The 72089-nt window shown below is 41.3% G+C and overlaps 1 protein-coding gene across 3 annotated transcripts; it reads right to left on the bottom strand.

Annotated features, from left to right (window-relative positions):
• Nucleotides 1-17084: 17084 nt before the first annotated feature.
• On the bottom strand, nucleotides 17085-69712 carry CLDN23 (claudin 23). Of its 3 annotated transcripts, XM_058173319.1 has the most exons (4): nucleotides 69484-69712; nucleotides 68333-69015; nucleotides 64136-64221; nucleotides 17085-17106 (listed from the first exon to the last, which is right to left on the bottom strand). In XM_058173319.1, the coding sequence occupies exons 2-3, from the start codon at nucleotides 68914-68916 to the stop codon at nucleotides 64149-64151; spliced, it is 657 nt and encodes a 218-aa protein (XP_058029302.1). In that variant the 5' UTR covers nucleotides 68917-69015; nucleotides 69484-69712; the 3' UTR covers nucleotides 17085-17106; nucleotides 64136-64148. The 3 variants fall into 3 exon arrangements, with proteins under 3 accessions (XP_058029302.1, XP_058029300.1, XP_058029299.1); XM_058173317.1 differs by lacking the exons at nucleotides 17085-17106; nucleotides 64136-64221 and having other exon boundaries at nucleotides 65120-69018; XM_058173316.1 differs by lacking the exons at nucleotides 17085-17106; nucleotides 64136-64221 and having other exon boundaries at nucleotides 65120-69015.
• Between the last annotated feature and the right edge of the window lie 2377 nt (nucleotides 69713-72089).

Here is a 72089-nt window from a genome sequence, read left to right as displayed (position 1 = left end):
CCTTGTTTTGCATGGGAGGCAGCTGTGCCTCCAGGAAAAGCAGAGTTGCTTTAAAAAGGGCCAGGTGTGTTCAAATACATTTCAAATAGCATTATGCCCAAACAACAGCACAGAAATATTTGGAATCAGATTTCCCCAACTTATCCAGGCCTTTGGGGACAGTTACTTAAATAATTCTGAGTCAGAATAGCTACTATTAATTTTACTAATTAATAAAATGGATTGCTACCATGGAAATGGTGATTCTGTGGATTTAATTGACTATTGGGCCACATTTCAGTACGGATTCTTAAACATTCTTAATCATTGTACTCATGGCTGAAATGTTATGTGTGTTTGGCTGACTGTTTTTGATCCTGTGCTTTTTGTTCTTCCAGATGGAAGACCTTGTAATGCCACCTTGCAAGCTGTTTGTGGAGATAAGTGTATTCCTTTCTCATGGCTTTGTAATGGAGAACAAGATTGCCCTGATGGTTCAGATGAACTTTGTGGTAAGTTCTTCAGAGGCATTCCAGGCTTCAAAGGTACCAGATTTGGAGGAGGTGGGGTGGGGGAACCTTTTTAATCTGGTGAGAATCAGTGGTGGGTTTCAAATTTTTTTACCACTGGCTCTGTGGGTGTGGCTGGGTGGGCATGGCATGGCTTGGCGGGCGTGGCAGGGGAAGGATATTGTAAAATCTCCATTCCCTCCCCACTCCAGGGGAAGAATACTGCAAAATCCCCATTTCCTCCTGATCAGCTGGGACTTGGGAGGCAGAGAATAGATGGGGGCGGGGCCAGTCAGAATTTTTACTACTGGTTCTCCGAACCACTCAAAATACTCAACCACTCAACCACTCAGAACTAGTCAGAACCTGCTAAAACCCACCTCTGGTGAGAATGCTGGGATTTTTGATAGGTTATTAATTCTGATAAAATAATTGTGGCGGTTTGCAAAAGGGAGTGATGGTGGCTAATTTATATACTTTTGAAGTCGGGGGAAGGAACAAGTAGACATACATCAGGCAAAACACAGGGCTGAGGCAGCTCACTTCTGAAATACAATGCAAAGAGGAGAGGGGAGATTGGTGTTCTGTTTTGTTGCATGCCTGTTTTTCTTTTCTTTCTTTTTTTTGCTGGGGCAAATAAACCAAAGGAAGCCCCAAAGAAAGTTTATACAAGCACAAAACTGCTTAGTCCTTGCAATTATTTACTTTCTCAAGTAAGAACAGTACTAGAGTGAAGGTGAGTGTTCTGTATATTGCTTAGTGTTATTTCAACACATACAAGTTGAAAAGGTGAGGAGCAGATGTTGCAAGCATCTTTAATTGCTCTTAGTTGAATAGCATGTGGGTTTTTTTTCAACTTGGGCCCATGTCTGCTGCTTCTTGCTAGCCCATGCCTAAATTTGCTTGTTTTAGTTAGCTAACTTTGGACCTCCCCAAAAGCCATATTTCTGGCTTCAGTCTGTATCAGTGAGGACTAACCTTTTCCAGACCGAGTGCCCAAACCAAGTGCCCAAACTGAACCCCCAAAATGCAATGTGTGTGCAGCCCCCACACATGTGCCCCACCCCTGTGCATGTGCATGTGGGCCCCCTGCACATGCACCCCCACATGCGCGGCAGAGACCTGACGACTAGCTAGTGGTGGGAGGTACATGCACAATGGAGCTGACTGGTGCGATGGCTCACGTGCCCACAGAGAGGGCACTGCTGGCCACCTGTGGCACACGTGCCATAAATTCGCCATCACAGGTCTATATAATGCCACAGCCCAGGTGTTTAGGACATTCTATTTAACACCAGATAAATAGGGGCCCAACCTACCTAGGAAATAAATTATTGTACATATGTAGGGTACCTGAACCATTACTTTGAAGTTACTCATTCCAGAGAGCCATGCCTTATTCAAATAAATTCTAACTCTAATGTTTCAAAGAAATTCTGGATAAAATTAATCTGTTGTTCTTGAGATATTTTCATTTGCCATCAGCTATAACCATTATGGCGCTGATTGGCTATCTCTCTCCTTATCTAGGAATTTCAAACTGTAAAGCAATGCAATAATCTCCATAAACCTTTGCCCTTTTATCTGATGGGACAGATCAAAGTAAGACAAGCAATGTTAATTGCTTAACCTAGTGTCCTCCACATGTTCTGGACTATAAATTCAACATACCAGACCAGCATGACTACGGTAATAGCAAGTAGTTTGGGTAGTTATCCAAACCATTTGGAACTCCTTAATTTGACATTTTGCCGTGTCATTAATTGTCAAAAAGCTGAAGTTGAGTTTACAAAGCAAGGTTTTTGAATAGTTTCCTAATGTTAGTGGTCTTTGCTCTGCTATGACATTTCCCATGTTCTGTGGTGTATGCAGTTCCACCACCACCCCAAAAATTCAATTTTGATAAGACTTAGCAATGAAGAGTGACTAATGAAGACATTATGTGGATGTCTGGCTAAAGCTGATATTATTAGTCAATCCTTAAAATACAGTGATGAGTTTTTAATTAGGTTACAGTAATTCATACTAGCTGTTTGCAAAATGGCAAGAAAAAATAAAACCATGGACTCATTAGTGTTCATAAAGCATCAATAAGTGATCAAACATATCAGCTTGGATACTGTAAGCTTATGATGGAATAATCAGGGTGGCTTTGATTTACATTGAACGGAAACTCTCGTTCCCTAGACAGCATTGCTGTAAGTTGCAGCAAGTGGAGTTGAGAACTATGATCCATCTCATCCAAGATAACCAGGTTAGACAGGACTGGCCTTTCCAGCTTCCCTGTAGCAGGAGCTCTTTAGATGAGTAGTCCCACCCTATGGCATAACTGCATGTGTGTGGTAGCTTGCCTTTATGGAATGACTGATTATATTGAATTCTCAATATACAATGGCATCAGCTTCCTGTGGAATAGTGGATGTAACGTTGCTACTGGCATCTTCGGGAGCAGTTTAGGGGATTGCATTAGTGATGAGAGCTGTTTCCCCTTTGAACTGTATAGAGTCTGTTTAACCTTGAGCTCTTGACTGAGGCATACCTATAGTGGTAACTACTTCATAAACCAACTTGTTTAACAAAATCCTCTTACACAGATCTCTCATAGATTAGCACTGTGCTTTATAGAATTGTAGTCCCAGAACTCAAATGAAGGAAAGAGCATCTCTAGGAGTTGGGAATTCTGAATAGGTCTGTCCCAATCCACCAGGGGATATCCTATTTGGGACAAAACCTGAAAAAGCCCCTTTGGGACAACCATGTCCTAGATTGTTGTGTCTCGCCCAATCTCACCACAGCTGGGGCCTTCTTATCTGCTTCCGAACACGGAGGAATGTTCTAGTATGCCTCCCGGCCCCAGCCCTGGCTCCATGCCCAGACAGGCTGAAGAGGAGGAAATATCTCCAGCCCCCAGCTCTGGCTCCATGCCCAGGCAAACGGAGCAACTAGACCCCTCCCCTTCCTCCACAGCATGTGAGCCTGAGGGAGGTCTATTGCCAACAGCTGCCGACTGGAGTGACCCTCGCGTCAGAAGACTTGATAGGCGGAGGCAACAGAAGGAAGGGAGGGGCAGGCCTGGATAAGTGCTGAGTCATGGAGCCACACCCCATGGCCTATATAAAGGATCTGCTTTCTGGCATTCCCTGAGTCAGGCAAAGTCTAAACATATCTTGCTGAAGTCACTTTCTGGTCTCCTGCCTGCCCTGAGGACTTTGCTAGGACTTTGGCAGAGCTGCAGAGGCACACCTGATTCGGATTTCCCTGACCCGGCCGTCAGCGGAGGAGTGGGACACGACACTAGATGACTGAGAACCTCTACAGACCTATTGGGGTCAGTTTCTGTAGAGCAGTTCTTAGAGGTGAATCTAAGTGAAACCATTGAGCCCGTTTTTGTTCCTCCTCCTTTATAGTGGTAGAATGTGGTGGTGATCCAAATGCCTGGCAATGTGAAGATGGAACATGTATTGCTGCTAGGTGGCATTGTGACGGTACCAGCGATTGCCTGGATGGCTCGGATGAAGAGAATTGTGGTGTGTATTACATTTAAAATCCCAAACAGGCTGTGTTCATGACACTGCTATTAAAAAAGAAACTGACAGATAAAGTATAATTTGGAAAAAGGCAGGCAGCTGTATCATAAACTATAAAGTATGTGTAGAGAGAAAAATACAATTTGGAGAATTGGTCCAACCTGGTCTACCCAAATATGGGACAGAGCATACTGCTTCCTCTTTCGCTTTTCAGCCCCAATCCAGAAGCTTTCACAGGGAGTTGCTTTCGCGACAAACTATTTTTGTGTTAATTTTTTGTCAGTAAATATAAATTTAACACAATTGGAGAACTGTGTTTGTAAAAAGAACTCTGCCGAAAGATACTTGTGTGAAAGAAAAGTTCTTTATTTTGGGAACTGCTTTATGCTAGATGATGATGATGATGATGATGATGATGATGATGATGATGATGATGATGATGATGATGATTATTTTGATTTTTATACCACCCTTCTCCCGAAGGACTCAGATGAGGTAACTTTGGCTGTTGAATCTGCAGCGTAAAACCTGCATGGTATATACCCTCTGTTACTGTAAAGACAGAGCAGAGCGACAGTAGAAAAATACTAGGAAATAACAGTGATGACAGACCTGAAAATATGGTCTGGCCCATGATATTGTATAGAGGCAAGAAAATTAAGACTTTCCATGCCAAGGAAAAGTATTCAAAATGCAGAATCCCAACAGTGGTCATCAAGTCTGTAGTGCTTTAATGCCTTCAGTATTAAAGTTTGTAATATTGGAATCCCATTAGTACAAACCGCGGAAAAGAATTTCCTCAATCAGTGGGCAATTTCTCCTTATCAAAAAGGGAGGGAGGGTGTAGGATGATGTCATCAAAAAGAAGTACAGTTGTTTCTTGGAGGTAATTACGGTGTTAATAATCTAAGCAATAACGTAAGGATTTTTAAAAGTTCATTTCTCCCCCTTTGAAAATAGTCCATTTCTGTTCTGAATCTTGAGTACTTGGGTCTGTAACATCTTTTTATTATTAATCTTTAGTTTAACCTGAACAGCTGTTGGGAAGATTGTTTTAGAACAGGGGTCTCCAACCTTGGCAACTTTAAGACTTGTGGACTTCAACTCCCAGAGTTCCTCAGTCAGCAAAGCTGGCTGAGGAACTCTGGGAGTTGAAGTCCACAAGTCTTGAAGTTGCCAAGGTTGGAGACCCCTATTTTAGAAGGCCTTCTCTTTTCTAGGAACTAAAGTAGGCTGCTGAGGGAGTTATCTTCATGCCTCTTTTGGCTACTTCTGCCCTGATACTAACATTTAGAAACTTGGATCAAGAGTCTAGCATTGTGACTCTTGTGAAGAAAACACTAGTGTAGTTCTCAAAGGAAAAAAAAAACCTGTGAAAAATGTTTTAAGATTGGGAAAGAAAATCCCTTAGCAAAGAAAATAGATTTGTCTCTAAAGATCTGTTCAGTAGTCTAGTACACGAACATACAGTAGAAGACTTCTTGGGGTGTTTTTTTTTTATATATATATATGGAACAATTTTAAATAATAATATGTAGTAAAGTCATCTAGCCCAATCTTTTCAAGGATTTAGAGGCAAATATTTTTTGTTCAACATCCTGCTAGCGGTCCTTAATTAAAAATACTAAGTAACTATAGGATCCTATGCAGTGGTGGGCTGCTGCATGGTCGTAAGGATTCAGGCGAACCCTTAGCTCTGATCACCAGCTGGGCTCACTCACCTGCTCCTAATCTATGCTATCCATTTATAACTTACTTTCTGGCTCCTTGGCTGGCCCAGCTGCTTTCCGCCCCGCTCCTTGGCTGGCCCAGCTGCTGGCCCAGCTGCTTTCCGCCCCAGCTGTTCTCACTGGAGCTGCCTGAGCTGATTAGGAGCCTGTTTGAAGCTCCGTTTCTCTCCCAAAGGGGCGTGTGCTAGTGAAGCGAGCATGCATGTGCACACGCTTACAACCAGGGAACCCTTTGTTAAAGAAAGTGCAGCCCAAGATCACATGACTTACACCTCTCTGCGTATACAAAATACAATGCTTGGGTTTTCCACGCAGTTCCAAAACACTTTTTGCTGTCCTGGACAGACAAAAGGAACTTTCCTCACCTCTTTTGAAAATGGTATAGACTTCTCTAATGTAGCCATTACGACGTTTGCTTCGTAGTAGACAGAAATCAGGGCAGTCCAGTTTCTGTCAGTAATATAATGAAGGGGGGGGGGAACATGGTCTTTTCTGATATTATAATTTTAATTTAGTATGTGCGGAGAAAAAAATTCCATGCCAGAGCCACAATCAATGCATCAATCCATGGGATGTATGTGATGATCATGTAGACTGCATAGATGGCTCGGATGAAACCAACTGCTCACCCAGTAGCTGCTTAGCTGGACAGTGGCAGTGTAAGAACAAAGTCTGCATTATGGAAGACTGGAAATGCAATGGCATCGACAACTGTGGGGATCACTCGGATGAAGAGTTCTGTGGTAAGTAACTTGATCTACCCATGAATGTATACAAATCCAGCTAATTCATCGTAGCAAAGAATGCATATCCAATATGATTCCTCGTTGAGTTGAAGTCCACAAGTCATAGAAGGGCCCACCCCTGCTAGAGAACAATGTTTCTCAACCTTGGTAACTTTTAAGACATGGTGGCCTTCAACTCCCAGAATTCTCCAGCCAGCATGAGGAATTGAAGATCACATGACTTAAAAATTGTCATGTCTGAGAAATACTGCTATAGAGTGACAGACGAGGGATGTAAACAACCTATTACAAATAGTATTTGTTAGATCCGATGATGGAAGAGACGGACATAGTAATAACAGCTCTTTATTAGTAGACCAGTACAACCCAACAGAGTGCTAGTCTGGCAGTGTCCTCTTTTATAGAGGGCTGCCAGACAGCTTAACCAATAAGCTTTAAGTAGAAAATACTTAAATACTTACCGCCTTTTTGGAGGACCTGAGTGAAAACTATAGCACACTCCTTATATGGTACATAACACCATTAATTAAACAATAACAACAGTGAAGCAGTGATCTAATATATAAACCTCAAACAAGGTTATTGTATTTCACAGTAATAATAACCTTACATTTATTTTGCTTCCATTATTGTTAATATCTTTATGCTGTAAACAAAAAACTCCTGTCTTTCTCCTGAGGTGAATTTTATGAACTTTAGTTTTGAATATTCCTTCTACAGAGATAAATGTATTGATTTAATTGACCAACCTAGGCCTGGGAAACTGAATTTGAGCTCCTTTCTCTTCCTTCCTTGTGGCGGCACAGGCCATTATGGATGTGTTTTGCTGCTTTTTATTTTAATAAGAGTATCTTTTATTTGATTGTGTAGTGGATCGGCTCAGTTACAGTGGTAAACCATCGGAGGACCTGAAATACCAGGTTAGGGACATATTAACCTGGAGAAACTTTCTAGAGTCCACACTAATTTGATGGCACATAATGAAATTATGAGTACTATTTATACTTTGTTTATATATTTCATTTATTTGGCACTGTCTGTAGAATACAAATATTCAAGTAGTTTATCAAATATAAAATCCTCAGAGCCCAGTAAAATAGATTAATGGGCTCTGAGGATTTTATACTTGATAAATTGGTTAATCAAAAACATGGCCAGTTTTTTAAATTATCTGCAAATATTGCAGGCAGCTAACTTATCTACAAATTTCAGTATCACTTAGAGAAATTAGAAATATATTACTATGATGGGTAAGACGCTGAGCTTGTCAATCGAAAGATCGGCAGTTCAGCGGTTCGAATCCCTAGTGCCGTGTAATGGGGTGAGCTCCCGTTACTTTTCCCAGCTTCTGCCAACCTAGCAGTTCGAAAGCACATAAAAAATGCCAGTAGAAAAATAGGGATCATCCTTGGTGGGAAGGTAACAGCATTCCGTGTGCCTTTGGTGTTTAGTCGTGCTGGCCACATGACCACTGAGACGTCTTCGGACAGCACTAGCTCTTCGGCTTTGAAACGGAGATGAGCACCGCCCCCTAGAGTCGGAAACGACTAGCATGTATGTGTGAGGGGTACCTTTACCTTTACCTTACTATGATGTTTTCCATACAGCAGACTGAATGGCTGATTTGGATTCATGATATGCAAGAAAGTAACTTAGTTTTTTTTAATGTGCTATTTCTTTTTTGAAAAATAGTAGGTCAAAGACAATACTTGCTGTGAAAAAGCAGCTGAAAAGTCACAATGTTTTATTCTCCAGAATTAGTTTTAACTCTGCATCCTAAATATCAGTAACTTGTACTTTGTCCAACTATTATGTGTTTAATTGAATAGCTATACTAATAAAATGAGTTTGGTAATTTCATCATGTCCTTAAGCATATCAACAACTGGACTTGGTATCAACAATCTATTTAATTCAGAAACCCAAATTAAGTAGCTTACTTACTGCCCCCAAAGTTAAAAAGGGCCATGGATAGCTCAGGCTGTAAAGAAGCCTGTTATTAGAACACAGCAGCCTGCAATTACTGCAGGTTCAAGCCCGGCCCAAGGTTGACTCAGCCTTCCATCCTTTATAAGGTAGGTAAAATGAGGACCCAGATTGTTGGGGGGGCAATAAGTTGACTTTGTAAATATACAAATAGAATGAGACTATTGCCTTACACACTGTAAGCCGCCCTGAGTCTTCGGAGAAGGGCGGGATATAAATGTAAATAAATAAATAAATAAATAAAATACATAAATTATGAGATCAGCTCTTGAACTAATTTATATGGAACTCTTCAGATGGTTGGATAATAAAATCTGCTTTAAAGAGTTTTACTTTCTTGAGAAGGTAGCTGAGGCAGGTCCTTACAGTACTTTGGTTTGTAGATCTTTTGATTAACATATACATGCCTAGGCCAAGGAATTAGAAACACAGTTGTATCACTTGTTACTTGGAAGCTAATGGAAGTTTTGGGCCATTTTCCCACTAGTGACTTAGAGCATTTTTATTGTATTGCCTAACCATCATTGAAATGACACGAAAACCATTCTCCTTACTGTTACTTTTGTGCCGTGAAGATGGGATAACTCCAGAAGATGTTACAAATCATTAGTGAACATCAGTGGGAACCAGATAATGTGAGGCTTCTAGGAAGTGCATTCCAAGCACATGGGGACAGTACCAGGCACAAGTAGAGTTGTTTTGTACTTGTCCACAGTCACAAAGCTGGAAGGGAAGTCTGTCTTTTTGTCTAGTCCCATCCTCTATTCAAAACAGGAATTCAAGTATATCTGAAAGAGGAACATCCAGCCTCTGATTGAACATTCATAGTAGAACAAACTCTGCCCCACTCCCCAGATAATAGCTCCATTTGTTCAGAATATACCATTTTCCCTACTGTTCAACTGGAACATGCTTATTGTTGTGGTCCGCCAACAGCCTGTAGAGCTGGCAATGGAGTCGGACAGTGATGAGGAAGAACATGGGCCAATCCTGGAGGCTGGGTAAGACCCGGATGAGGGCTCGGTGTCAGAGGCAGAGGTGGGGTCAGGGGCATCTGAAAGTGATGTATGGACTCCGGAGCCTCCAGAGGCCGACAGTAGTGAGGCAGAGGAACAGGAGGAGCCTGTTCCTAATGCACGCATGAGAAGAGCTACCAGAAGGCAAGAGCAGCTAAAGCAAAGAGGACGACTCAGGAGTAGGGCCAAGGCTTATAAGACCAGCAATGGCGTTTGGGCTCTTTGCCGGAAAACAACGTTGATGGCCTTGTCTTGCTGCATTTATTTCTTGTCGGCGTCTTCTGCTTTTGAACTTTTGCCAAGAAAAGCCTTTGGCAGTTTGCCTATTTAGACCAAGGTTGGTGATAAGACTGAAGAATTGTGTTAGGAAGAATTTGCTTTTATTTAGTTTGGACTACACTGAGAATGAGTTAATTCTCAGCTGTTCTAATAAAGTTTGTTTGTTTTTAAACTGACTGAGTTTACTACTACCTACTTGGGCCTGGGTCACAACACTTATATCTAGAACATACTGTGTGAGTCTCACTTTGAGAAAATAGGTTATAGCCTTCCAGAAAAGGATATATAAATTTATGTTGGTGACAGATTGACTTGCAATCCGTGTGAACCTTATATAAACGTGTGTTGTTTTTTTTAATTTCTGGAATACAGCTCACTGTCCAGAAACAATGTTCCATTGTGATGAAGGGAAATGCATTTTGGAATCTCTAATGTGCAATGGTGATGCAGATTGCTTGGATGGCACTGATGAACCCCGGTCTTGTGGTAATAAACCCTAACAGCATGATCTATTAATATTATTTTTCACTAATCAAGACTTCAACGGGGGAGTAATTCTTACTTCTATTTTTTTTTAGGCAAAAAATGCTCTCTGAATAATGGTGGCTGCATGGAGAAATGTACAGAGACATTTTGGGGTGTCAATTGTTCATGTGCTGCTGGCTGGGAACTTCTTGCTGATGGTCAAAACTGTTCAGGTATGAATGCAAAGGGACAATCCCTGAGCTTGATTCATAGATAGTCTCAATTGTAAGTTGTAACGAATATATACTGAGGAACTGACTACTTTAGCTTATGCAACTGCCTCAAATCAGCAGTTGAGGGAGCTGAACTTTTAAAGTGGAAATGGGAGCTTACCACAAAATAGAAACTAGATTGTCTAATGTATTAGGCAATTAAACTATGCCAATAACAATAGTATCAGAGTAACAGCTGTAAGGGACTTTCAAGTTCTTATAGACTGAACCCCTGCACAAGCAAAAGACTCTATACCATTTTAAACAAATGGCTGTCCAATCTCTTAAAAAACTCCAGTGATGGAGCACCCACAACTTCTGAAGGCAACCCGTTTGTTCCACTGGTTAATTGTTTTCACTGTCAGTAAATTTTTCCTTAGCTCTAAGTTGCTTCTCTTCTTTATTAATTTCCATCCATTGCTTCTAGTCTGGCCGCCTGATGCTTTGGAAAATAGGTTGACTCATTCCTCTTTGTGGCAGCCCCTCAAATATTGTCATCATGTCACCCCTAGTCCTTCTTTTCTCTAGACTAGACATACCCAATTCATGCAGTCGTTCTTCATATGTTTTAGCCCCAGCACCTTAATCACATTTGTTGCTCTTTTCTGTACTCTTGAGAGTCTCAACATTTTTATAACATGATGACCAAAACTGCAGGCAGTATTCTAAGTGTGGCCTTACTAAAATTTTATAAAGTGGTACTAATATGTCACATGATCTTGATTCTATCCCTCTATTAATGCAACCTAGCATTGCATTGTCTTTGTTTTTGCTGCTGTTGCACACTGCTGGCACATATTTAAGTGGTTGTCCACTAGGACTCCAAGATTCCACTCACAATTGCTGCTATTGAGCCAGGTCTCACTAGTTCTATACCTATATGTTTGGTTTTTCTTGCCTAAGTGCAAAACCTTACTTTACACTGAATTTGTAGGGCCCAGTGTTCAAGTCTGTCAAGATCCTACTGGATCTTTAGTCTATTCCTGCCAGCTTGGTGGTGTTTGCAAATTTGATGAGTTCCCCTTCTATTCCCTTATCTAAATCATTTATGAAGATATTGAAGAGTACTGAGCCTAAGATAGAATCTTGGGATACTCCACCGCTTATTTCCTTCCATGCAGATGTAGTTCCATTAAGAACTACACGATGAATGCAGATTGTCAGCCAGTAATGAATCCACCTGGTGATGATGCTGTCTATTCCATATTTTTCTAGCTTACCAAGAAATAGGTTGTGCTCTGCTTGGTCAAATGCCTTGCTTCAACCCAAGTATACTATATCCAAAGCGTTTCACCTGGTCCTCTAATTTTGTCACTTTGTCAAAGAATGAAATAACATTTGTTTGCCATGATCTGTTTTTGACAAACCCATGTTGGCTTCTGGTTATAACCTTGCTTCTAGGTGTTTGCAGATCTGTTGCTTGATTATTTTTTTCCAGGGTCTTCCCAGGTTTATTGTATACACCTAATGTTTTCTATAAATGATTAAACCTTTGATTTAACTGCCTTTACAACTTATAACAACTTTCAACAGCGTGTTTATTCTTTGCAGATATTGATGAATGTGAATCAGCATACAGTCCTTGTAATCAATTGTGCAAGAACACATTAGGTTCTTTTACCTGTGATTGTGTTGAAGGATATGAACTCTTCAATGGAACCATTTGCTGTGTAATAGGTAAGCTTTCAATGTACAGTACGATTGGCATGCAATGAGTTTAAGGGGCTGGAAAAAATGAGATCTCTTAGTTTCACTGGAGTCAGAATTTACAAGTAATTTGAGACACAATTAAATCCTATATATTGTTAGCTGGTTAAGAATTCTAAGAGGTGCAGTGCTGGATCAGATCAATGGGGCTTCAAATTGGGATGGCTGAGTTTGACTATGTCTTAGAGCAAAGGTAGTTAAAGTTCTTTTGTGTTTCAGGTGGTGCTACCAAAATGCTACTAGCTATGCCACATCAAGGTCTTGTTCTCCTGGATTTAAAGACACACAACCTGGAGATTCTAGTATCTACAAAAACAAAACCTGTCTCTGTTGCTTATGACCTCTTAAGGAGAAACTATTATTGGGTTGGTGAAGATAAAAAACTGCATGTTTATGTGTCTGGAAAAAGTGAGATGATTCTTTATCCAGGTAAAATTGCGGGTAAATCCAGAATCAAAAACTAACCCTTATGTATGTACTCTATTTTTGCTTCTATACTTCAGCAAAAGCAACGTTCAGCTTCAGTTCTAATTTTCTTTGGGATAAACTTTAAATCTGTCAAGACTACTTTTACAGTCAACGGTGCCTCAATTTGTCTTTTCACATAGAGTTGTGTGGCACTCCTTGGGAATTCCTAGAGCCTATCAGAATAGGTGGGAAAATTAAGGATTTTTTTCCTTCTGAGGAGGTTGAGATTGAACATGCAAAATGTGTGTCTCAAAGCTTGACATGGCATAAATCCCCTATAATAACCCCCAAATCTTTCTCTCCCACCAATACTGAGCAAATTTCCCCAACTTTTTATAGTTTGAGGAGACCAATGTGTAATGTAAGTCAAGGGCTGATCACGGCACTGATATTTCCAGTTAACTGTTCAAAGCCCAAATAGTGTACAGAAAATCTGATAACAAAAATGCAACATTTTCTATATTTTCTACATAATAGAAGATGACAATTGATGAAGACATAATCATTGATCACACTGTTGAATAATAATATGGGTGACCATTAAATGGAATATATTCTATTATCATGAAGTTGAATTTACAGGAAGATGAAATAGCAAGCAAAACATTACAGAGACCTCTTAAACCTCAGAGAGAAGTGTTGTAAGAGAGTTCTCTTATAGATTATTTATGTAGGGTGTTTATAGCATCTTACAAGTTACAGATGGACTATAACAAAAACTCAGAGTCTCTTCCCATATTTTGTCTTCTTGAATTTCTCTAATTTTGCCTATAGATGTCAGTGGCGTCAACAGCATCTCTGTAGACTGGTTCACAGGGCAGTTATACTGGGCCAGCAATTTTCCTCGTGCCATCTTTGCTGGTCTGAATGACGGTAGGGGCTATGTAAAGGTCCTAGAGAAAAATCTGGTGCCAGAGCAGCTGATTACATTTCCAGAAAAAAGGTACGAGTTCCAGAAAATACAGACACTACTGTATTTACAGTGTTGTCATAATGATACAGTTTCATGCATACCGTTCTGTCTTCTTCCCCACTTCGGAGCAACGAGCTGGCCTTCAGCCAATGGATTCACGGCTCTTATCAGTCCTGGCAGAGAAATTGCAGCTGCCTGCCAAAGTTCAAACAAATGACTCACAGAGTCATTTCAGCTCTCTTTGAAACGGTTCAGCTAATTTTTGCTTCCCGTGGAATGAGAGCGGTCCCAAAGCTCCTTATATATCCTGTGAGTGGGGCTCCTGCCCCACCCTTCCCTTTGATGACACCGCCTCTCTAATCTTCTGAAGCGCGGGTCAATCCAAGCTTGATTATTATTATTATCATCAGATGGGTCTGAAGGCGTAGCCTGGGGAAGGGAGGAGTCAGGGGATGATGGCCTCATTATGTCCTCCGACTGGTCTGGTTCTGGCTCCTGGAGCCGGGCCAAAGGAATCGGTGCTCCCGAGGTAAGCCTTACCGGCCCTTCCCCCTCACTCTCGGAGTCACTTTCAGGCATGGAGCCAGGTTCGGGGGCTGGAGTCACAACACATACATGATACCTGTCAGTACCATGCTCTTTGAAGCCTGCCCATGTAACATCTCCAAGACCCAAATTATTTATTAAAAATGCCCAGAGTTTCAAGAGATCACCAAATTCAGTAAGATTCCACCGTTCTCCCCAGAAATTCCATAAGCATTTAGGGCTAGAATCCCAAATCTTTACATACAGTTAGTCTTCGACTTACAGCAGTTTGTTTAGTAACCATTCAAAGTTACAATAGCACTTAAAAAATGGACTTATGATTGTTTTTCACACTTAAGGCCATTGTGGCATCCCCATGGTCATGTGATCAAAATTTGGACACTTGCCAACCGACTCATGCTTATGATAGTTGCAGTGTATATTTAGGATGGTTGTAGTGTCCCGTAATCATCTTTTCTGACCTTGTGACAAGCGATGTCAAAGGAAAAATCGGATTCATTTAAGAACTGTGGTATTAACAACTGCAGCGATTCACTTAACAACTGTGGCAAGAAAAATCATACAATGCCGGCAAAAGTCACTTAACAAATGTCTCGCTTAGCAACAGAAATTTTGGGTTCAATTGAGGTTGTAAGTCTAAGACTGCCTGTAGCGTAATCTCAGAAATTTTTAGGCCTAAAAATTTGCTAAATGTTTAACTCCTTATAATTTTTGGTCCTCATGATACTATACAACATTATGTAGTATTGCTCAGCTCCAGAAAAGATGCTGATCTAAGAGTGCATAAGTCTTTCATGTGTGGGAACAAACTGGATGAGTAACTAAAGAGTCACATTTCAAGACCACTTCTCTTGAAGCATTTTGCTCTGGTTTTCTGTCTTATCACAGATACATGTACTGGGTGAATTGTGGTGAAAAAGGCGGGGCTGTCATAGAAGCCGCAGGGATGGATGGATCAGATAGACATGTGCTTGTGGTACTAATTGCCGAAGAGCCTGTGGGATTGACTCTTGATTACATCACTAATAGACTCTATTGGATCAGTGTGTATAAAAAGGTGTGTAATTCAGTCCATTCCAATTGCAAAGCTACCTATGGTTTGCAACACTCTTTCCCGCCCCCACCCCTCGTGATTTATAAAAACCAATCCTAAGAATGTGTTTATGTTCTTTAATGAAATGTAATATTGTTGTAACATTTAATGCTGTATATCAATTTTTGATGTTTCTGCTCAGGGAAACGATTACATTTTTAAACTTGTTGTAGTCCGTCTATTTTATTAGGGAGCCAAGCAAAGGGGTCATAGAATGACAATCTGTACAGAGAGTTTTATATATGACTTATACTAAGGGTTCAGAGGGCTATAGATTTGAAATGATCCTTATAAACTTCGTGAAAACCTTAAAAAGTATTTTTATTTGGCTTTTTAGATTACTAAAGATTAGTAAATGCTCAGGGAATTAAAAAAAAAATCCCTGCTGCATAAGGCTAAACAATCTGGCTGAAAAATTCTTTTAAATGTCTGTTCAGAAGCAAAAATATTTTACTGAATTGATCTAATCCTCTGCAGAATTGTCCTCAAATGAGGATATGAAAGGGTTAGGGGTTGTGGTTGAATTGCTAGCATTAATCCATATAGAGGGCCACAATGTATAAACAATGTGATCTGAAGAATTTGAGCAAAAAATGCCATACAGAATTGCCTTGGTTATCAGAAAACATGGCTAGTTAATTAAAACAATTAGTGATAGTTCTGCAAGTCTGAATGCTGTTTTCAAATTGCTTTTTTTTTTTAGTCCATTGAAACAGTAAAAGTAGACGGTTCTGGAAGATATACTTTTCCTGATACAATGCTGAGAAATCAGGATCCTCGAGGACTTGCTGTATTTGAAAATCAGTTTTTCTGGAGCACTGCAACACAATTGTTTTATGCACCTCGCACCTCGCCCGGTGTTGGTATATTGCTGAACGCCTCAGTCTCTTCATTCACGGTATTGCATGAGCTACAGCAGTCACTAAGTAAGTTGATCTCTTTGGCAAGCCATAAGCAGGGCTGAGCCAGTAAGAAAAATAATTGACATTCCCTCCCCCATGGGTGTTTCTAGGATACACTTGTAGGAATTAATAAGCAATTGTAATAAACTTGCTTGGGGAGAATTACGATATATAGCGGTGATTGGATTAAAAGATAATCAGGAACATATGGGGAGGTCGAGAAGGCAACCAGGAGATATATCTAAAGCAACTTCATTTGAGCCAAAGGTTGAAAGGTCTTTATTGGGTTCATGCTAACATTGTGGAGCACTTAAGTTTGAAGGCAAAATTTGCTTCAGAGCACGTGAGTTGATTGCATGCCATATGTCTGCAATTTAAGACATATGCAGCCAAGTGTTGCACATATGCTCTAGAGCAGGGGTGTCAAACTCACGTCATCATGGCAGTGTCGCATGATGTATCGGGACTTTTCCCCCCTTCGCTAAAACTGGGCATGGGCGTGGCCAGCACATGACGCATCCAGCCCACGGGCCGTGAGTTTGACAGCCCTGCTCTAGAGCATCTTTTCCTTTGAACCCAAAGCATTGTACAGTCCTAATTCACATGCCATGCTGAATAATTACATAGTTTGGAGAATAGGTGAATTAGTCTTGAATACTAACATATTCCCTTGATTTCTAGATAACACAAATGCATGTTTACCAGGAGTGTGCAGCCACATTTGTCTTTTGTCACCAGTTCATTCCAAAGGCTACAAATGCACCTGTCCAAAGGGTACTTTTCTCCTACCTTCTGGTGAATGTGGAGGTAGGTCTATAATTCTTGGATGCAGCTGGAAGACCATAAGTCCCTGGGAGATTGGTAGAAACTCTGTCTTGACCTTTTAAATACTAGTTTTGCAACTCGTATAAGCATTGTATTTTAGACGTCAGCTGTTGTGATATGATGCAGATATTAAATATGTTTTAGCTGTTGATAGAGAAGAGAGAGGTTAATGATGGTTTGATCATATCCAATTGTAGTTTTGATCCCCTGAGCCTGCTTTGTCATCCATTATCTTAATATATCAAAAGCCAGTGGCAATGAGGTTAGTAGCTAGTCCTTGCCAGCTATCATAAGACTTAAAGCAGACCTTCCGACAAATACAAATAAACAGCTAGAATATGTTTATCCAGGTCTTAATTTCTTTTGAGAAAATAATTTTCAAGTCCTCTGAAGAATGGCTTATAACTAAAAACCAGACCATTATGTGTATTTCCTCCATTCAAGGAAGCACTAACATCAGCGGTTGATATGTGCTGGCCACTCAGGAGGTGACACGAGGCTGGCTCCAGGCGATTACGAGCGCTTCCTTGTTGGAGGGAGTCTTTCCGGCCGCCTTGAAAGAGGTGGTGGTGAGGCCCCTCCACAAGAAGCCTTCCCTGGACCCGGCTGTTTTAGGTAATTATTGTCCGGTCTCCAACCTTCGCTTTGCGGCGAAGGTTGTAGAGAGTATGGTGGCATATCAGTTTCCCCTGCACCTGGATGAAACTGTCTATCTAGACCCGTTCCAGTCCGGTTTCCAGCCCGGTTACAGCACTGAGACGGCTTTGGTCGCGTTGGTGGATGATCTCTGGAGGGCCAGGGATAGGGGTTGTTCCTCTGCCCTGGTCCTATTAGACCTCTCAGCGGCTTTTGATACCATCGACCATGGTATCCTGCTGCGCCGGTTGGAGGGATTGGGAGTGGGAGGCACCATTTATCGGTGGTTCTCCTCCTATCTCTCCGACCGGTCGCAGACGGTGTTGACAGGGGGGCAGAGGTCGGCCCCGAGGCGCCTCACTTGTGGGGTGCCGCAGGGGTCGATTCTCTCGCCCCTTCTGTTCAACATCTATATGAAGCCGCTGGGTGAGATCATCAGTGGCTCCGGTGTGAGGTACCAGCTGTACGCTGATGACACCCAGCTGTACTTTTCCACACCGGGCCACCCCAACGAAGCTATCGAAGTGCTGTCCCGGTGTTTGGAAGCCATACGGGTCTGGATGGGGAGAAACAGGCTCAAGCTCAATCCCTCCAAGACAGAGTGGCTGTGGATGCCGGCATCCCGGTACAGTCAGCTGAGTCCACGGCTGACTGTTGGGGGCGAGTCATTGGCCCCGATGGAGGGGGTGCGCAACTTAGGCATCCTCCTGGATGAATGGCTGTCTTTTGAAGATCATTTGGTGGCCGTCTCCAGGAGAGCTTTTCACCAGGTTCGCCTGGTGCGCCAGTTGCGCCCCTTTCTAGACCGGGATGCCTTATGCACGGTCACTCACGCCCTCGTGACGTCTCATCTGGATTACTGCAATGCTCTCTACATGGGGCTCCCCTTGAGGGGCATCCGGAGGCTTCAGTTAGTCCAGAATGCGGCTGCGCGGGTGATAGAGGGAGCCCCTCGTGGCTCCCGTGTGACACCTATCCTGCGCAGACTGCACTGGCTACCTGTGGCCTTCCGGGTGCGCTTCAAGGTTCTGGTGACCATCTTTAAAGCGCTCCATGGCATAGGGCCGGGCTACTTACGGGACCGCCTACTGCTACCGAATACCTCTCACCGACCCGTGCGCTCTCACAGAGAGGGACTCCTCAGGGTGCCGTCAGCTAGGCAGTGCCGTCTGGCGACACCCGGGGGAAGGGCCTTCTCTGTGGGGGCTCCCACCCTCTGGAACGAACTCCCCCCAGGACTCCGTCAACTCCCGGACCTCCGAACCTTCCATCGCGAGCTTAAAACACACTTATTCATCTGCGCAGGACTGGATTAGTTTTTAAATTTATATTGGTTTTAAATGGTTTTTATTATTTATATTGCTTTTTAATCCGGCTTTGTAGAATAAGTTTTTTAACTGTGGTTTTAGTCTGTATTTATATGTCTTTTACTTGCCTGTGAACCGCCTTGAGTCCCTCGGGAGATAGGGCGGTATATAAATGTGATTAATAAATAAAATAAATAAATAAATAAATATATAAAGCCAAAAGCTACTGCTGTTCTGACCTAGGCTTCCTGAGACAGAAAAAGCACACAATTAGTCCCAAAAACCCTCTTTTTATTTCAATGGCTGTGAATTCTGTTCATTCACAGCCTGTGATGATTCACAAACAGTTTGTAAAGAGTCTGTAAAGAGTCTGAAGTCTGCCACAGTCCATCGGGATAAGGCTGATAAGCACCCAGCTTTATCTCTCTTGACATGCTGCCAAAGACTTAATTGGCAATTAGCTTTGCAAGGCCACATGTCAAAACGGAGCTTTAGAATTTAAACCAACCAGCATGAACAAACTTGCTTCCTGCAAAGGCTCACGTGCCTTTATGTCTTATGGGAGGGGCCAATCATCTCCAAGCCTTACTCCCGAGTTGCCCCTTTTGTCTTAACCGTTCTTGCCTTCTAGCAGCTCTGCGCATGCGCACACTGGGAACAGGCTCCCCCTGTTTCTCCGCCTCACTGAAGTCAGACTCAGGAGGCTCCGGAGTCAGCACATAACTCCAGATGGCCCTGGCCCAATCTCTGCCTCCAATGCAGAGCCCTTGTCCAAGCCTTCCCCAGATTCCAGGACTGGCCCATGTTCCTCCCCAGCCTCCTCACTGTCCGATTCTGCTGCCAGTTCCGTAGGCTGCCGGCGGACCACAACAACTGCGATTCTTAGGTGCAATGTTAAGTGAATGTTCTTGGTGCTTGAATGACTGGTGAAATTATTATCCAAAGTGATATTCTTCATATGTGTACTTCGACAGAGTTGAAAGTTGTGTATTCTACTGACCATGAAATTTTCCAAGTGCATATTGGACCAGAAGGCAGAGTTCAGCATCAACCCCTGATACCTGAATGGCCAGAAATAATCTATTTTCAGGACATGGATTGGAAAAGAGGATTCCTCTACTGGATCGATGATAAAGGAGAACTGATGCGCTACAATATAGCATCAAAGACAAAATTAATAATTCCTACAAACTCACCAGGTGAAGCACTATCCATTGGTATAAGTGAAATATAATATGGCTCTTAGTGTTACAATTACTCCTGGCCTTGATATTTTGACAGGTTATTAGCAGCCGTCTAAAAGAACTGCCTCCAATCAGTGTTAAAACCACAAAAAATAAAGAAGTTGATATTTCTGGCAGCTAGGCTACATATTCATAACTAGATTTCTCAGTAGTTTACTCTCTTGGGTATTATAGATTTTCTGGTATAATGCCATAAATACCTCAATTTTTTAGTAATGCCAACATTTTTTTTAGGTTTTCCAGTTGCACGACTGACTAGGAATATTTTTTTTTCCTGTGTATAAGGACATCCAAGAACAGAGAGCAAAAGCCTGTAGAACAGTTTCTCAAGCTCAGCAGCCTTATGAGGTGGGAATTTCAACTCCCAGAATTCCTCAACCAGCATGAGGAATTCTGGGAGTTGAAGTCCATACCTCTTAAAGCTGGGAACTTGAGAAATTCTGCTGTAGAATTATGTAGAAAAGTTTGACTCTGAAGTATATAACCACTTAAGGACTCATTCCTCCACAGGAAGGTTTGGCTTTGGTATCTTATATAAGGTGGCTCAGGGGCTAAGACAGCTGAGCTTGTCGATCGAAAGGTCGGCAGTTCGGCGGTTCGAATCCCTAGTGCTGCCGTGTAACTGGGTGAGCTCCCGTTACTTGTCCCAGCTTCTGCCAACCTAGCAGTTTCGAAAGCACGGAGAAATGCAAGTAGAAAAAATAGGGACCACCTTTGGTGGGAAGGTAACAGCGTTCCGTGCGCCTTTGGCGTTGAGTCATGCCGGCCACATGACCATGGAGACGTCTTCGGACAGCGCTGGCTCTTCGGCTTTGAAACGGAAATGAGCACCGACCCCTAGAGTCGGCAACGACTAGCACGTATGTGCGAGGGGAACCTTTACCTTTTTACCTTTTTATCTTGTTATTTATGCAGAAAGGTGAAATCGAGGTAGATGCCTACATAACAACAGGAAGTTATTTTCATATTTAATTTTCCTTTGATTTGAAGGGGTTATGCACATGACGGTTTGTACCACTGCTAAGGATGAAATTACTTTTAAAAAAGCCAAACTTGATTAAAACTTAAAGTAATTCCGTCTGTTGGATTTTTTGGAAGAAAAGAAACCAATCACTTAATACCAATTTCTGAATGTGTACTATTGGCATAGAAGGCTAATAAGATAGAACTGGAGATTTGTAACCTGAAAAACAGATGTTGAATCTTGAGCATGCTGACTGTATGTTTTAATCATTATATCTATACTGAGTGTTTGTTTTAATCTTTCCCATGAATAAAACGTAGGACAAAGAAGGAAATATAGCCCCTTTATTAGGAATTTAATTGAGGAATTTAAAAAAAATCAAAATAGACATAGAAACTTTGAACTAAACACACAGACATTTATCTCCCACTGGCAAGATTGGAATATGGTGATTGGATTAGGAATTATTACATTGTAGAATAGTAATTGTAGAGAGAAAACTGAGGCCATATCAATTCCAAGCACCATAGTCCTTATCATTGGGTCAAAGACTTGAGAATTACACAAAGAGACTGTTTAGGGTATCTACAAATTACACTCTAAAACGCTTCATAGGTGAAGATGTCGAGACCTATTCCTGTTTTAGATGAAATGAAAGGGAAGCAGTTGATATGCATAGTATGTTGGGTTTTAATCTAATCATTCTGTCATCAGATAAACTAAATGAAAATAATTCTGAATGCTTGTTATGTTGAACCCCCAAGTTCCAACCAAACCCAGCTGGCTTTGTCCCTAAGGCAGGACTAGAATTTACAATTTCCCAGGTTCTATCCCGATGCCTTAAAACAGCTACACCAAACATTCTCTCTCTCACCTTGCTTAGCTTCCTGAGTTAACCAAATGTCAGTTAAAAGCTGGTACAGCCACTACTAACAGTTTGACCTCTCTAACCAAGGAATCCATCTTACAGAAGGAAGGCATAAAGCTGTTTTATTAGCCAAGGCACATTCAGAGCATTCATTGTCTCAATTCCAGAATGATGACAATGTAGGAAGTAGTAGATGGTGGTGGCAATGTGGCTTGGGAGATAGCAGTGGAACTGCAAAAATGTTGTCTTAGTCAATAATGAGCTAGGAGACATACTTGGCAAGAAGGAGAAGGACTAGTTTCCACAGAATCTAGAACTCTGTGTGTCTATTGAAGAATCTTGGATCTGAATAGTTTCTGCCTCTTTCTACTAGTGGTGTCTTCTATTTTTAAGGTTTAGTTTTCTGCACAGAAAGAGCAAACGGCCATTTTCTATCCAGCAAGTTAGTTAAGGAATTATGGGAGAAAGAAAACTGATTTCCCTTTTCTTCCATTTTTAGTCTGTGCTGCAACTGTTGATATACCATCAGGAGATCTTTATTGGTTAACTTGTGACAGAACTAAGATTAAGACTACCACGTTTGTTGGCTTGATGACAAAGATCCTCTATCATGCAGCCCTCAAGAATATTATATGGCAGCTCTACGTAGACTGGCAGAGGGCATCTCTCCTCTGGCTTGAAAGTGGCAAACACATCCAGTTCCACCCTCTGAAAAGTGGGCTAATCAAGGAAGTGTGGAATGAAACCTGGACAGAAGATACTCCATTAGTTCTGGATATAAGTTCATGCAATTTTTTCTGGACTTCAAAAGACATGGGTAATAGAATTATTATTTATGGAGATCTGGCTAAAATGTGAACTCTGTGGAAATGCAGTACAAGCCTACAAATTATCTCATTTCAATTTGATTTGCTCATAGTAGCATGTATTTTACATTTGACCAGCTATAGAGCAAGTTACGTTTGTGCTAAGAGTTAGAATGAGCAGTTTAGCCCATCACATCCCAGCATGCTGGTTGGGAAATTTTTAAATCTTAAGTCGCCAGAGTTGAGAAACACTGCTCTAGATACTCCTAAGTCACTTTATTGCAGTGTTCATATGAAAATGTTCTATCTGGCAACTGGTTTGGGCTTTAAAGTTAGACTACTCAGTTCACTGCTTCTTGAAAGAAGATATACATAGAATAGAATAGAATAGAATAGAATAGAATAGAATAGAATAGAATAGAATAGAATAGAATAGAATAGAATAGAATAGAATAGATTTTTTTTTAATTGGCCAAGTGTGATTGGACACACAAGAAATTTGTCTTGGTGCATATGCTCTCAGTGTACATAAAAGAAAAGATATTTTCATCAAGAATCATAAGGTACAACACTTATTGATAGTCATACGGTACAAATAAGCAATAAGGAAACAATATCAATATAAATCTTAAAGATACAAGCAACAAAGTTACAGTCATACGGTCATAAGTGGAAGAAGATGGGTGATGGGAACGATGAGAAGATGGGAAGGTTAATAGTAGTGCAGATTTAGTAAATATTTTGACAATGTTGAGGGAATTATTTATTGTTTAGCAGAGTGATGGCGTTCGGGGAAAAAACCAATCTTGTGTCTAGTTGTTCTGGTGTGCAGTTCTCTATAGCGTCGTTTTGAGGGTACAAGCTAAACAGTTTATGTCCAGAATGTGAGAGTATTTGCTTCTACCTGTCACAAAGGGATTCTAACATCTGCACTCTTTCTGTTATCACAGTGCTTAATGTTCTAAATGTCATCACCCACCGGAAATATAATCTCAAGCAGGGCTGGACCCATGGAGTGGCAGCTGCTTATAGGCCTTACCTGGTCACATTCAATGACACATCACTTACGATCTGGAACATGAAGTCAATGAAGGCCTCCACTGTGCCAGTAGCTAAAGTAAAAAAGGCGCTGTTCGTCTTTGACACAGATTTGAAAAGTGGTAAGCAAATTCCAGGGAAGCCCTTGTCTCGCCAGTGAATAGTAAGTGATGGCCAGGCAAAAATCTTTACTTGGAGAGTAAAGTTTGACAGTAGGCGGATTGTATCGGTGGCAGATTGAATTGGTAGCTTTCTGTATGCTAAAGCAATTCCTGCAGGATCAGCCCATACCCAAATGTCTTAAGGGAAGACTGGCAGATACTTTGCTTTGATTTGGCAGATTCCTGGGTTTTGTGTGCCCTTTGTAGCTCCTGGAAGATAATTGCATCTTTATAGAACTGTGAGCGGATTAAAAAAATGTAGAATCAAATTATAAGGCAACCTACTACTTTGGTTGTGGTCTCAGTTCTTCTGGGTCTTAATTAAAAACTATAGTCATGAAGTTTGAGCCAAGACCCAAGTGCTGGCAATCATAGAATAGAATAGAATAGAATAGAATAGAATAGAATAGAATAGAATAGAATTTTTTATTGGCCAAGTGTGATTGGACACACAAGGAATTTGTCTTGGTACATATGCTCTCAGTGTACATAAAAGAAAAGATACTGAAAACAGGATATGTTGCTGCTTGCCTCAAATTGGATAGAAAGTGGTCAGCAGATTAAAGGTAGTGTAAAATAGCTGTCCAGTGTTAATAATGCTTTATAAGTGTTCTAGCAGTACAGATTAGCAGCAGCACCTCGTGGTGGCATCCTAACAAGATAAATTGTGACTTGGGAACCGGAGGCAAAAGGTTATAGGAAGAAGTGCAGTGCTCCATGCATTCTGCCGTCAGAAGACCTAAGTTTGTGGTTAGACCAAATAATAATAATAATAATAATAATAATAATAATAATAATAATAATAATAATAATAATAATAATAATAATAATAATAATAATAATAATGGGGCGAGGACAAAGTTTTAAGACTCTGGTGGTTACCAAATTCTTTGTATTGGTGATTTGCCTCTTTCTAACGGAGGACTGTTTTGGTTATAAAGTTCAAAAGGTTAATATACCTTTTATCTATTTGGCTATATTTAAAGATTAGTTATCTGCTTCTTTGTTTGATTGTTAGTACTTTCAAGTCAGATCTGTAACTGACCAGACAAATCTGCAGGATTCTGGGCAAAATTTTCATAAGTGATTTGTCATTGCTAAGGTTCAAAATCACCCAGCCAGCTTCTGTACTTAAGACAGAGCTAGAACTCATAGTCTCTTAGTTTGTTTCCTGATATTTTTAACCATCATACCAAAATAGTCCTCAGTATATAAGCAGGAATGGAAAATGGGTCCATAATGGGCTTTTTGCTAATGTTTCTGCTGTTACCTCATATGAATAATCTTTTAACTTTTACTAGTAACTTTTTAGGAATAATAATTTAGTAACAATTAGAATTGTATATACTGATAGCTAAAAACTCTTATTACTGTGCTGCAGAACTCTACTATAAAAGTCGATTGGATAATTGGTTCACAAACCTAAATCCAAGGACTGTCTTCACTTAGTGTGTAAAATATGTTTTGATTTTGCTTAATTTATTTGATATGCAGTGTCTTTTTGTAATCTACTTTACAGTGATGTAATGTTATAGTGTTACAACACATTTTAAATAAGAGAAAGCAAAGTAGGTTATTTTTCTTTTAAATGACTGATCCTTAAAAACATAGGTAAAACATTTTCATTCTAATGTGAAGGCTGATAACACTTTTCAATCTTTTGAGGGGGATTGAAATGTTCAAGGGATGATATGACCCATATTGGTTCAACTTTCCTGGGTTTTTAGACAACTAGTCCGTATTTCCATAGAAAAGAAGAAAATTTGTTATCAAATGCAAGAACTATAGTGCTGTATAAATATGGTACACGAACACATAGAGCTCTCAAATTAATCTTTTTATCTGCAATTTAACTTATTTTAGCTGTAACGCAAGTGGTTCCTGTCTCAAATCCAACTGTTAGATTGCCTCATACTACGACTAGAGCAGCTCCACAGACAAAATTGATGACAGTCGTGCCCAGGACTACATCTACCACCTCAGCAATGGCACCTATTGTTCTACATACTACATTTACTACAAAGGCTGAAGTTGTGACACCTCTGGTCTGTAAATGGGCAGAATTGCTTTGCAAGAATGGAAAAGAGTGTGTTCCCCATGAATACATTTGTGATGGGGACCACGATTGTTCGGATGGATCTGATGAAGAGGACTGTTCCCTGTTCTGTAATAACCCAGGTACTGAGTTCTCACAGTTTGGACACCAAACATTTGAGCAAAGTGGGCTTCTGTTATTTTTATCAGTTTTGTTCTGAGGCATTTTACCTTGCAACTGGCGGCTTGGAGAATAAAAAATAGGCACTGCATTGGCGCTGCCTATGTGTTTCAAATGCAATTCAACATTTTGACCTGGATCCAGGGTATTTGAGGACCATTTTTTCTGGGTAGAATCTGTCCATCTTGTGCAATTAACCTGCAAAAGGATGTTTGGGATTCCTTCTTGGCAAGGCATTAGTGAGGTCTTTGTAATTATCCAGCTCTTGGGAATAGTTGCCCCCTTTGGATGTTTCCCACGCTTTTAACTTGTAGTAAGGTGATGAGAATTGTCCTTTTTCACCACATATTTGGGAGTTAGGTAACTCCCAAATATGTGGTGAAAAAGGACAATTCTTGACTACTTGGTGTTAATGTTATTGTTAGCTTTAACTTTTTAGTTTTTGTTGTTGTTGTTATTTGGGAATTTACATGTGGACTGCCAGAAGTCTGTTGAATGGGAAATGACCTAAGTCAAGTAGTAATTAAATAAAAGAAATTCAGCATCACATGCACTATAAGAGCAGACAGAGCAACTCTTAACCTAATGAAATGGACAATATTGATAAATGTGGTTAAGTCTGCATCAAGGCCAGACTTACTTATGTAAAAGATTAAAATCTGTTCTTACTGAACATGGCAACTGGCATTGTAAATATTCTATGCTGAGATCAGCTTAGTAGGGGAAAAAAAGGAACCTGCAAATATGTAACTAAGTGCCTAAATACAGGGCTTATTGTAATGTGTCTGTCTTTAAGGAGTCTTCCAGTGCCAGAGTGGCCACAGATGTATAAATGAGAAGTACCAGTGTGATGGGATCCAACATTGCCCTGATGGCTCTGATGAATCTAGCTGCTGGGTGCCAACACCCCTCTGTGCTTTACGTTGTGATGACAACGCTCGCTGTATGCCGGAGAGTTGGTTATGTGATGGGACTGCAGACTGCATTGATGAGGCAGATGAAAAAAACTGTGGTAAGCCAGTACAGGAAAGACAGATATCTAAGAAGGCACAACCAGTTTTTAGATTATTGGTTTTCTAGGCAGATTGTAGCTGGAATAAATAGGAAATTCTTTGAAGTATATTTGAAGCTACTTGGCTAAATGACTAGGGGGTTGGGACAAATGCAACATAAATGCTAGCGATACCCATTTCTATTTCTCCTTGTCACTGAATCAGATGAAAACTTGTGGGGGTGGGTCAGTGGCTGGAGGCAGTCAAGCTTTGAGGTAGGGCAATAAACATAGAGTCCCAACAAGGTGAGCGACTCTACCTAATAATCTCTTCACTAGATTATGGTAATTTGGGATGCTTTGGAAAAAAGTAATAAAGATTAAGCTGCAGTTAGTCCAAATGTTTAAAGAGTTATGTTGGTTGTATATGTTTCTTCTGAGCAAAATCTGAAGTGGTGACATTGACTTACATTGCCTAAATTTCTCAGGACTCAGATTTCTGGAAGAAGCCCTTTTCCCATATCAGGGCCTTAGTTATACGCAGTGAAGGCAGCCTTTCCTGTCTCTTGTTTTTTTTAAATTTTGGTGCCCTTGAGTCAGTGTTGACTCCTAGAGACTGTTGGGACTAGTTCCCACGTGTTTTTGTTGTTGTTATTGTTGTTTTTTGTTTTCAGAAGTGATTTGCCATTGCTTACATCCTAAGACTGAGAGAGAGTGACTGGCCCAAGGCCATCCAGTTTGATTTAAGCCTAAGGTGGGACTAGAACTCACAGTCTCCTGGTTTCTAACCACACCATACATACCATCTCTACCAAATATTTTCCTCAGCTATTTAGGAGTGGGGGATAGGCCACAAAAGCAAAATAAGACATGACTTGGTTTTTCCTGCATGTGCCACGAAATCTCCTCACCAAGTTTAACTGCTACCTGCTCTACAATTACAGACTGCCTTATAGAAACCACATTTTGAAATTAACAGAGGGCTTGGGGAATCCTTAAGCAGGCACCACCTCAGTTCTAGTAATTGTGACTCTCTTATGGCTGAGACCAGTGGCTTCCTAACTCTTGTTTTGCACTCATGTAAGTAGGAAAATGTGGTTTCCACAAGGCAGTCTGTGATCTTAGAGCAGGGTTAGGGTTAGGCCTCTGACAGTGAAAAGGAAGCGGGGGCGATGCGTGCAAGTGAAGTGTGTCAGTGAACAACATCCCCCCAAAATAAGACTTGGTGCCTTTTTTGGTGGCAAAAAAAATTAAGACAGGGTCTTATTTTCGGGAAAACATGGTATTACAATGTCACGGCCAAACAGGGAACATAAATCTTTTGCTGCACATATTACTCTTCTACCATGTAAGGTAAATAGCATTCCTTTTATAAACTTTTGAAAGGTTTTAAAACTATAGTTACTTAGTAATTGATTCGTGCTGTCTGGGTAAGTTTTCGGCCTGGTGGGGAGGGGAATGAAACAAGGGAAGGTTAAACATTATTATCTGCTTGCAGCTCAGATCAAATGCGGTGACCTGCACTTCCAGTGTAAAAGCGGGCAGTGTATTTCTATTTTCTTGCACTGCGATGGAAATTACAACTGCAAGGACCATTCCGACGAAGAAGACTGCCCAGTCCCCAAACAAGTGCACTGCTTCAATAACGAAATCAAATGCCATGAAAGTGGAGAATGCATCCTAAAGCAATGGCTGTGTGATGGGGACCTGGATTGCAAAGATGGGTCAGATGAGCAGGTACAAATGGCTACTCTATCTCCTTGTACCATGAAGTGGGCCATTTAATCAGCATCTTAGTTTAGTGAAAACCCTAAAGCTGTCCCTTTGGGATAAACAGGACAATATGGTGCCATCACAACCACTCAGCAGCTGGAATAAACTACTGGGGCACTCCATTAGTCGTTGCCTTAATTAAGAATTAAATAACCTTAATTGTGTGGTGCTTGAGCAGTGTGGTGACCTAGCAATTAAGACTATTGCCTCACCCTGAGAAGGCGGAGAGTTCAATCATAGGCAGCGGCAGATGTTTCTCTATCAGGGTACAAAGAAAAAATATCTGCTGTGAACTCCATGTGGCATCAGGAAGGGTATCCGGTCAATAAATGTTCAGCTCCATCCAGTCGCCCTGGCTCCATCCCAATACAAGGGATTACAGGATCATAAAAAGAAAAAAAGAGTGTGATGCTTATTTCTGAATACTTTTCAAGATGTATAGCTCTTGTCAAGACAGAAAGTGTCGTGTCCCACTCCTCCGCTGACGGCCGGGTCAGGGAAATCCGAATCAGGCTTGCCTCTGCAGCTCTGCCCAAAGTCCTAGCAAAGTCCTCAGAGCAGGCAGGAGACCAGAAAGTGACTTCAGCAAGATAAGTTCGACTTTGCCTGACTCAGAGACTGCCAGAAAGCAGATCCTTTATATAGGCCATGGGGTGTGGCTCCATGACTCAGCACTCATTAAGGCCTGCCCCTCCCTTCCTTCTGTTGCCTCCGCCTATCCAGTCTTCTGATGCGAGGGTCACTCCAATCAGCAGCTGTTAGAAATAAACTTTCCTCAGGCTCACATGCTGTGGAGGAGGGGGAGGGGTCTAGCTGCTCCGTTTGCCTGGACATGGAGCCAGGGCTGGGGCCGGGAGATGCTCCCTCCTCTGCAGCCTGCTTGGGCATGGAGCCAGGGCTGGGGCCGGGAGATGCCCCCTCCTCAGCCTGTCTGGGCATGGAGCCAGGGCTGGGGCCGGGAGGACATTCTTCAGCGTTCGGAAGCAGATAAGCAGACCCCAGCTGCGGTGAGAGCGGGCAAGACACAACAGAAAGTTTCATTCGCTGCTAGTACATGGCATATTCCCATTCATGGTCACCAAATGTCTCTGAACTGCTACAGAGATGTTAAGATATGCAGTCTGTGTAGGCAGACTTTTCAGCAAATAGAAGGCAGGAGCAAACAGCTGCCTGCCCCCCATAGTAACCATTTTTCAGGTTTCTTCTCAATAGTGCCTGCTTTCATTTCCTCCAAGTTCTCTGTGTTGCTGTAAAGTATCACGGCTCAGTTAGCATTTTTTTCTACAGCAATAAAGAATCTCCAAGCCAAGTCAGTCTTACCTTGCCAGCGGGCAAGAAGAATAAAATAGAGCTGGAAGGGACCTTGGAAGTCTTCTAGTCCAGCCCCCTACTCAAGCAGGAGAACCTATACCATCTCAAGTCTCCAAGTATTTCAAATGTTTCATTGTTGTACAGCAGGAGATCTTGATGGATGGATGTTTTTTACAGGACTGTGGATTTCCAAAGAAACAATGTGGTGCCCATCAGTGGCAATGTCACAACTCATTGGAATGCATCCCAGATCAATGGAATTGTGATAGGGAACGTGACTGCAGAGACGAGACTGATGAGATTGGATGTATGTAAACTTTCTTCATCCTGGCAGCTGATGCAATAGTCTTGTTTTTTGAAATGGTGGGAGGGATCTGTCTTTCTTATGAGGCATTAGCTTAACAGAGAGAAGTTCTGCAAAACAGGAGCCAAGTTACAATGGTAGCAGTCCTAGGTCAGTCTTTAAATGTTTGGTTTAATGTCCTGTGGAGTTGAAATTTAAGGATACGATAGGGCACCTCATTCTCACTATCCTCCTGCTGCTGCCATTTATTTCCATTTGCGCTTGCCAGATTGTTGAGCTTATGTTCTCCTTTTTTAATATAACTTTATTAAACTTATCAAAGTGTAAATGAAAGTGAAAATAGTGGGCAAAGAGGGAAGGGGGAAAGAGAGAGGGAGAAGTGTAGGTTAAAGGGGAAAGGGAGCAGCATTAACTTCTGACTCTTTTCTGCATAGTAGAATAAAAATGACATTACAGCCTCAACTCTCTTTTTTTTTTGCATACTTAATATGTACTAGCCATTTCTATAGCAAACTTGTTTGATCAGCAAATCCCAGAGTCAAAGTTTCATTTTTGTCTATCTCAAGCACAAAACCTAGATGTGGTTTCCAAGTAGAAGCAGCACTGGATGTATCCTTTTCTTTGATTAAAGCAGTTAATTTGGCTAATTCCATCAGTTTCCAGCCATTCTTCTTCCATTGTGGAAGTTAGGATATCTTTCTATTTTTATGCATAGAGCATTCTTGCTTCTGTCCACATCTAAGTTCCAGATTTTTCTTCAAGTTTTTCATTGACTTATATTCTTCTTACCTACCCCATTCCAGATCAATCAAATGAAAAGACATATTGAATTTGGCTTATGCTTCATTAGATTTCAATAGTCATTTTGTTTATAATTGCACTAAAACTAGAATCTTGAAGTCCTCTTTGCTTTTCCAGGTAAGCCCAGGAAATGCCATAGCTATGAATTTCAGTGTGGTGATACCTGTATCAGTTACACTTTGGTCTGCAATGGGAAATCTGACTGCCAAGATGGGATGGATGAAGGCAGCTATTGTAACATGCCATGCCAAAAATCGTGTGCTCACATTTGTTACAAGTCTCCTAGTGGGCCTGTAAGTAAAGACCAGCATTAGAATGTTGATGATGTTACTGTTTAAAAATGGACATCATGTATATTTTAAACTGAATTTATTGTAGAAGCAAAACAATGGGTTATGGTCAAGGAGATTTGCTTTTTCCTAGGCTCTATTCTAACATTCTTTTAGAGTAGGATGGCCATTCTCAAATAATAATACAATATGGGCTCATTGTTACTATTATAGCAACAGGCTTTGTCATCTTAAGCTAAAATTTTTTACAAGGATAGTGATTGTAATGACAAAATGAGAAGTACTTGGTGGTAGATTACCAGTATAACAGATTTGGATAAAGTATTAAAATGCAGAGGCATCTTCCTGGCAACAAAGGTATATATGATCAAGGCAATAGTTTTCCCAGTTGTAATTTAAAAGTTACATTACAGTTTGATTGGCTGAATAAAGAAGTAATGCTTTCAAACTCTGGTTCTGGAGGCCGTGTCTGAGAATAACCTGGATTGTGAGAACCAATAATACAAAACTAGGAAAAAGAAATAGACTGTCCGTAAGAAATGTTGGTAACTAAACTACAACTAAAATATTTTGAACAAGCAATACAAAGTCAAGAGTTGTTGAAGTCCCTGATATTTGAAAAAATGTGAGAAAGAAAAAGAGACCAGAAAAACTTTGGGAGTTAAATTATCTTGTTGATGACCTAATCATAATTTGACAAGAATTCAAAGCAGTTACTGATAGCTAATCCTGGGGAAATGGTTACTGGCCTCTGGTGGCTCAGACTGCTAAGACAGTCTGTTATTAACAGCAGCTGCCTGCAATTACTGCAGGTTCTAGTCCCACCAGGCCCAAGGTTGACTCAGCCTTCCATCCTATATAAGGTAGGTAAAATGAGGACCCAGATTGTTGGGGGCAATTAAGTTGACTTTGTATATAATATACAAATGGATGAAGACTATTGCTTGACATAGTGTAAGCCGCCCTGAGTCTTCGGAGAAGGGCGGGATATAAATGCAAATTTTAAAAAAACTGTTAAATCATAAAAGCAGCATCAAGCAATGCAAGCAGATTGAAAGTGTGGAAAAGAGAGCTCCTTTGTAATCTTACAGCAGCGGTGTCCAACCTTGGCAACTTTAAGACTTGTGGACTTCAACTCCCAGAATTCCCCCAGCCAATAACATTAACATTGCCAAGGTTGTACACCTCTTTTTTAGAGCAGGAGGATAAATATAAATACATTTGTAACTTTTGTAAAAAAAAACACACCACCAAGACGGAAGCATCCCTTTGTATCTTTGGTTCTTTTTCTTTCTTGCCTTGATCTTTCTTTCATTGTTATTAGCACTTTTTTCTTTTTTTCTTTAAACTTGAATTGTTTTACTTTGTAAAAAAAAAATTCTTTAGTAAAAAAATTATTTGGAAAAAAACCCCCAACGCCTTCAAATGTATTGCTTAAACACATACTTGCAAATTAAATCTCAATTTGTATTTGGATTCTGTGTTTCCAGCAGCAACCCTTGGGGTGCGGAGTGAAGAGAAAGAGAAGTTGTGGAAATTTATATAGATAATAATGCCTGTTTTCTAATTTTCAGCAATGCGCTTGCAATGAGGGGTTCAAGCTAGGAAGTGATGGGCGCTCTTGCAAAGACTTCAATGAATGCAAAGAGTTGGCAGCTGATAAATGTAGCCAGAGCTGTGTCAATACAGAAGGCAGTTACTACTGCACATGCCACCCTGGATATTTACTGGAACCTGATGACCACACATGTAAAGTAGTTGGTAAGATTCTTCCCGTCCACTGATTGGCTTTCCACTGATTATCTATATGATTCATATTAAGTGAACGTGTAAACTTTTTTTGAAGTCAAATGTAACATAGAAAGCTTTGCCTTCTGGGTAAAAACCCTTGAAATAAATTCCTTTGCCTTCGTACTATTAAGCTGGAGGGATGTATTGAGAGGTATGAGAGCTGTTAGGTGGATAAGAAGAGGGATACGAAAGCTCGGCTGGAGCCTAGGTTTGAGACCCGAGCATTGCGCAATGGGGTGAGTTCCTGTTACTTGGCCCAGCTCCTGCCCATCTAGCAGTTTGAGAGCATGACAATGCAAATAGATAAATAGGTACCACTTTGGTGGAAAGGTAACAGCATTCTGTGCACTACAGTGTATAGTCATTCTATCCACTGTATAGTCATTCTGGCCATGTGACCATGGAAATGTCTTCAGACGCCACTGACTCCCTTGGATAAAAAATGGAGATGAGTACCACCCCCTAGAGACTTGGACACAACTGAACAGGAGGAACCTTTCCCTTTAGGGAGGCAAAGACTTCTAACTTCTTAGATCAAGCTTTCCCAAACTCTAAGGGTTTCTTTCCTTGGGAAGGTACCAAATTCAGTCGAGGTCTAAAGAATATTTTAGTTATATTTTTACAATAAATCATTTTTTCCAACGTTTCACTCTATTGTTTCCCTTGTTCATTTGTGTTTATTTTGGTGCCTGGATTTTTAGGGGAGTGTATACATTAAGATTACACAAAAGGATGTTGTGATGGCAAAAGGATTAGAAACCCTTGATCACCCTGTATAGTGAGCTCATCCAACTACAGCAGGGCTCTCCAACCTTAGTAACTTTAAGGTTTGTGGACTTCAACTCCCAGAGTTCTCTGGGAGTTGGAAGTCCACAAGCCTTAAAATTACTAAGGTTGGAGAGCCCTGAACTAAAGGTTGTCTTCCCTGCTAAAGATTACAGCTACTATGGTAGTTCAGGAAGAAAAATCTGACAGTTAAAATAATGCATTCATAATGAAATATAAATACTTTGGGTAAAGTAAATAGTTGTTTAATGTTTTGATTCTGCAACAGTCTTATTTGAATTTCCAAAGCTCAAGCACATTAACATACGTGGAAAACATTTTGAGTTTGAAATGTTCAAAACAGGCGTCGATTCTAAGCCGTGGTGAAATCTGAACTGGTTTGTTACTGGTTTGCTGGCTGCGCGCTGCGCACCAAGTGTGCACGCATGCGCAGTTCACACCAAATGAGCACTGCATGCGCATACACAGTACATGCCAAAAGGAGGCTTGGGAAGGTAAGTAGAACAGCGAGGTGGGGGGGAATCAGCTCCGGCGCATGTTCTTTGGAACCTTTTAAAAAACTTTTTAAAAGCATGTTTTACTACCGGTTCGGGCGAATAGGTAGTAAAAAATGCTTTAAAAAAGTAAAAAAAAGGTTCCGACGATCACAGCTGTGCCGCGCGATCATCGGAACCTCTTTTTTTCCTTTTTTAAAGCATTTTTTATTACCTATTTGCTGAACTGATAGTAAAAAATGTTTTTAAAAAAGGTTCTGACGATCGCGCGGCACAGCTGTGATTGTCAGAACCTCTTTATTTTACCTTTTTAAAGCATTTTTGTACTACCAGTTCAGGCAAATAGGTAGTAAAAATACTTTTAAAAAGTAAAAAAAGGCTTGGACGATCACAGTTATGCCGTGCGATCGTGCAACCCTTTTTTTTACTTTTTTAAACCAATTTTTTAATACCTATTTCGCAAACCAGTAGTAAAAAAATGCTTAAAAAGTAAAAAAAAGTTCCGACAATCATGTGTCGCTCAGCTGATCGTTGGAACTTTTTTTAAAAAAATTTTTTTACTACTGGTTCGCTGAACCAGTAACATTTTTTACTACTGATTTGGACTAACCGGCCCGAACTGGTAGCATTTCATCCCGATACTAAGCTAGGAACAAAAAGGTATACTCAGTTCTGTGTCATTTCATATTCTGCCCTAGGAAAATATGGAAACTTGGATCACGTTGCCATTTGTAATCCTAGGCCCAACAAACGATCTAATTTGCAGGAACATCTGCAAAAGCAATAAGTTTTTCTATAACTCAGATCTCAGAGCAATGAGAATTAGCACCCATTCTGCAGCCAGTAACATGTTGGCACTAGAAACAATGCACCTTCCCTGCACCTTTAGCAATTTTTTGTTAGGGCTGAGTGGCAAGTAGCATTCAGCATGAAATGACTTTAGAAACCTTATGGAGAAAACCCGAGAGACAAAGAATTAAGTTTGAATAGTTCCCTTTAAGAGAAGTTTTACATAAAATAAAAAGTCAACCGAAAACAAACAAAAATCATAGGAGTTGCCCAGTTTTCCCATGTTTTTATTTTAGGATTGCCACTTCAGGCTAATTGTCAAAGGTATCCACCATTATTTAAGAATGATGTTGGAAGTCTTCCAGATTATTTGGTTAATAGTCTCTGTTCTTATCAGCAAAAACAAGGCAGTGAAATATTTTGAAGTTTGTCTCAAATGATTTTGGAATCTTTCTGTTTTGTGTGTATATTTGTTGTGTTTAAATTTGAACGGAATATAGAGTGGAAGAATGAACATCATCACTCATTATAAAAGGTGACTTGTTTAAAGCATTTCCTACCTCCTCTCCCTTAATTTACATATTTGGGAGGTTGCAATTTATACATATTTTGCATGGAAAGTAACTAGTTTTGTCTTTGCCACAGGTTCCGAGCCATCACTGCTAGTAGCAGTTCAGTTTGACTTACTTGTATTTGGATTAAGGACCATGAAAGAGGATGTTATCTTGAGAGTTGATCATGATGTCATTATCTTTTCCATTGACTACGATTTTCGGTCACAGACAGTCTTTTGGATGAATCTCAATGCAGAAAGTATTAAGTGGATTGATATGAAAACCAAGGAAAAGGGAACTCTAATAAAAGGTGGGTCTTAATATATTTTCAGATGTTTGGACAGTTTTTAAAAAATTAGTGTCTTGGGACAAAACTAATTTTTATTGTAAATTTGGCAAGTTATTGGTAGAACTCATATTTGACTGTTGAAGCTGACTTATACTCTCACATGCTTAGGAAGCTTCACAGGTTCACCCGAGACAAAGTGAAATTCAAATCCACTTGTATTTAAAAGGAAAAAGCTAAGGAAAAAAAATGAGTGCTCGTATTTCTAAACTGATACTTCTTAACCGTATAACAAAATAACTTTGAGAAACAGCAATACCAGGTGGGTTCAGAGATCTAATCCTGCCTGCAAGTTTTAGCTGATAAACTGAAGGAAAGAATTTCATCAAGTTCCTCCCAGAAGAAAACATACAAGTTGGCAAAGTCTCATATCACAGATGAGGTTATCGTAATAAAGTCCCTCATGAATGGCAAAGGAAGATTATGTATCACCTGGGACAATTGCTCAGAAGGCTGAGAATCCCTTGCCGTAGAATGGGTGATTGTTGAAATCTGTAGTTTTTAGTCTATAAATGTAAAGGCTCCTCCAGTGTTCACTAATATAGAGGGACAGTAACAGCAGAGCTGGCCCCTTAAAAAGCACCCTTTTATGAGTATTGGTCAAGTAAGAGTATTTTTGAGAATTGCCTAAGAAGATGGATTTCAAGCACTGTTAACAATGAACAAATCTACCTGGAGCTGAGTCATAACTGTTCAGCCTTAAACCAGAGGTACTCTGCATGAAAACCTCTGAACAGGATTTCTTTTCTCTTATATGGCTATTTAAAAAATAATTTGTAATGAAATTCTGCTTTGTAATTACTTACTAAATAGGAGACATCGGCTGATATTTCCTATTCAAACGTTTGTAAATCTTAGCAATAGACTATTTATCACCACAAATCGGCAGATAAAAGCAAAAATATATTTGCTTATTTTAAAAGTTGGAATACAACCTAATTATTATTATTATTTTTAAATATTTCATTTTTTGGCATTGAGATCCTGGCTTTTGTGATAGGCTGGAAACCCGTGTAGATTCATTTCTGTCATTTTAAACATCTGATTACAGGCATCAAATCTGACAGTATAGCAGTGGACTGGTTAGGAAGGAATCTTTACTGGACTGATGGTACCTCAGGACAGATCTTGGCTACATGGTTAAATAGCACTTGGAAGGGAAATCCTGTCTATACGGTGGTTCTTGAGGATCTGGAGCAACCACGGTCATTAGCTCTCCACCCACTGGATGGGTAAGCCTTTTATATTTTACTTGTGCAAAGTTTGGGCTTGTTGGAATGGTTCAAAAGAATTAGAAATAGATCTCAGAAATGAGATGGGTAGGTGAGTCTGTCCACAATTATCTACTATTATTAAGTCACTAATGTTGTCTTTTTAGGGAAGATATTTCAGAGGGTGGAAACGTTGTCTGGGTTCATGTTGATGTGTTGTCAGGTCTGTCCAACTGTGTGGTTGAATCATAATTGATAAGGCAAATGGATAGTTTTAGAGAGAAGAAACTAGGAGTACAGCTCTATTGATTCTGCTTGATTTATTTATTATTTATTAAATTTATATGCTGCCCATTTCACTTTGCAAAGTGATTCTGGGCGATTAACAATAAAAGTAATAAATATTCAAATATTAACCACAGTAGATACAAAATTTAAAAACCAAAGGCTTTTAAGGTTGTTCACAGATTTTGATGTTCTGCTCATGAAATTTCTTTGGCCTGCTATATAACAGTTGTTCTACTGCCTATCCTACTGCCTATGGGGTGCAGCCTATTACGATACAAAATAATAAATAAATTTTTATTTAGTTTGGCTTTAATACTATATAAATGCAAATGAAATGGCCCACGTGGTCTGAAAGGTTAGGCTTAATCCCAGATATATTAAACTTTAACAGAGTAGTCCGCCCTCCTCCAAGCTCCATGCTTAATGGAAGTTAAAGTATATGATTTATTTATTTATTTTATTTATTTTGTCATAACGATATATATAAGCATAAGCATAAAATAATTATATATGATGCCATAATTGTGCTGAAACTGTAGATCTGATGCATGACTGGCTAGAAAGATAGTGGTGATCTAACTTCAAATTCCAAAGAATGTAGGGTTCAAATGAAGAGACATTAGTCAAAAAAATCCTGACGCTAATATTCCCCTAGACTGAAATCATCTCAGATACCAGTGGGACACCTTGTCTGGTACACTAAAGAAGATATACAATGAAGGCCATCTAACTTGGTGGTCAATAACCCTTCTAGAAAGCACTGTAAGATGTAGTGATTTGAATTCCATTCTATAAAAATATGTAATGTTATCTTCTCTTTCCTAGATTTATGTACTGGTGTGAAATAAGCGTTGAATCCAAAATCAAGAAAGCAGGGATGGATGGAAGTAATAAAGAAATGCTAATTGATGATGGAATTGGTTGGCCCACAAGCATAGCCATTGACTTCTTGAGCTGGAGAATTTTCTGGTCTGATGACAAGTTTCACTCCATTGGCTCAGCCTTTTTGGATGGTAGCGATATGAAGGTATTGCCTACTGTACATAAACTTGACTAAGCTGGAAACAGGCAAGAATTTATTTCGAGCTGTTTGTATTACAGGAAAGAGTCATTTCTGATAATGTCATAATCTTACTCTTCTCTTGGTAGCATTCAGTGTTGTTTCAGAATTCCATATCTAACCAGAGCTGTAGAAGTAAATGTGGGAATGTGTCTGACTTCCCGATCTTTTTGTTCGTCTGAAAATAAGATCTCAGTCCCTGAGCTGTGATGCATCTCTTAACAGTAATATTTTTCTCTCAGATTTTTCAGCTGGAGGAGATACATAGTCCCTTCTCAGTGAGTATCTTTGAAGACTACATCTATTGGTCTGACATGCAAACAAGGATAGTACAGAAGATCGACAAAAGGACAGCCAAAAATAGAACAGTTCTCCTAAAGAGTCATGGACAACCATATGGACTAAAGGTATCACATAAATAGTTCACATTATGGAAAGGTTGATCACTGGAGCAAGTGCCTATTTTTATTTTACTTTCCCAAGGGGATGTCTCTAGCTTGGAATGAATAAATGTTAAGGCAAGTTTATTTGCCCTAAATCTTCAGATCATAGCATCTGTATGAACCAAGCCTCATATTTTGTCAGACTAAGGCTGCGTCAGTACTGATCAGTATTGTAACTGATAATAGAAGTTTGAATAAAGCATTTATAGGAAATACAACTGTTGGTCACAGCATAATTTGCTTGGAATGGGCCAACTTCCTACAGCCACCTTACCACTGCCAACTCTCCATGGCCAACTCACTGCAGCCAACTGACCACAGCCAACTTGCCACGGGACAATTTACTTCAGGACAATTTAACAATTCAATTTAATTATTTAAAATAAATAAAAATTATTTTAAACTTTGTCATTCACATTTCATTTTGTCCCTCCTTTTGCATCTGTTCTTTAATTATTCCATTCCACCATTTCTTTGATACTAGTGTAACTCTTGTCCTGCAGCGAGTTGTCCCGCAGCGAATTGTCTTGTGGTGAGTTGGCTGTGGCAAGTTAGCCGTGGTGAATTGTCATAGACCCTAATTTGTTGCCCTAATTGAAAGTCAGAAGAAAACTACCTCTAAGCTGTACTTTAAGGAAAAAAGCCTTACATATCTTCTTCATTCTAGCAGAAGTTCCTGACTTAAGATATTTCTTGCTAAGCTAGTTGCTCTAAAAATATTACAATAATTCCAAACTTATGGATTTTTGCAGGAGGTCTGGCTTATTAAAATAAGATTTATCTGGTAGTAGTAAGGAATAATGCAAGGTATATTCATACACAAGCAGCGGCGATAAGACAACAAGCAATGTACGGAGGCTGGCAAGAAGGGAAGACTGGCTGCCCAATATAGTTGGCAAAAGTTATTGCGATGATAGCCTGACTGGTTGATTCAATGATCAACAATAATGTCCACAGACATATAAAGGCAATGAAGCCTCCAAAGGCCTATAAGATAAATCCAAGAAAGGTCATAAAATGGGGCAAAATTCACTTAAATGTCTCACTTAGCAACAAAAATTTTGGACTCAATTGTGGTCGTAAGACAAGGACTACCTGTATTTCTAAAATGAACGGGACCTTTCATAGACCTTATGATATTTCATTCAACCCGTTTTATTTCAGAGATTTCTCCTCTACTAATAGAACTGATTTATTTCTTTTGCTCAATCTCCCTTCATAGGGGGTAAATGGGAAAAAAATGTTGGTTGACATTGAACATTAAGAAGGCAAAGGCAGGGGTGAAATGCTCCCGTTTCGGACTGGATCGTGCGATCCGGTAGCGATGGGGGCAGGTAGTTCGGAGAACCAGGTAGTTCGAAGCAAAAATCTCTGCCCCCCCCCACTCCCCACGCCTCGCTGTTCCTCTTCTCTGTCCCTGAAGCGCTCGGTAGTGATATAGCTGCAAACAGCCTGACTGCCACGGCACTTCAAAGGGCTGCACTACAGCTGATCAGCGCTGTAGGCAGCTAGTAGACCAGTGCCTCTATTTTTAAAGAAGATAGACCGGTGCCTGCCAAAAAAAGGCACTTGGTAGACCAGTACCTCTCAGTAAAAGGCAATTGATTGACCGGGGCCTCTATTTTTAAAGAAGGTAGACCGGTGCCTCCCAAGTTTTGTATACTTTATTATTTTTATTATTTATTATTATTGACCATGCCCATTCAGTCAACTGACCACCAGCCACACCCACCAATTAAGCCATGCCCACAGAACCGGTAGGGAAAATTTTTAGATTTCACCCTTGGGCAAAGGTAATGTCAACCAGTATGCTTATAGTGTTCATACATTTGATGGCAGGCAAAGAAGTGAAGGTGATAACATTGTTTTGTTTTCTTGGACTCATAAAGATGGTAAGAAAAAAGACTATGGCAAATTTATATAAAATTGTGAAGAATAAGGATATTTGAATGATATTGCTTGACCTTTTTTTAAAAAAAATCTTCATTATCAATAGTCTTTCCTGTGGTGATGTATGGCTGTGAAAATTGAAAGATGAGAAAGAAAATAGTAACATACCAGTTATAGATTTGGAGACAGATCTAAGAGTCCTATCAACTGAAAGAAAACACAGTCAGTTATAAAATAGATTAACTGCTTTTTTGAAACTCTCCGACTTTTGCCAAGTTTATGCAAGTTGATGGATGAAAATAATGGAATATAGTATACACAGTGTGCATTCCTTTAATAATTTTTGAGGAGGAACATACAAAATGCATAATAGAGATGCCCTGAAACTCCTAATGTAACATTCTCACGCTCTTGAAATTTGGCTTTTAGGTGATGCATGAAGTTCTGCAGCCAGCAGCCCCTAATCCATGTGTAGAAGTTGGATGTTCGTATTTATGCCTCTTAAGCCCCAGCAAAAGAGGAAGCTGCCATTGCCCACTTGAATTTGTGCTGTCAAGTGATGGAAAGACCTGCATTCCATTAAAGGAGTCAGCATTCATGTTACTGGTTGCCCATGCAGATGTTACACAGGTATTGCTTTCAACTGGATAGTAAAGAGAATAAGGTAACTGCAAACCAAGTTGCCCAATTGAAATGTTCTTACAGCTGTTTAATTGGGTGGCACAGCAAAGTGGCTTCCATCTGAATTTTCCTTAGTAACAAGTAAATGCTGTTGACTGCATGTTAATTTTTATAGAGCTCTCCTGAAAACACACACAAACACACCCCTACCTCTTTCTCAAAAACAGTGACTCAGTCAAAAGTTAGCCACTTTTTTTTACATCTTATTGAAATTCTGCTGGAAAGTGATACTTTACCCCCTGTAGTCAAATGCTACAGAGATAATTGGAAGCTGTTATACAATATTTTCATTTAGCATCGCACAATGTAGCAAAAGTTGTATGGGCTTCAGCAATCCTAGGCTTCTGCTGATAGAATTGTCTTAGAGCAGATTGCTGAGTGCAGATAGCCCTTTGTAAACTGAAAATATAGTAATGTTGTTTCTAATATTGAACTCTAGGTCTACCTGAAAAAACTGCGATCCACAGCTGGGCAGATGGCTCTTCCTGAGCACAGCACTCTCCCCTTGATTAATGTAACTCACCTGATGGCAGTAGACTACTCTGTACGCAGTGCTGCGTTGTACTTCTCAGACTTAAACGACAACTTCATAAAAGTCCTGGCTATTAAAGATGCTGGAAGAGCTTCTTTGAAGAAGATTCTGCCAGTTGAGGGCACTGTTATGTCACTTGCCCTTGATTGGCTAAGTGCCAACATCTATTGGATTGACAATAAATCTGCATCTGTCCAAGTGGCAGCATCAGGAGGCAAATATAGGCATGTGGTACTTAGTGATGGTCTTTACAACCCAACCACTGTGGTGGTGCATCCCCCAACTGCATCCATGTGCATTGTGGATTTAGGTAGTGAACATGGCGTACCCGATCCCAAGATAGAATGTGCTGCTATGGATGGGAGTAGACGAAGAATACTCTGGAAGAGAATCCTGATTCCAACAGGTTTAACAATAGTGGATGATGGCACTTGGCTCTATTGGGCTGACCAAGGTAAGCAGTCTAACCTGTTGATCAAATTCTCTGGGTTCAGCTTATTTTCCTAGCATATGAAAAAACTGGTCATACTCCTAGACTAGTACATGTTCTTCTTTTTTAATAGTAATTTTATTAAGCATTATAATTACAACAGTAAAAAAATAATACAAACAGCAAAAAACCCTAAAGAATAATAAAAGGTGCAAAAAAGAAAAGGGAGAAAGGAAAAAAAATTCGAGAAATAGAAAATAAAAATGCAATTAAAGAAAACAAATATAAGAAACAACTTCTCACATTCCTCCCAATTTAAGTAACTTATTCCCTTCTTTTAAAAGGCAACAAACGATGTTTTTTCCCCATATCCTATCTCTTATCTATAAACAAATCCATTAAAAAATCTCGTAATTTCAGTCCTGTTTCAAGAAAAGTCCATAAAGGATTACCAGAGATAACAGGATATTTATTTCATTTTGATCAAATGTCTTGTGCAATTCCCTTTTCCTATTGTATTGCTATTTTAACTAAGCACTGTTTTCTGTAGCTAAAGGTTCTGTGGAAAGGATTCGTCTAGATGGCACTGGGCACAGAGTCATTCGGAGAAGAATACATGGCCTTACCCTTTTCACGATAGGAGATGGAATGATGTTTTGGACAACAGCAGCACGCAACGGTAAGCAGGCTTGAATTACACAAACCCTATAGGACCGTGATGGTGAACCTATGGCATGCGTGCCACAGGTAGCATGCAGAGTCTTCTGCAGGCACGCCAGCCGTCACCCCAGCTCAGCTCCACTTCTGCTGATTGCTGCCTCCCACCAGGTCTCTGCCGCACATGCGCGGGGGGGGGCAGGTTGGTGCAGGAGGCTTTCCAGGCCCAAAATGGGGCAAAAAGAGCTCCCCCCACACCCTGTTTCAGGCTTGGAAAGCCTCGTGCACCAACCTGGAAGCCAAAACGGGGCATGGTAGCGCATGCACGGGGGCGGGGTGCATGTGTGGGGAATGCATGTTTGGGGGCGGGGCGCATGCGTGGAGGGACATTTACATTGCATTTTGGGGGTTCTGGCATATACATGTGCATTCACGTGTGCAAGCACACACTTTGGGCACTAAGCACCAAAAAGGTTAACCATCACTGCTGTAGGACATTCCCAAGGAAAGGGGAAGCTCTCTGTCACAGATAGCAATAGCACTTAAGACTTAAGACTTTACGGTGATTTACAGCCCTCTCTAAGCGGTTTACAGAGTCAGCATCTTGCCCCCAACAATCACATTACCTACCTTGGAAAGATGGAAGACTGACTCAGCCTTGAGCTTGCTGAGATTCGAACTGCCAAATTGCAAGGAGACAGCAATCAGCAGAAGTAGCCTGCAGTACTGCACTCTAACCATTGCGCCACCATGGGTCAATCATAATATATTAAGCAGTGTGTCGTTTGTGTCACTTACTTGACTCAGAACAATGACATTGAAGAATGGTTGCAGGAACTCGGTATGCCTAGTTTAATGAAAAGAAGGACTAGGGGAGACATGATAGCAGTGTTCCAATATCTCAGGGGCTGCCACAAAGAAGGGGGAGTCAAACTATTCTCCACAGCACCTGAGGGTAGAACAAGAAGCAATTGGTGGAAACTAATCAAGGAGAGAAGCAACCTAGAACTAAGGAGAAATTTCCTGACAGTTAGAAAAATTAATCAGTGGAACAACTTGCCTGCAGAAGTTGTAAATGCTCCAACACTGGAAATTTTTAAGAAAATGTTGGATAGCCATTTGTCTGAAATGGTGTAGGGTTTCCTGCCTGGGCAGGGGGTTGGACTCCAAGGTCCCTTCTAACTCTGATGATATTATTATTATTATTATTATTATTATTATTATTATTATTATTATTATTATTATTATTATTATTATTATTCATATCATAGAATCAAGGGAACCAGATGTCAGGTTTTTGTGTCAATACTTTCACAACAAATATTTTGTAAGTTCAGATTGAAAACTTGCCTCCAACTATATTAATATATTACTGGCAAGTGTTCATGCAGTGTTCAGTCTAGTTATTAGACTATTACCATGTTTCCCCAAACCCTGAAATAAGGGCTTGGCCTTATTATCGGGGGGGGTGTCTTATTATTTTGGGGGTGAAGGAGGCGGCAAGAGTGGGATTGGATGTTCCGTCGTCACTGCCGCCTCCCCTCCCTGTTCTTCACGCCGGCCAAGTGGCTGGCCTCTGCTGCCCTGACGTGTCCCTCTGCCGCCTCTGCCTCATGGAGCAGGACTCTGCAAGGCTTGTGCCCTTGCCTGCACGAACGGCAGCACTGCCGCGAGGTTTGAGATACTGGTGCAGCCACAAGCGGCAGGACGCCAGCTGTGCCGGTATGATGAAGCTCGCGGCGGTGCTGCAGTTTGTGTGTGCAATGGCACAAGAAGCCTTGCAGAGTCCTGCTCCACAAGGCAGTGGCGTGGTGGGACACATCAGGGCAGTGGCAGCCAGCCACTCAGCCGGCACGAAGAACAGGGAGGGGAGGTCATGTTCCCTCCTTCTCTCCTTCCGGCCTTGCCTCCTCAACTCATTTTGCTTGTGTGGCAAGCAACCAGAGGAAATGGCGGGACGGCTGCACACGCGTGTAAGTAGTTGGTGGGGGGCTTATTTTGGAGGGAGGTATTTTAATGCATGCGCTGAAAAGCCTGATTGGGTTTATTATCCAGAGAGGTCTTAGTTTCAGGGAAACATGGTATAATGTATTGTGATACAGGTAGTCCTCAACTTACAGCAGTTAGTTTAGTGACCATTCAAAGTTAGGACGACATTGAAAAACTGGACTTATGACCATTTTTCACACTTAACAATTGTTGCCACATCCTCGTTGTCACATGATCAAAATTCAGCTGCTCCTCGGCAACTGATTTACAGTTGTGATGGCTGCAGTGTCCCAGGGTCATGTGATCAGCTTTTGTGACCTTCTGACAAACCATTTAGATATGAGCCAGCAGTGTGCAGCAGCTGCTAAAAAAGCCAACACAGTTCTGGGCTGCATAAACAGAGGGATAAAATCAAGATCACGTGAAGTGTTAGTGCCACTTTATAATGCCTTGGTAAGGCCACACTTGGAATATTGCATCCAGTTTTGGTCTCCACGATGTAAAAAAGATGTTGAGACTCTAGAAAGAGTGCAGAGAAGAGCAACAAAGATGATTAGAGGACTGGAGGCTAAAACATATGAAGAACGGTTGCAGGAACTGGGTATGTCTAGTTTAATAAAAAGAAGGACTAGGGGAGACATGATAGCTGTGTTCCAATATCTCAGGGGTTGCCACAAAGAAGAGGGAGTCGGGCTGTTCTCCAAAGCACCTGAGGGTAGAACAAGAAGCAATGGGTGGAAACTGATCAAAGAAAGAAGCAACTTAGAACTAAGGAGAAATTTCCTGACAGTTAGAACAATTAGTAAGTGGAACGACTTGCCTGCAGAAGTTGTGAATGCTCCAACACTGGAAATTTTTAAGAAAATGTTGGATAACCATCTGACTGAGATGGTGTAGGGTTCCTGCCTGGGCAGGGGGTTGGACTAGAAGACCTCCAAGGTCCCTTCCAACTCTGTTGTTATGTTATGTTATGTTAAAGTCAATGGGGAAGCCAGGAAGTTAGTAACCGTGTTACTAACTTAACAGCTGCAGTGATTCACTTAATGTGGCAGGAAAGGTGATAAAACGGGGCAAAAATCACTTAAGAATTGTCTCACCTGTCTCAGGAGCATATAAAGAGATTGTATAATGTGTTACTTGAAATAGATTCTGAAAGGGACTTGGTAAAGGACTGTATGATAAAGTGGGCACAAAATTTTCAGGAGCCAATATTATTGGAAACTTGGGGAAAAAATTGGGTTAGAAATGTTAAATTCACACAGGCACAGAATTTGAGGGAAAATTTTTATAAAATGTTTTATAGATGGCATTTAGATCCTAAGAAATTATCGTGTATGTATCCAGATATGCAAGCAAAATGTTGGAGATGTAATTGTGATGACGCTACATATTTTCACATTTGGTGGACTTGTAAGGATATAAAGGCCTTTTGGATAAAAATTTGGTGGATTTTACAAAATGTTTTGAAAAAGAAGATAAAGTTCCTGCCGCAATTTTTTTTGTTGGGAATTATTATGGACTGTACAGTAATTGAGACTAAATTGATTTTAAATCTAATAACAGCAGCAAGATTACTAATAGGACAGTACTGGAAGAAAAAAAAAGTACCTACAATAGAAGAATGGATATTGAAAGTTGCCAATTTGGCTGAGATGGCGAAGATATCAGCCTTTTTGAAAGACAATACGCAAGAAAGATACTTAAAGGAATGGAAAAAATGGATTGACTATATTCAATGTAGATATCAGACTAAGAGTTATCAGACTGCCTTTGAATGATTATGATGTATTATTTTTGATTGTTTTCGGGGGAAGTTAGGAATTGATGATTGTAGGGGTATAATTAAGTTGGGATGAAAATTTTTTAGCATATGTTTGTTTTATTTTTAACTATACCTTGTGCTCGTTCCGGGAAGTCGGGGTGGGGAGAGGTGGGTTGTGAAGGGAGGGGGGAAGGGAGGGGGAGGGAAAGGGGTGGGGAAATTTTCTGTAAAACTTTTTGAATAAAAAAAAAAAGAATTGCCTCACCTAATAACAGAAATTTTGGGTTCAATTGAGGTAGACAAGCACTACTTGTATTGTATTCCAACTGGCTCAGAAATTAACAGATTCTAGTCAGTATTAGTATTTATTGAATTTTCAATAATAGTCAGATAATAATACTAGTGTTATGTTGTATCTTGTAAACCGATAGCGTTACTCTGTGTAGCAGTAAAATATTTTCTCTGACCTGATTAACTTTATTCCTAACAGACGCAATAAAGGTGTGGCATAGTCAGCTGGATGCAGTAGAAAACGAGTGGTTTCAAACAAGTCAGAAACTTATGGATATAAAGATCTACAGCAAACTATACCAACAAGGTAAAGTTCATTATAACTTTGATAAATCATAGGTCAGGGATGTCAAACTCAAGGCCTAGGGGCCAGATCCGGCCCATGGGGTACTTAGATCTGGCCCGTGGGGCTGCCCTGGAAACAGCAAAGGACCGGTCTGCGGTACTTCTGCCAGCAAAAATGGGCTCCCAAGTTCTGTTTTCACTGGCAGAGCGTTGCAGGAGGCCAGGGCAGCCGAAAACAGAGCTTGGGAGCCCATTTTCTCTGGCAGAGCACTCAGGCCGCCAGATGCGCCCCCCACACATGAGTGATGTCAAGCTGGCCACGCCTACTCCGGCCCCCCAGGGTCAAACACAACCCTGATGCGTCCCTCAATGAAATCGAGTTTGATGCCCCTGTCATAGGGGGATACGTGGACTACATTGAACAATAACTTTCTTTGGTACCTTTTTGGTAAAGCAAAAATTTTAAGTTTTAAGCCTACAAAAAGTGGGACGTTCTCTAAGCATCAATCCTGAACAAGGATGTGACCGCCATTGTTTTTTCTGAGAACCTTTCTCTCCCTTAGGCATAGGCTAAGTGAGACCCTTCTGGAAAAATAGTGTGTGGAAAAAATAGTACCTGTCATATATTGATTTGTTCCAGCTGTTGAAATTGGTGAGAAGGTGTCGGAAATATCTTCCCAAGTCAACAGCATGCCAGCCGGGTTGCCAAGTAGATGCTTCCTTACTTTACCATATTATGCATGGGAAATAGAACTGAAGCAATTATTTTTTGTCTTGTGGTTTCCAGGTAGAAATGGTTGTTCGGAAAAGCATGGGGGATGCAGTCAGATCTGTTTACCAAATCCACAAGGCCGAAGCTGCTGGTGCACCACCGGGTACATTTTAGAACGCAATACTGTGTGCATCAAAGCCCTGATATGCTCAGAACCTTTTCAAGCCTGCTCGGATAACAGCAAATGCATTGTAAAAGAACAAGTCTGTGATGGAAACTTGGATTGTCATGATGGATCTGATGAGTTGAATTGTAAGTATGAAAACCTGTGTTTAAACAGTCAGAGATGAATGCTTGGGAAACAGCTCATTAATACCCGAAGGATGGATAGCTGTTGTTAAAATTGGTTTTTGTTAAATGTTAAAACCAATTGTTTATTTAACACAAATTCTTTTTATAAACTTCTGAATGTTGGATATGCTGATTGCGTGTAGTGAAATAAGGTGCTTTCTAAGTACAAACAAATACTATCCTCAGCTCTAGATTTATAATTTAAGCAGCTTTATGCGTATCCACATTAACATTTTTGAAATCATAGTTCACAAAGTTTTCTTTTTTTAAAAAAAGGTTTAAGTTATCTAAATCATCAGAGTGTTAATAATTTATACAATAGTTCTATAATGTAGCACCTGCCTTTTATGACAATATAATGAAACAGTATTTTAAAAGCGAAAGTAAGAGAAGGATATTCACATTAGAAGGATGCACTTACTACAAGATGTGATTTGGAAATAAATGGTTATTTCATAAAACAGCCTGCTTTAATTCAGTGCCCATTTCAAAGTAAGATTCACACCTCCTATGATTAGCTTGGGGAAACAACAAATGGCTGTAGTTCCTATGTAGCAACGGTTATTCAGAAATTAATAGGGGATTAGCGCATTAGATTTTTTAATCTCCCACAAACTTCCCAGTTCAAGTTGCTTTGTTTTGTTTTGCTATCAAATGGCTGAAATAGTACATTAGTCAAATCTAACACACTGTGACATGTTTAAATTATGTAGTCATTTTTGTTTCTCTTCCTGGAAATTGTAGCCACATAAACAAGGGATTAACATTTCCCAACATTCAGCATCATATTTAAAAATGCAGTTCTCTGCAATTCTTTCAGAAAGCAGTAGAGTGATGCAAATATAATACAAATAAAGGGATCAAATCAAAATCAGATTATTTTTTTTACCATCCTGGACCAGCACAAAAAATTAAACATTAAAATAAAACAGAAGAGAACCAAGCAGAACAAGGCATAGAAATAAGTTACCGTTGATGTTGAAATCAATGGGTGATCAAAGTCTGCCTAATTTTATAGACAGTATAACAAAATTTAGCTACAGTCAGTGAAACACAATAACAGTTTTACATAAAAACGATTAGAGTTTCCTGGATATTTAGTCAGGTGAGGTGTTATGAGTCCGTGAGTCTCTATAGAAGGGGCAATAAAGAGAATAAGGGAAACAAACTTCAGTGAAAGGTGATCACACCTGAACTGGGGGTCAATCTGCCAGGCTAGTTGAAATGCAAGCATTGCCTGTTTTTAAAGGTTATCTGTATACTACCGTACATCTTATTTATCAGAAAAGGAAAGTGTGATGGCTTAGCTTTTATTTATTTAAATTTAGGTGCCTCCTGACCCCCCAAACTAAGTATAGGCAGCTCACAATTTAAAAATAATAAAAACACAATACAGAACAAAACAAGACGGGATTCAGTTGCTCAGTACAAAAATTATAGATAAAAACGCATCCAACAAGGGGTTCCATCCACCTTCGCCAAATGCCTTGGAGAAGAACCAGATCTCCAGCACCTTACAGAACATCAAACGGGATAGGAGCCAACAGGTTTCAGGTGGAATTTTGTTCCAGAGGGCAGGCACAGTAACAAGAAGGCACATTCCCTGGGTCCCAGCAGGTGGCACTGTTTAATTGAAAGAACCCTGAGCATGCTGCCTTAGCTGGTATGTACCATCTAAGCCAGGGGTCTGCAAACTTGGCTCTTTTAAGACTTGTGGACTTCAACTCCCAGAGTTCCTCAGCTGGCTCAGCTGGCTGAGGAACTCTGGGAGTTGAAGTCCACAAGTCTTAAAAGAGCCAAGTTTGCAGACCCCTGATCTAAGCAAAAACCATGAAGGATAGGACAGTCCTTCCACTAACCTGGATCTGTCCCAGTGCCCTACACCTAACTTTTGAGTAGACATTATAGGGGGGTTTTTTTTGGGGGGGGGGAACTCCAGCTTTCTTGCAATTACTCTTTCTGTTAAGAACCTCTGGCCAGCTGCAAAATATTCAACCTTGACCCTGCTGTATTCAGAAATGATGTATGTAAATGACGTTCTGTACTTACAGGTCACTACATTGTCAATAAACCCCAGGCAATAACTCCATCTCGGACAACACAGATGCAAACAAAACCATTTCATGAAAAGAAAACTCTGGCACCCATCAAAATTGCCACAAAGAAACCTGTCACTAAAAAGATGCACGTGCAACTACAGACAAAATACAAGAGTACTACTGTTACTGTCTTTAAAAGTGCAACTTCTACCACTGTGCAGATCCCTCCTTCAAGAAGAGCACAAAAACCTACACGCCCTGCAACGGGGAAATGGCAAAAGCCCTCTCTAGTGCAGGGGGTCAAACAAAGTGACTTAGGGTCGCATGCTTGTAACAGTGAGACCTGTAACATGAGAGGAGACTGTAGTGTGGAAAACCATAGAATAAAGTGCAATTGCATGCTGGGATATAGTGGTGTCTACTGTGAAAAAGAGGAACCAAAGTCTGCGGCTGGTTCCATTGTTTTGAGTATCATTACTGTCTTACTACTTGTTATGGGAGCTGCAGGGATTTTTATCTACTTTAGGAGGAAAAGATCACGTCTAAGGTAAGTTTTATTATCCTCTTTCCTTCTTTCAAATTAATCCATATTCAGTGGCGAAAATAGGCAAATGCAATACATTTCTCTGCTACCTGATCTATAATAATCTAACATTTTGGAATTAATAATAATTGGTGTCAGGGTGCCAAGTAACACCCCGCAACCAATGAAGACTCCAAGGCCAGCAGTTCCTCAAAGTTCCATTTTATTAGAGATGTCATATTGGAACATCTGGGAACACCTGAATCTGAAAGCTCCCGGGTTTTCCCCACCCAAAGTAAAGTCTTCCCCCGCACCCACATGTCCACCACATGGTCCAGTCAATCCACCGTCCCAGCTGGAGATGCCTCCCAGTCCAGGTGCAGGCTGAACATCCTTGACTCTCAGAGAAAAGAATGTTGTTATGGCTAAATACTTCTACCAGCTCCATGCAAACCCCTCTCCCAGTTTCCCACAAACTAAGTTGTGGCAGCCCTGAAGATCCAAAAGAAAAGATGGCCTCCAGGGCTGACAATTGGTGTTTGACATTAGAGTGTAATTCTACTAACCGTAACTTTTTCACTCTCTTTATAATACTATACATGCTTACTGTGTTTATTTTTCTGCAAGGAATTTGAGATGGGTGGCATTTAAAATAAATTGTACTACCTTGCTCTATTACTCAAGTGAATGCTGCCTGATAAAATTCTTCACATGTGCTACCAGTTGCATTTTCAGTCCTACTCAACTAGATATTCATCTAGTTAGGACTGCATTTGCTGCTAGAAAGTAAGAAGCTATAAACTTGGAGATAGGCCACCCAGTAGGTGGAAGGTTATACAAACATTATAAAGGCTAAATAGACATGAGATTGTCTGTTGAAACTCCTAAATGCTATCTAATTCAAAACCCAGTCCTATCCAGTCAGTATAGTTGCTGAATTCTATTCTCAGGTAACTGTTGACCTATGACAATAAACATTTAATTTCATATAGAATAGAATAGAATAGAATAGAATAGAATAGAATAGAATAGAATAGAATAGAATAGAATTTTATTGGCCAAGTGTGATTGGACACACAAGGAATTTGTCTTGGTGCATATGCTCTATGTAGCTGAGGGGACTAGGAGGCAAGGTTTTTCTGTCATGGTATCTATCCTATGGAATTATCTCCCCCCTGAGATTCAACAGAGCCCAACCTTGTTAGACTTTGAAGTCCTGACTTCACTTGGGTCCAAGATGTTAGCTGAGTTTGTCCTAGGATTTACAGATTAACAGAGTTGGAAGGGATCTTATAGGTCATCTAGTCCAACCCACGCACCCACCACCCAGCTCAAGCAGGACACCCTATACCATTTCTGACAAGTGGCAGTCCAATCTTTTCTTGAAAGTCTCAAGTGATGAAGCTCCCACAACTTCCAAAGGCAACTTCTGTTTCATTGGTTGATTAGGAGGTGTTGCGTATGTTGGTATGTCTCAACTGTGTGTTTTGCTGTTCTTGATCTTTGGTTATTTTTGTTATTGGAGACATTGTAGTTCACAGAGTATTGACTATGAAGTTGTCTTAAAATAAAAAAGAATTGTGGCCTTTATGAGGCAGGTGCCCACATGACATTGGAAGGGAAATGTGGTAATAGGACTGATACTAATGTAAAATTACAACTCTGGAAAAAAAATCTGACATTTAAACTGTAGCTCACATTAGAATTCTGTCTCTCTTTCTCAAAGGGCATCAAGTACAGAGTCCGATAAAACATTGGCCATCTACCAGAAGGATAACCAACCAGAAGGAGATAGTTTTGTTGAAGATGAAACGTGCATCAATGCAGCTTATGACCCAGGCCAGGTAACTGCTGCTAGTAACATTTTAAAGTCGTATTTCAGTCCCATGTACATATACTTGGTGGCTTTCTCTATAACCTTGAATACCCCCTTTATAGTTAAGTATAATTTAAATATAAAGGATATTTAAATGGTGTGCAGTTGTTTTGAGTTGAAAAGTTTTACCTCTCTTTGCCTAGAGAAATTGATTCTGAGACTGATTAAAGGATAGTTTGCCACTTAAATTAACTGCATCTTATTTTGCAAAGTTGACAGGGTTTCTCTATAGATTGTACTTGATTGGAGAACTCAAAAAGAGCATCCAAACACAAATACATACAGTGCAGAATCTCACAAATTGAAAACAAATATAAAGACACAAAGAATGTAATATAAAATATTGAATCTTGATTTTTTTTCTAAACAGGAAATGTCTCCTCTGAAGACAAGGACAAGCACAGATTTGTAAGAAAAATGAACTACATTAACTATAAACCTCAGGCTGTCTTCTCCAGCTGGGAACCAGGGTTGATTATGCAGAATTACAGAATGGGAATTTCTCAATGTCGTATTTATTATATTAACACTCAGCCTTTTAGTGTTCATTTTAAATAGCATTTTAAAAGCTATTTAAATAGCATTTTAACAGCCAACTGAAAGTAGCAAACATGGAGAGATTCCGCTGATAGCATGAGTTAGATTCCGGTTTTGCAGTGGCATGGAGACCCAATGAAATGAACTGCAATCACTTCTAGAGGCCAAACGGGATATCTGGATCCATTACTCAATTAGCAGCAGTTGTGAAATTGACAAGCTGTATAGTACTATGCCTAGAGTCATATACCAGCTTTGCAAATGAAGGATAATATATGATTGTATGAAAAACCAAATGCACAATAAAAACTTTGGCTCAAACAACTTTTAAGATCCTACAAGAATTCAGCCCTTTGAATAATATGATTTGTATCCCAGACCTGCTAAACTTTACTAATCCCTCTGTCACAGGCTTTTATGAATTCATGAGTTTAGATGCAAGATGCAATGCAAAGCATCTCTCGTGGGTTTTCCCTTTCATTAAAATATCAAATATCATTTCCTTTCATTTTTGCAGGTATATTTCTTGGAAAGATTTATATTTACACCGATTGCTGCTTTCCATTCTCCATTAATGACTTACTGTGGCTTAAGTGGAAAATTCTTTGAAAAATTCCATTTTCCCTCTACTGAACAATTTGCAGCATACGATTTTTTTTCCTGCCTATATGTATATGGATTCTGTTGACTACCATTTTTCTAACATCTCTATTTAGAGATAAGGCTAAATATACTGGCCAGCATATCTTCTCTCTGTGTGTGTGTCTGAAACAACACTTTTTGGCTGGTAGAACCTGATTTTCCTTTCTCTTTTCTTGCTTCTTAGAGCCTTCAGCACTGAGTAACATTGTCCCATTATGGTCCTGAAATCTTTGGTGGGTTTTCCAGTTCTTCCACTAATTAACACTTCATGGCTCTTCCTTGAATTAGCAACTTTTTTGGGAATTTTTGCCCAGACCAACTCAGGATCATCATGCAGCATTGCTCTTTAAAACAACCAACTCTGTTCAGATGCATTTTGGGTTGCCGGCACAGCACAGTTCTCTTTCCTAACAAGCTTATAATGTGAGTAGGTAGAGATTCATTGCAGAATAATAGGTGATTTGGAGAATGAAGAATATGGGATTTTTCTCTCCAGTTTTATTATCGGTTCATAGGAGCATCAAACTACACAGTTGCTAGAAGATTATAAAGCGTTGCCATAGTAGGAGGGGAAAAAATACACAAATGCCCCTATGGAAGACAATATTATGTAGTTTCAAGTTACTTCTTGCAGGCATTACCAGAAGTAAGATTTTCACACTGTGTTGACCATAAGAAAGCAGCATCTATGTCATGCTCAGAATATATGGGTTTTCCTATGAAACCAGCCTTGCCTGTGAAAGTACACAACTATGTATTTGAAGAGCTTACATCAGTTTTGGCGAACCTTTGCCGTTCTTGCGTGCTGCACATGTGCCAGAAGCAGCACACAAATCCATCCTGCAAATGCACAGCCTCGCCGGCTCCTCTTCCATGTTCCTGTGCCCAAACGTGCCGGTCAGCTGGCCGTCGCGTGTGTGGGGGCGGTGGACCCCAGAAGAGTGGCGATCCCTCACGTATGCGCAAGCTGGCACCCAAACACCCGATGAACAGCTGGCCTTCACACATGCGCACGATGGCAACCTGGAAGATTGGGTGCCGGCCTGCACATGCGCAATGGACTGCCACTCTTCCGGGGTCTGCCACCCCCGCACGCACGAAGGCCAACTGACCGGCGCACATTTGGGCACAGGAATGCAGAAGAGGAGCCGGCGAGGCCGCACATTTGCTGCGGGATGGTTTCGCATTCCGCTTCTGGCACGTGTGCAATTAAATGTTTTTTATTGGGAAAAGGCATAAAACTGTATCTGGCCTCCCATTTCTTTTGTGTACAAGATGCTTTCAAAGTATGAGAGCAGTTCCACAGTTTACTTCCGCTCTTACTGACTTACAGCTGTTAGCATGGGACTATCAGACTTGCTTACACTGGGAAAGAGTACCTGTGCCAGAAGAATATGGCAGGACCATTTATACATTAACAACATGATCATTCTAAAGTAGCTATAGAAATAGGCAACAATTATTACAGAATCTTTTCATGATCAGTGTGATGAAAGAGAACCTTTAATATAGGATGAATGAATGGGATAGAAGGGACCTTAGAGGTCTTCTAGTCCAGCCCCCTGGTCAAGCTGGAGATACTATTTCAGATAAGTTCTCCTCAAACATGTTTTGTTAGTTTGCTGGTATTAGAAGACCAGTTTTTTCCAATAATGGGAGTTGGCTTGGGAGCTGCACTATGTTGGTATTACAGCTTTAATACATTTTCCATGCTAATGTCCATATATTGATTGTCTTCCTAAGTAGCTCTCCTTCTTGACCATGAATGAATAGGTTAGAATTGTTACTATTTTACACTGAGACAGAGGTGGGTTTCACATAAGTTAACCAGTTCACCTAGTGCAGAACCGAAAATGTGAGCGTGCGCAACTTCAAACACACAGCGATTTCATCCGCGTGGCTTTCAGGACAGCTTTTCGGGCAGCCGCGGTGAGTAGCACTGGGGCGGGTGGGCGGGCCCAGATGGTGGCCAGAACTACCGGTTCACCCAAACCGGTCCGAACCGGCAGCAGTCCACCTCTGCACTGAGAAAGAGATACATCCATCCATGTAAAAGAATTCAAATATGTGAGATTGTCTGTTTTACTATCAAGGAAGTGCTGTTTTAATATTTCATCATAGTCCACGCCCACTTTGCTCCCTAGTGCTGCACCAGGATACAAATTCAAATGCAAAGCACAGTAAACAGAAGAGAAAGGATTAGTCTTAATCTTTAGTCCTATCCACCCACACCCCTAGCAGAAATGCTGGTTGGGTGTAGTATATTTAATCTTGAGAAGAGAGGGCTATTCTCACATATTTGAAGGAATACCACATGCTTTCTTTGGTTTAAAAAGGGTTTACACTAGTAAGTCACATTAAAAGAAAAAAACGGTTGACTGTAGGCCTTCGTATGAGCTACTTCGCCATTTAGCTACTTAACATGGGTTCACTATCCTAAAAGGAAGGGGAACTCTCCTTGAATGTCTAGCCCATAACCCCAGGACTTTTGGGCATGTATTTTTCTCAATCCTATTTTCCATTAGAGGAGTTAATTTAATTAGAGGTGTTTAAATTGGGACTTTTTACATGAAATGTATGTGCATTTTTACCGAGCTATAGATATTTTTTCCCCTTCCCTCGGCCCTTTTCCCTGTCTTTCCTGCCAGATGATAAGCATGGTGCTTTCACCGGTGGGCAGCTTCTACTATCGAGGCGAGAACGATTCTGCTTCACCAACATTTTATTCAGAATTCTTTAATGAAGGTGAGGAAAGAGAAAGAGTGGAAAGAGAGGGATGGAGGGGAAGAGAGAGAGAGAAATAGAGAGGGGGAGGAAAAGGGAGGGAGAGGGAGAAAGGGGAAGAGAGAGAGGGAAGGGAGGGAGGAAGAGAGGGAGGAAAGAGGAGGGAAAGAGGATGAAGGGAAGAGAGAGAAATAGGGGGAGGAAAAGGGAGGGAGAGGAGGAAGAGAGGAGGAAGGGGAAAGGGGAAAGGAGGGAAAGAAAGGGAAGAGGGAGGAAAGAGGATGAAGGGAAGAGAGAGAAATAGGGGAAAGGAGGAGAGGAGAAAGGGAAGAGAGGAGGGAAGGGGAAAGGGAGGGAAGAGAGGATGAAGGGAAGAGAGAGAGGAGGAAGGGGAAGAGAGAGAAATAGGGGGAGGAAAAGGGAGGGAGAGGGAGGGAAGGGAAGAGAGGGAGGGAAGGGGGAAAGGTGAGGGAAAGAAAGGGGAAAGAGGGAGGAAAGAGGATGAAGGGAAGAGAGAGAAATAGGGGAAAATGGAGGAGAGGGAGAAAGGGAAGAGGAGGGAGGAAAAGGGGAAAGGAGGAAAGAGAGAAGGGAGAGGATGAAGGGAAGAGAAAATGGGAGGAAAAAGGAGAGGGAGAAAGGGAAGAGAGGGAGGAAAAGGGAGGAGAGAGAGAAAGAGAAAGGGAAGAGAGAGGAGGGAAAGGGAAGAGAGGGAGAAAGGGAAGAGAGGGAGGAAGGGGAAAGAGGGAGGAAGGGAAGAGAGAGAGAGGAGGAAGGGAAGAGAGGGAGGGAGAAAGGGAAGAGAGAGAAAGGGAGGGAAAGAGAGAAAGGGAAGAGGGAGGAAAAGGGAGGGAGAGAGGAGAAGGGAAGAGGAGGAAAGAAAGGGGAAAGGGAGGAATGAGACAAGGGAAGAGAGGAGGGAAAGAGGATGAAGGGAAGAGAGAGAAATAGGGGAAAATGGAGGAGAGGGAGAAAGGGAAGAGGGAGGGAGGGAAAGGGGAAAGGGAGGAAAGAGAAGGGAGAGGATGAAGGGAAGAGAAAAATGGGAGGAAAAAAGAGGGAGAGGGAGAAAGGGGAAGAGAGAGAGGGAGGGAAAGGGGGAAGAGGGGAGGTAAAGAGAAAGGGGGGAAAGAGGGAGAGAAAGAGAAAGGGTGAGGGAAAGGGAGGGAGAGAGAGAAAGAGAAAGAGAAATGATACTGTTAAACGTAATATTTCAAAAGCAGGGAAAAAATGAAGGGGCATAAAAGTGCATTTATCACGTTTTTCTTAGAACAATTAGCTGAACTCTCCCCTGCTTATCATTATTTTAGGTTGTAAAACCTCATTATTCAGGTTAAATTGCCATTATTCAGGTTAAAATTAGGTTAAGTTGGCGCTTTGCGATAAATAAGTGGGTTTTGGGTTGCAGTTTGGGCACACGGTCTCTAAAAGGTGCGCCGTCACTGGTATACAAAGTGCATATTTCAGCTGAGCTGCTATCAGATCCAAAATCCATTGACTTTGGACTCTTGCCTGTTATGTAATTCTAAAAAAATATCTATTAACAACACACAAGGATTCTTTCTTACTTTGTTTACAGGCATCTGATATTGCTTTTAATGTTATCCTGGGGTTGTACAGGGAATCACTAAGGGAAGTTGAAAATAACGTGTGTAACTACAAAAACATTTTTTTCCATAAAGGAAGAAGACTTGAAAAAAGTAACTTGTCTAAGAAAATAAGTATACGGCTGTGATAATGCCTCAGTATTAAAATAAAAGTGCTTTTTATTTTAGGCCTGCCCCACCCCTGCTTCTGTTGTTCCCTCCTCTCCTGCCTCCTCTCCTGCCTACGAAACCTAGGGTCCAACCAAGCCTGATTGCCATGAGCTGGGTCTGAAGGCGTTGCCTGGGGGGGCGGGGAAAGAGTCAGGAGACAGAGGCTTCGTTATCTCTTCCACCTGGCTCCTGGAGCTGAGCCAGGGAAGCCGGTGTTCCCGAGGTAAGTCCTGACAGCCCTTCCCCCTCACTTTCCAAGTCATTTTCTGGCAGGAGGCCCGGCTCCAAGTCACTTTCTGGCAGGAGGTCCGGCTCGGGGGGCACAGACATAACACTATCCCTCACCGCAGGGCCCTTCCCCCAGGGCTGACGGTTGGGATGCGGTCAGGCCAGGTTCTGCTCATGGAAGGCCTGCACCAGGTCAGGGGCATGGACATCGGAAGCATCCACCGCAGCAGCCACAGGGTGCGGGGCGGCCTGGGACGGGGTTGGCATGGAACACGGGAGCGCAGCCGTCGTTGTCGGGTCCATGGGACGACAGGATGGGCATCGTTGGAGACGGGCATCAAGACGCAGGCAGAGAGGCACCAGATTGTTGAAGGTCCGCGGTGCCTCCACCCAGGCCAGCTTGTCCTGGAGTTCCTCCGAGAGGCCCCTCTGGAACGCGTCTGCCCGCGCCGCGTCATTCCAGTCCATGTCTTGGCACGCCAGGCGGAGTTCAGCGACGTAGTCCAGTAGGGGGCGCTTCCCTTGCCGTAGGTCCCATAAGCGCCTGGTGGCTGTCAGGGTCCGCACGGGGTCCTCATACATGAGGCGCAGCTGCCGCCAAAACCCTAGGTAGTCCGCCATCAAGGGGCTGTTCTGCAGTACCAGGGGCATGGCCCATCAGGCAGCTGAGCTGGACAGAAGGTTCATGACGAATGCTACCCTGGCCTGGTCGTCTGCGAAGTCCTCCGGCTGCATTGCCATGTAGAGCTGACACTATGCCACGAAGGCCGGGAACATCTCCGGCTGCCCAGAAAACCTCTCAGGCACAGGCACTGGGCACGTGCGACGAGGAGTAGGAGGAGAGGGAGGAGGGAGGGCTGCAGGAGCATTCCAGGCAGCAACTTGTGCTGTCAGCTGAGTGACTTGCTGCTGCAGCCTTTGGTTGTCGGTTTGCAATTGCTGGAGCAGCTGCTGCAGCTGTTGCACATCCATCTTGAGAAGCAGATGGTTTCGTTTGGGGTAGCAGGCAAGATGTTCTGTCCTCCCTCGCCTCCGTCCGAGCAATGCCTTAATTAGCCGGCACTATCAGCCCTGGCAGCAAAAGAGCAAGCATCTGCCAAATGGCTCTGTTATCTCCCTCGACACTGATAAGTCAAACAGTACTTCAGCTCTTAGTTCAGCAGTTAATTTGCCTGCTACGAAGAGACACAGCAGCTCTGGCTGCCTTTATATCCTGTGGGGTGTGGCTCCATGACTCAGCACTTCCTAGGCCTGCCCCACCCCTGCTTCTGTTGTTCCCTCCTCTCCTGCCTACGAAACTAGGGTCCACCCAAGCCTGATTGCCATCAGCTGGGTCTGAAGGCGTGGCTGGCCTGCTTCTGGCTCCTGGAGCTGAGCCAGGGAAGCCGGTGTTCCCGAGGTAAGTCCTGACGGCCCTTCCCCCTCACTTTCCAAGTCACTTTCTGGCAGGAGGCCCGGCTCGGGGGGCGCAGACACAACAGAAGTCCTATGTCTGCAGCAGCCCTTTCTTGGATATGGTTTCTTAACCAAAAGTGGAGACTTACCTATACCTTCTTGGTACTTGGTACTTAACTTGAACCAGTCATTATTTTCATGTTTTTGGAAGCTGAATTTAAAATCCATTACAAGCCAGAAATGACAACCACTTTTGTTCTGAAGAACAGAGTCTATCTCTTTATCCCTGGTTAATCAGCTACAGGGAAAGAAGGAAGTATGATAGCAATCTACAAATTCTTTACAGTGGCATGCACACAGAGATATAGTCAATAAACTCTGGGTGGAAAAGGGTAGGACTGTGCTGTAAAGTGTGATTTCCACCCTACCTTTTAGTGATGAAGACGTTAATGATAGGTTGGGCAATGCATTTATTTTTATGTAGAGTGTGGGAGCCCTTTTGAAGTCAGGCAAGTTAATTCTGGGAACACTATTTTTTCTTTGTTGTTCTGGCTCAATGCAGCAGTACTAGTCACATCAAAAAACTGATTTTTTTTTTTCATTTGCCTTCTTTCTCTCAGCTTGCACTTTAGGATTTTATATCTATTTTTAAAAAAACAGCTTTCGTTTCAAGAGGTGACCTGTTTAACTTCTCTTTTTCTATGAGGTTCCAATTCAATGGTGAAAAAAGTAAGATTCTACATTTAGGCAAGAAAAACCAAATCCACAGGTATAGTGTACAGTAGGTGGCACCTAACTGTGAGACGGATCTTGGAGTCCTAATCATTTAAATATGAGCCAGCAGTGTGCTGCAGCTGCCCAAAAAGCCAACACAGTTCTAGGCTGCATTAATAGAGGGATAGAATCAAGATCATGTGAAGTGTTAATATCACTTTATAATGCCTTGGTAAGGCCACACTTGGAATACTGCATCCAGTTTTGGTCGCCACAAGGTAAAAAAGATATTGAGACTCTAGAAAAAGTGTAGAGAAGAGCAACAAAGATGATTAGGGGAGTGGAGGCTAAAACATATAAAAAACGGTTGCTGTAATTGAATATATCTAGTTTAATGAAAAGGACTGGGGGTGACATATCAGTGTTCCAATATCTCAGGGGCTGCTACAAAGAAGAGGGAGTCAAGCTATTCTCCAAAGCACATCAAGGCAGGACAAGAAGCAATAGATGAAAACTAATCAAGAAGAGAAACAACCTAGAACTCAGAAGAAATTTCCTGACAGAGCAATTAATCAGTGGAAGAAACTGCCTCCAGAAGTTGTGAATGCTCCAACACTGAAGTTTTTGAGAAGAGATTGGACAACTCTTTGTCTGAAATGGTATAGGGTTTCCTGCCTGAGCAGGGGGTTGGACTAGAAGACCTTCAAGGTCCTTTCCAACTCTGTGATTCTATTCTATTCTATTCTATTCTACTCTACTCTACTCTACTCTACCCAATGTTATCGCTCATAGCCAACTTTTTTCTTCTGTGATCCTGTACCTGGGAATAAGAATTAATAGAGTCAACATTACTTCTGAATCAATGCCTCTGATTGTGGTGTTAATTTCTTACTGACATACTTGTGGGATGGGAAGGAAAGAGGTAGGGGGAAGATATCAAAAGAGAGGCCCAAACAGACATTCTGATTCTTTCAAAGGAGGAAGAAAGAGGGGAGGAAGTATTTTATTCCAGATTTACCTTTTTGCATATACAATGGTATCTCGGTACTCAACTGCTCTAAAAATAATTGAATTTGGTATTTGATGCATTTTGACGCAAAAATTTTGTCCCGGTACTTGTTGTTTGATACTCAGCATGCGAGCTAGCAGCTGTCAATCTTGGCTGCCCTGTGACTCGCTACTCTTTCTGGCCAAAACAAAGGATCACTTGTTAAGTCACATGATTTATTTTCCACTTGTCATTTTTAATACACATTGTGCCTCCCAAAACCAATTAACAACAAATACCGAGGTACCACTGTATTTGTTTTGGTGCCTTTGAATCAGTGTTGACTACTGACAACTGCCTGGACAAATCCCTGAGGTTATTTTCGCAAAGTTTCAGAAGTGGTTTGCCATTGCCTGCTACTCAGGGCTGACAGGGAATGACTGGCTCAAGGTCCTCCAGCTGGCTTTGTACCTAAAGAGGGACTAGAACTAAAGGCCTTCTAGTTTCTAGTTTAATGCCTTAAACCCTACACTAAACTGGTTTTCTTTTACAGCAAAAAAATTATAACAGAGTTACTGTACCTTTTTAAAAAAACAATCACAACATGGTTATACAGCCAAGCATGTGTATGTATGTGCTGCAGAATCAGCTGGCCAGTTTTTTAGTTGTTGGAGTAGTTAAACTTAAACTATGAGTTCCTTTCCAAGTTTCTTTTCTGAGTTGGTTTGAGATTTGGAAAAGCTCCACCTGCATCCTTGCAACTGTACAATGTCTGCTATTTGAAAAATGTAATAACTGGTAAAATATTAACATGACATAACTGTATGGTGTTCACAGAAATAGCACAACTCTGGCACTTTTCTTTCGGGGCTTTCAGCTGCCCTTCCCACTTGCTTTACAACCATATTTTATTGAGGAAGCTAGACATCTTTGCTCAAGGGCGGGTGAGGGCAGTGGTGGTGGCAGTTCCCAGGTCTCTAAAGATGTAAATTCGCTTCCTAAAGCTATCACCATCAAGCGGAAACTGATTGCCTTTTGAACTACAGAGGTTTTGACACCATCCATCAAACAATATATAGACACATCATGCGCACACTTAAGTAAAAAGTATTTTTGGAAGCAAGAAGCATTTCTTTTCACTTTACGTAAATGTAAAGGTTCCCCTCACACAAACGTGCTAGTCGTTCCCGACTCTAGGGGGCGGTGCTCATCTCCGTTTCAAAGCCAAAGAGCCAGCACTCTCTGAAGACGTCTCCATGGTCATGTGGCTGGCATGACTCAACGCCAAAGGCGCACAGAACGCTGTTGCCTTCCCAACAAAGGTGGTCCCTATTTTTCTACTTGCATTTTTTTTTACATGCTTTCGAACTGCTAGGTTGGCAGAAGCTGGGACAAGTAACGGGAGCTCACCCCATTACACAGCAGTACTAGGGATTCGAACTGCTGAACTTCTGATCTTTCAATCAACAAGCTCAGCGTCTTAACCACTGAGCCACCGCGTCCCTTTCTTTTCATTTTACCGCACCTTTATTGGTAGAATTCTCAGCCCTTGAATGGTATTCAACTCAGACAATCAAGGACTCAGTAAACAGAGCACAAAATATATCTTAACTCTTGAGTGGAATGGCGAGGGGGGATGGATGATCTACCCTGCTGTTGGGTGTGGTGAGTGGATATTCTTTCACCTAGAGGGGCTTACCTCTTGAGGCCATCTAGTGCTTGGACAGGGGTGGTTGGTCTCTTGAGGATCCAGGGGGGTTGTGTGTTGGCTGGGTGTGTCCTAGCCTTGGAGGAAAGATCAAGAAGAGGGAGTTGGTTGGAACATCTGCTTGACACTTGCCCTGTAGAATATGAACTCCCCAAACAATATCTCTGCTGACCTTCTGGAAGCCTTTCCATATCTGACAGCAGGGGTGAAATGCTTCTGGTTTGGACCGGATAGCGCAATCTGGCAGCAATGGGGGCGGGTAGTTCAGAGAATCGGTAGCAAAAATCCCTGCCCCACCCCACCACCCATGCCTCGCTGTTCCTCTTTCGTGTCCCTGGCTGGGGAATTCTGGGAGTTGAAGTCCACCAGGCTTAACGTTGCCAAGGTTGGAAACCCCTGGTCTATTGTTCATAATGCCTGAGACTCTCTCTCTCTCTCTCTCTCTCTCTCTCTCTCCCTCCCTCCCTCTCCCTCCCTCCCTCCTTCTCTCTGCCTTTTAATAGTAATTTCCATTTTTTTATTTATTAATTTTTTTTAAATTGTCTTTATGGCTTGATTGCATACTTCCCAGAATCACATTTTGTGAGATGGGCAGCCATATAAATAGGATACATAGCACTTACATACATAAATATATCAGGATGGTGACAGGCAGAGGAGGGCATGGCAACTATGTGGGGTTGGCCCCACTCAGGGACCCATCTCACAAAATGTGATTCTGGGAAGTATGCAATGTTTGCAAGTAGACCCACTCTATGGCTCTGGGTTATGTATCATTTGGGTCACAGCAGTGTTTCTCAAATAGCTACTCAAAAGATTTTCTTTGTCCTCTTTTTAAATGGGAGCAGAGTATACCCCTGTTAACTCAGAATGCAATCATCGTACATTAATTGACATCACAGATGTACATTGGAGGAGGTGAAGACTTCAAAAGTGGTTTCCAAACTGAAATTTTAATATAAAAGAGGGGAGAAAAGTATGTACGCAAGTGAAGAATAATCAGTTTAAAACTACTGAATTTTAATTACATTTAAATGTAAACAAAATGAAATTACATTACCGAGGGAGTGGAACCCCTCCCATACCACTCAAAAATCACTTTTCGAAATTTCAGTTTTGAAAAAGACTCACAGCTCCAAATTCAGCAGGGATTAATCAAACTTCTGATAGGCTGGTTAGTTAAGCAAGTATTTAAAACAAATGGTAAAGACAGACATGGCATACCCCAAGATCCTATGTTTGTTGACTCCATTATTGTTAAGATGTAAATACATTGCGAAATGGTTTAAATTTAGTTCAGAAACATATTTTAATAATGAAAGACTAAAAACCCAATAAAATTAAACACCAGATCTGTAGGCCAAAAAGAAGCCTGTCTCCTTAAAAAATTAAGGAGAAATAATTTTTTCAGACCAAACACAAAACATAAAAATACAAGTAAAAGAATCAATAAGGAAAGAAATTTACAAGATTTAAGGGCTACGTGTATAAATATGGCCACTCTGTCAAATGCAGTCCATACGCTGCATAATTTAGCTGCCCTTGATTTTAGAGGTGGTTATTATTATACTTGGATTTCAGTTTCAGGGAAAAAAATATAATACCTTCAGCAGCATTTCATTCATATCTACCAAATCTTTTAGCTCACTGTATTTTAGTATACTATTGCCGAAAGTTGCCCATTGCATGAACAGATTAAAAATTAATACAAGTTGGTATTTACATAAATCTTGAAAATGCTTCATTGGTAACTTACTCTGCAGAACATTTTAGTAACTAACATTTTACTAACATTTTAGTAAGCCAGCATTCTTCCAAATTCTTAGCTTTATTATGGGCAAAAACCCCAAACTGAAATAATCCTACAGCAGAAATAAATTGCCTAATACTTTGCAGAAATAACTCTATTCATTCAAACGTTTTTCAGAAATCACCATTACTGTTCACGTAATCCAAACTGTATCATTACACAATGATTCCATTTCAATGTTTGTTTGTCTTTTGGGTGTTCAGACCTTAATTTGTGGCATAATGTTGTAGGAGGTGGTTGTTATATTTTTTCCCCCAATGATGGGTTCCTGTGCCTTTAATTAGAAGCTACTCATTTGTAAATGTAAATATTTTAGCATGGTTTGTTTGGTGTGGCAGGACAATCTGTGATATTGTCCCTCATTACATTCCTTATTAAAATAATATTTTTCCTTGTCATAAACAGAAAACAGGAAGGCAAGCAGTAATTTAACTGCTTTTCCCATCAAGGCAATAGACACTGACCAAATTCATTTTAACACTGCAGGCACAATATCTGAAGAAAAATGGAATAACCCCTGTGGAGGAGACAATCTAGATTCTAGAAGCATCCTGGCCATGGGCCGAAGAACACTGAGTAATTCAAAACCTATCAGAAGTGGACCATACCAGGTAGTAGCCCCTAGCTGAACCTGGCTGATCTCAAGAAGCTTATGCAAAATTGGATTTGATTAGAATTAGAATGAGAGATCACCAAGAAATCTCAAGAGTACAATTTAGATTGGGAAAATGAAACACACACACACTCCTAAAGAAGACAATCACAACCCACCTGCCTTTCAGTCAAGGAAATCACATGTTCATGAAGTTATCAAGAGTTGAGCTCAGCTCAAGGGAATGGCCCCGTTATTCTATTCTAAATGTTGCACATACAGCAGAACGTAAGACTGTGCTGAAAAGCTCTCGGGAATGTTTCCAACTATTAGTTTTCATTCAACCTGGGGTAAGGGAATTGCTTTCCAAATGTTATTGAAAAGGAAAGAGATGAAATTGTCATGGTGGAACGGGATACCCTTGCACTTCTTTTAGTGAAGAGGTGGCAAAGGAACGGGCAGCTGTGTTATCCTTTACTATTCCATCTTCTCAGGAGCAGACTGTACACTGCTGATTCTCACACTGAATCCCAGAATAAAGCATTATGAAGGAGCCCCTTCCCTTGGGCTTTTTTTTTTTTACATTGGGGAGGGTGGAGAGACTTCTAAAAAAATTAAAAAAGGAGATTTCCCCAAACTCTGTTGGCTGGGCAATAAAGCAGGCTCAAAGCACCATCAAGAAAGAACTTTCCAACTACCTGAAATATGAAAAAAATTGAAACCTCTCTTTGAGGCGGGTGGGGGACACCCTCTTGATAAATTGCAAGGCATGTTTTGGCACAGCCTTAGCAGAAAGTCTTAAGAGCAAATTATCTGCATTCAAGTATATCTACATACAGTATATAAACTTCTCCGTGCAATTGACTGTGATTGCCCTTCTTTACATGAATGTATACACATTCGAACAAATGTGGCTACATTTCCCCTGCAAGTTTCCCTCCATGTCTGGATAATTAAGGAAGAGGATTATAGCTTTGTATGAAAAGTTACATGGAATCTCTGCTAAGGCTCCCTTCAGCTTTTCATCTGACAGTAAAAAAAAAGCAAACGCTTAAGAGCTCTTAGTAACACTGCTGTAAAAGCAGTTTTTAATACCCAGCAGGACAATCCTATGCATGGCTAGTCAGCAGTAAGTTTTTGAGCATAAGAGGTTTCTGCTCAGTTCAGTGTGTATTGCTTGCAGTTTAAATTTCTGTTTAGACCTTTTACAACAATTTACAATATTATTTTTTTTAAATCCTGCTTTTATTTACTAACCAGGTGGCTCATTTGAGAGGATCCTTAGCCCACTTCATCTCCAAACTCTAATAATACAGGCACGATTCAAGGGCACAATTCATTCTATTTATACCTTTTCTGTGTGCAGTGACTATAATATATGTTGCCTAAGCAGTAAACCAGCATCCTGAGAAAATACATAAATCACGGACTGCTCCAGAGTCTCAGTGGTTCTTTCATAGATTCATTTGTCAAGAGGGAAGGAGAAATGTTAAATTGGTAAGAGGACTTTCCTGGATTGACATTTCATAGTACAACACCCAGAATTTTCCTCCTTCTTTGGCTTTGTGCGAATTCTCAAGTTTAGGGCTAAACATCTGTGTCACAGGGAAGTTTGCTCTCATTCCTGCTCTTACTCCAGGTCCTCCTCTCCCCTTCTAGCACATCCAGAGAATTACTGTAGGATCTGGGCATGGGATTCCGGGATTGTCTGGGAACTGCTGTGCTGCTGATGGGGGCAGAGATAGCTCCAACATTTGACAGACTCTGCTGGTTGCGGGTTGCATACCTGGAATTCCTGGTGCTTTTCTTCAACCTCAACTCTTTGCAGCATTGGCCAAAGCTGAAAGTCAGAGAGATGCCTCCGATAATTTCCAGGCAGCTCCCTAAGTATCCAAGAACCAAGCAATAGGCCACCCGTATGGCAGTGGATGGAGGAGAAGGTAAGTCATACAATTCGTAATTGTACCATGAAACTGCAATCAAACTCAGCAAGCCGGAAACAAAGAGCACCAGGCCGCCTAGCCCTGCAAGCAAATAGTGGGGCATTTCCTGCCAACATCGCACACCCAAGGAAGTCACAACCAGCCCCACGACTGTGACTGCCAGAGAAGAGGGCATGAGCCCTCTGGCCACTTGCACTGGCAGCTGGTTAAAGTAACCCAAGTTGTCCTTGACGTTGCATTCGTTTGTGTGGTCGCTTATCTGCTCGTTGCAAATATCCCAGATCCCTTGATGCTGAATCTGATCTCTTGGCTTGTCAAGGAATCCAGTCACATCTCTCCAGCTGGGGGCCAGCGTGCTTGTCAGATTCAAAACAAGGCCACAGGGACCAAGCACAATGCCCACAATCATCGGGGTTGGAGTCCGCATGCTGCTGACCAAGCAATCAAGCCTGAGAACCAGAAGAAGTTTCACCTTCTAGGTTGGCCTGCCTAGATAAGATTCCCTGCTAGGCATCTTTGGTGATCTCTGCTGAAAAAAAAGATTCTGGATTAGGGTTCAAGAAATCCAGCCAGTCGGGATTCAGGTTCTCCACATACAAGCACCACATTTACTGCAGAATTCCCTTAAACTTCCTATTCTGCCAGTAAAAAAAACAGTTGGGTTGCTCTATTTCTCACTTGCTAAAGCCCATCGTAATTTATGAAACATTTTCTTAATTTTAAATTCTGTCTCCCTTCCCCGGTACTATAGAGAACATTTCCTCCCTCCCCCTGTAATCAGGAGCAGCTCCAAAATAAGGCACATTTTTGCTGTTCTTGAGTGCCAAGAATGTCCCTTTCTAGAGTGTAATTTTGCAGGGACCCTCCCAGCAAGGAACGTCAATGGCAGCCTGAGGGTCTTTTTCAAGTTTAAAGATGGTTTGGGGATCCCCCTCCTGAAAACCTGAAGTTCCCCCTGACTTGGAATCCGACATCAAAGAGAGGAAACATTTACCTGTCCGCTTGCTCGGTCCTACTGCAGGCACACCTGTGACGTCCATTGTCTTCCTTCCACTATGTACCCAGCTAAACGCACTCAGCTACTTCGACCGAAACTTCTTTGTATACAGAGAAACTGAATGCTGCTGTCGCCAAACTCGTTCTATGTTGTATTTTATAGGCAAGAAGGGAGGGGAGGAGAAGGAAAACAGAAGTGGAACCAGGAAGGCTCTGTACCAGGTGTTGCCAAGTTGGTGACTTCGGGAAGGTGGGGTTTGCTGGAGAAGAACATCACACCTGCTTCTCTGTGTGGAAGATACATAGTGATTTTTTTATTCCCCTGAGTAAAGGTCAGCTCTCATTGCTCAGGCTACACAGCCCATGTAAACAATCACCAATCTAAAGCAGCATGTGTCAGTATTTTAAATGATAAGCATGCAGGGCAATCCAGATTGTAGTAATGCCCTGAAAGGGAGAGGTGAAACTGAGCGAGGGCTGCTCCTGAAACTGCCAAGGGAGAATAATGTGTTCTCTTTGCTGACGATTTTAAACTATTTAACACCACCAACAATACTACTACCCTTCAAAAAGACCTTGACTTTGTATCCGATTGGTCTAAAACTTGGCAACTTCAAATCTCAACTAGCAAATGCTCAGTCTTACATATTGGAAAAAAGAACCCAAACACTAAGTACAAGCTTGATGGACATTACCTTACAGATGACCCCCACCCTGTTAAAGACCTTGGAGTTTACATATCAAATGATCTAAGTGCCAAAGCCCATTGCAACTACATAGCAAAAAAAGCTCTAAGAGTTGTAAACCTAATTTTGCGTAGTTCTTTTCCAAAAACACTACACTACTAACCAGACCATACAAAACATTTGCAAGATCCATTCTTGAATACAGCTCACCTGTCTGGAACCCATACCACATCTCTGACATTAATACAATTGAACGAGTCCAGAAATATTTTACAAGAAGAGTCCTTCACTTCTCTGTAAACAACAAAATACCTTATACCTCCAGACTTGAAATCCTGAGATTAGAAAACTTAGAACTCCGCCCACTCAGACATGACCTGTGTTTAACACACAGAATCATCTATTGCAATGTCCTTCCTGTTAAAGACTACTTCAGCTTCAATCGCAATAATACAAGAGCAAACAAAAGATTCAACCTTAATGTTAACCGCTTCAATCTTGATTGCAGAAAATATGACTTTTGTAACAGAGTTGTTAACGCTTGGAACTCACTACCTGACTCTGTGGTCTCTTCTCAAACTCCCAAAATCTTTAACCAAAAACTGTCTACCATTGTCGTGTCCCACGCCTCCTCTGACGGCCGAGTCGGGGAAGTCCGTATCAAGCGTGGCTGCAAAGCCTCTGCAGCTTTGCCAAAGTTCTGTCAGAGTTCTCAGGGCAAGCAGGAGACCAGGATGTGACTTCAGCAATCCAAGTTAGACTTTGCCTGACTCAGAGAATGCCAGAAAGCAGATCCTTTATATAGGCCATGGGGTGTGGCTCCATGACTCAGCACTTATCCAGGCCTGCCCCTCCCTTCCTTTTGGTGACGTCGCCTCTCCATTCTCCGGAAGCGTGGATCTATCCATTGCATCGTTTCGTCTCCAGCTGTTGGTAATCCCAGCTCGTGGCTGGCTTCAGGCGCACATACTATCGGAGGGAGGTTTGTTTGTTCGGCCTGTCCGGGCATGATGCCAGGGCTGGGGGCTGGAGGCATGCCAGGACATTCTTCAGCACTATCAGCGTCTGGCAGGAGATAAGAGGGGCCCGGCTGCGTCAGGGGGAGCGAACGAGGCACAACAACCATTGACCTCACCCCATTCCTAAGAGGACCATAAGGGGCGTGCATAAGTGCACAAAAGTGCCTACCGTTCCTGTCCTATTGTTTTTCTTTCCTTATATGTGTTTATATATAATGTTGTGACAAAATAAATAAATAATAAATAAATAAATAAAATAAAAATTGTTGAAAGTGGGATTGGGAAGAGATCAGCGTTTGAAGGAACTGATTCAGCCATTCTTTTGCCACTTTTTAAGAACCCTTTTGTGCACTACAGCTTTGGTATATTTTTAATTCCTTCTCACTCTCCTTCCCCCGTCTTGATTTACCGACTTGCCAGCCAACCAATGTAGCAGGAACTTAAAAGAGCAGCTTCCTAAGCAGATGCTGGCAGATACTCAAATTAAATGTGTTTCAGCTATTGGTTTCTGCACACTAGACAGGAACGTGTTTCCTTACGTCTTACCTGGTTGTTTAACAATCTTTGGGAGGCCTTTATATCACGTTGATTGTTTTTGTCAGTGGCAGATACACCTAGTTGTATCCCTTGAGTAAATCATTATTCAAAAAACCAATTCTGGCGCTGGCAAGGAGCCTGGGTTGCTCTCCTGGGAACGTGCTGTAATAAGGGTCGGAGTAGTGGGGGAGGGAAATTGATTGATTATTGGGCAGTCCGCCAAGCAATGTCGGCTGGCGGCCCCCAGGGGAAGATCCTTCTCTATGGAGGCTCCCACCCTCTGGAACGAACTTCCCCCGAGTTTACGCCAAATACCTGACCTTCGGACCTTCCGCCGCGAACTGAAAACACATCTATTTATT

This window comes from Ahaetulla prasina, chromosome 2 (assembly GCF_028640845.1).
Source record: "Ahaetulla prasina isolate Xishuangbanna chromosome 2, ASM2864084v1, whole genome shotgun sequence".
NCBI classification, from domain to species: Eukaryota; Metazoa; Chordata; class Lepidosauria; order Squamata; family Colubridae; genus Ahaetulla; species Ahaetulla prasina.
Note: the sequence above shows the minus strand (reverse complement) of the source record. Positions and strands in the feature narration are given on the sequence as shown.

Bases quoted from the DNA above. Each gene is read 5' to 3' on its own strand.
- CLDN23 (XM_058173317.1), bottom strand. From the start codon at position 68,916: ATGCGGACTCCAACCCCGATGATTGTGGGCATTGTGCTTGGTCCCTGT.